Source organism: Patiria miniata, unplaced genomic scaffold (assembly GCF_015706575.1).
Source record: "Patiria miniata isolate m_02_andy unplaced genomic scaffold, ASM1570657v1 HiC_scaffold_5, whole genome shotgun sequence".
NCBI classification, from domain to species: domain Eukaryota; kingdom Metazoa; phylum Echinodermata; class Asteroidea; order Valvatida; family Asterinidae; genus Patiria; species Patiria miniata.
In genome coordinates, this window is record NW_024037072.1 from 40959848 (window position 1) to 41017780 (window position 57933).

At 40.0% G+C, this 57933-nt stretch overlaps 2 protein-coding genes, 3 long non-coding RNA genes and 1 pseudogene across 6 annotated transcripts; 3 read left to right on the top strand and 3 right to left on the bottom strand.

Moving 5' to 3' along the window:
• Positions 1–2907: 2907 nt before the first annotated feature.
• Positions 2908–5340, top strand: LOC119740746. Of its 2 annotated transcripts, XR_005272697.1 has the most exons (4): positions 2908–3377; positions 3991–4174; positions 4394–4524; positions 4794–5340. It is a non-coding gene; the product is annotated as an uncharacterized LOC119740746 (long non-coding RNA). The 2 variants fall into 2 exon arrangements; XR_005272698.1 differs by lacking the exon at positions 3991–4174.
• A 3887-nt stretch (positions 5341–9227) lies between these two features.
• Positions 9228–10895, top strand: LOC119740381. The gene is made up of 2 exons (XR_005272675.1): positions 9228–9271; positions 9433–10895. It is a non-coding gene; the product is annotated as an uncharacterized LOC119740381 (long non-coding RNA).
• A 769-nt stretch (positions 10896–11664) lies between these two features.
• LOC119742096 (arylsulfatase A-like) lies at positions 11665–16863 on the top strand. Its single transcript, XM_038218120.1, has 4 exons — positions 11665–11928; positions 12903–13526; positions 15138–15393; positions 16344–16863. Exons 1-4 carry the CDS (start codon positions 11687–11689, stop codon positions 16764–16766), a joined length of 1545 nt encoding a protein of 514 aa, XP_038074048.1. The 5' UTR covers positions 11665–11686; the 3' UTR covers positions 16767–16863.
• A 6203-nt stretch (positions 16864–23066) lies between these two features.
• On the bottom strand, positions 23067–24406 carry LOC119740523. Its single transcript, XR_005272691.1, has 2 exons — positions 24042–24406; positions 23067–23872 (listed from the first exon to the last, which is right to left on the bottom strand). It is a non-coding gene; the product is annotated as an uncharacterized LOC119740523 (long non-coding RNA).
• Positions 24407–38127: 13721 nt separating this feature from the next.
• On the bottom strand, positions 38128–40425 carry LOC119741443 (annotated as a pseudogene).
• A 5548-nt stretch (positions 40426–45973) lies between these two features.
• Positions 45974–57618, bottom strand: LOC119740524 (spermatogenesis-associated protein 17-like). The gene is made up of 8 exons (XM_038215865.1): positions 57474–57618; positions 54113–54335; positions 53096–53199; positions 52414–52537; positions 51161–51346; positions 49041–49195; positions 48337–48466; positions 45974–47211 (listed from the first exon to the last, which is right to left on the bottom strand). Exons 1-8 carry the CDS (start codon positions 57539–57541, stop codon positions 47128–47130), a joined length of 1074 nt encoding a protein of 357 aa, XP_038071793.1. The 5' UTR covers positions 57542–57618; the 3' UTR covers positions 45974–47127.
• Positions 57619–57933: the final 315 nt, after the last annotated feature.

Consider the following 57933-nt stretch of genomic DNA (forward strand, 5'->3'; position numbering starts at 1 on the left):
TAATCAACACTCTGGGCAAAACGTTGGTGCACTGATGCAAACAATTAATTTGGGTTTCTTGTAGGTCAAGTTGGGAGGAGTGCAGACGCTGTAGGCGTGCATTATGCAGCATCCGCAAAGCAAAGCAGCTGCTGGATCTGTAGGAGTGTTAGGATAATGATATAGGCATTTAAATTCAGCGAAATATTCTCATACGCGTTTAGAAACCTCCGCACCGCGTTCTATCGCTTTCCGTTCGACAATAATTAAGGCATATTCATACGTAATGTTCGGCAAACTCGTGGTTTTTTTGGCTAGACCGGAGACGGTTTGGTGCGAAGACCGTGAGGGGACATAGGGAGTTATTTCGGTTTTTTTCGTAATACTATTACGTATGTGTTATTGACACGTATGTACATAACTCAGGCACGTACTTGAATATTATCACGTACGTAGGTAATATTATCACGTAGGGCCCACGTGATAATTATTACGTACGTAGGGCCCACGTGATAATTATTAAGTACGTATACACAACGTATACTCGTTTAAGGACACACGTACTATCACGTACATATGCAATACATGTACGTACGTAATATGTATTTATCAGGTATGTACGCAATGATAATACTAATATTGCGTTAGTACGTAATATTATATTATCACGTACGCATGTGATAAATTAAATGTATCACGTACGTACGTTGTGATTGTCATATGTATAGTAGTAGGCCCTAAGTAAGAAAAATATGTTCATCTTCTCTTGGTCTTCGTACCCACGTATCCGCGTACCCGCGCGATCGCGCGATTTCGTGTACCATACTTCGAAGTGATAAAATCTAGGGAAATGTTTAGCAAAGTGCAAGGAGCAGTGTTAGGGAAAATGAAGCAAACGAAAATTAGGGAGCAAGCATAGCCCGCTGCGAGCATGCGCACATTGAGCCTGCAGGCAGTGCGATGGGCAGTTTAAGGTTTTATAAAAAAAAAAAATTAAAAAAAAGATAAAAATAACACTAACTAAATGCAAACAAAAATCAGTCTAATGAAAAACACTGTCCCCCCTAAACTTGAAAATACTGGTGTATTTTATTTTCAGTATTAAGAAACTTCACTCGCAAATTTAAAGTCGATTTTGTAATTGATTGATAGTCATTTTGTAATGTTTTATCGATCGACTGGAATACTGCCCTCTATACGGACATTGGCATCTCAAAACAATAATTAAACAAAGTTAGTAAAACAACTACAGAAAGTGGCAATGCCTGGTGCGTTGTCCACCAACGATGATATAATTTCTTTATAATTTTATAAAATGTTTAAGAGCAAACAAGATTCATAAAATCTAAGCCATTGCAATTGACAGTGACCATGCCTGGTGCTGTGTCACTTGTAAGGGATACCCTCTTCGGTGCATATTAGTAGCGCCGATTTCCAAGAGGCCCCTTCCTTGCAGAAGAACTTTAACATTAACTTAAACCATTTAACTAAAACACGGAAGGACGAAACTACTTAAACAGCCATAGAGAGAGAGCTGTTGCTTATAATAATCAACGCTAATTCCTAAATGAGCTCTCTGTTAAGGTGACACAAACGCTCTTATAGTAGCACTAAAGAAGAAGATTAAGGCAAAAAAAAACTGGGATTAACAGTGTCTGTAAAAGCGCCGCTTTATCTATAATTCGCTAGTCTGTGAGCAGTGAGGGCACAATTGACAGTTGACCATATTTTAATGATCGTAGTAAAATCAAAAGTCATAACTTTGGTTGATTATACTTTGTATAAATTCATATAAAAGACATTTTTATTCTGTAAGGAGCTTTTGAGCTCGGTTAAATATCAAGGATTTAAAGATATACTTATCTGTGAGTAAAAAAAATGCTTACAGAGAAAATTACTTTTGGGGGAAAAAAAATCAAAAGTAGATTGTTTTTTTGTTTCATTGTAAATGTTGCATGTTTGATTTTTTTGCCTGTGTGTACATTGCTCTCTGTGTGGTGTGATTTTTTTAATGGTATCCGTCTGTTGTCTCTGACAGTAGACAAAATCAAATGTTTTTAAATCAAATTAATCGTTGCGGCTACGAAAATGTTAAATCGTTCAGCAAAATCGAAGGTTTTGAAGCGGCAAAGATCAAATTGACGAAAATAATAAATTAACGTTAATATGTTCGGCAGTATACATGGAATAAATAATACCTGAAATCAGTGTTATGTTTACCTTTACTGCAATACCTACCCGGATATTAACTTGACTACGCGTATGACGAAAACTGAAAACAAAATTGAAATCGGTCCAAAATAAATTATAGCGAAAATCACATCGTAAGCGAATTTTTTTTCCGGAAAAAAATCATCCCGCTTTCTACGTGTAGGCCTACACGCTAGAAAAATGACAAAAATAACGCAAGGAAAACATACATACAGCTAAAAAAAGTCACACCGTTAGTGGGAGTAAAAATACCCGAAATCAGTATTATTTTTCTTAACACAAAGTAAACAAAAATGGGTTATGGAAATAACCAATAAAAATGACGAAAATTACGGCATAAAAATTAAACATCGGCAACGAAAGAGGTAAATACATGTACATGTACTTCCAAATCGGTGTTAATTTCTAAACTTCGATGTTTTTCCAAATTTGGCCACAAAAAAGACTGAAATTAAGATTTAAAAAGTATGAAATCATGATCAGCAGTAAATACCGATTCTACATTGCCTCAAAAAGTCGGAAAGCGAATTTTGGCAAACGGTGGGAAAATGACGGCAGCAAAAGAAAATGAAATTGACGAAATTACGAAAAAAAATCACTCCATAATGAACAAAATATCTGTTTAGAAAATGACTGAATTTCAGTTATAAACAGCGGCATTTCAAGGCATCAAAATTGTTGGCATCGTCGAGAAGAGCCTTCAAAAAACCTAATTCCACCCCCCCCCCCCCAAGTGAACGGGTACAACTTATTGGCAGCCTGCCATTATCAGCGTCGGTACATGTTCGTGTGCATTATGACAAAAAGATCATGTCTGTTTTTAAAAGTAAATAATGGAAACATGGGTAGAATCGTTTTCTGTTTGGTCATAAGTGGCCATTGCAGGTAGGCTTAGACATAATGCATTGGAATGTTTCACTTCAGTAACGAATGGGCTTGGCCCAGTGTTTCCGTACCCCTGTTCACTTAGAAAAGAGTTGCAGCGTTCAATCCGTTCATCAAAGAAAGTGATGATCTAAAAGTTGAGACAGACTGGATGAGCTAGGCCGCTTTGTCAGGACGAAAATGAACCCTCCAAGGCTCCAACAGCCTCATCACACAGAAACTCGAGGAACCGGAAGCAGGGAGGAGGACCGACAGATGAACGGATGACCTGCTTGCAGGGCTTCCCATTACTGATTCTTGAGGTTAGTTTACATATTGACCTCCTCTTAATGGGAACAAGCAAGTCACAGAACTCATCAAAATGGGCGATCTGACTCTGTTATTATGTTATTCCACAAAGAACGAGCTCTGTATAGCGGGGCTTTGCTTTGTATGGTTAATTCAATGTTGTCTTTCTCCTTTCTTGCCCTGGCACGAATACAACTCAATAATTCAAATGTTTTCTTTCGCCATTTGAACTCTTTCAGGAAAATGAGGACAACTACTGAGATGAGGATGAGCCTGCCTCAAGACATCGTCAGGGCTCTGACAGCCTCATCAAACAGAAACCCGAGGAACCGGAAGCAGGGAGGAGGACCGACAGATGAACGGATGACCTGCTCGCAGGGCTTCCCATTACTGATTCTTGAGGTTAGTTTACATATTGACCTCCTCTTAACAGGAACAAGCAAGTCACAGAACTCATCAAAATAGGCGATCTGACTCTGTTATTATGTTCTTCCACAAAAGAACGAGCTATTGTAGCGTGGCTTTGCTTTGTATGGTTAATTCAATGTTGTCTTTCTCCTTTCTAGCCCTGGCACGAATACAACTCAATAATTCAAATGTTTTCTTTCGCCATTTGAATCCTTTCAGAAAAATGATGACCACTGAATGATGAGTGAATTGCTCTACTGAGATGATGATGATCCTGCCTCAAGACGTCGTCAGGGCTCCAACAGCCTCATCAAACAGAAACCCGAGGAACCGGAAGCAGGGAGGAGGACCGACAGATGAACGGATGACCTGCTTGCAGGGCTTCCCATGACTGATTCTTGGGGTTAGTTTTTACTTACATGTACTTAAAAATAAACAAAAACAAGTAAATGGGTGATCTGGCGCTCTTCTATGTTCTCCCACAAATAAAGAGCACTGGTAGTGGGGCTCTGCTTTGTGGGATTAATTCGAACTCCCCCCCCCCCCCCCTATAGCTCTACCTTTCACATATTTCTTAATAATGATTCGGATATTTTCTTTCGTCATTTGAATCTTTTTACAGACATGAGGACCACTGACTGATGAGGGGGTTGCCTTGCTGAGATGGATGAGCCTGCCTCAAGCTGCCATAAGGTGGGAGGACCGACGGTTGACTGACTCTGCCTGCTGGGCTGGCCATTACCGATTCTTAAGGTATGTTTACTTGAAAAGAGACCAGGGATAATTATGTAAGCCTACACTTAAAGTTATCTTCAAATAAACTTGAATCTCTCGATCCTGATTGATGTTGATGTTTGCAAATGTTGTATAGGCCTGGTTATATGTAGCACGGCTTGTTGCCATGGATCGACCAATCAGGATTGAGGATTCAAGTTTACTTGCGTCACCTCTAACGATGCTTGATTTTCTCTTTAAATATAAATTCTAAAGTTTGCTTGTTTATTTTGTTTGTCATATTTTAGAAGACGAGGACTACCAAGCTTGGATGAGACTGGACAATGACGAAGCTGCTCTATCTGGACAAGGATGCCCTCATCGGACACTTTCCAATCTGCGTAAATATTGGATCAGAAATCAGACTGCATATTTTGCAATATTATTAGTTTGAAATAACATACAAACGACGAAAATACGATTTATTACTCCAAATTTACAGCGATATTGGAAGTAATAATATTAGTGTTATTTGATACCTTTACTGAGATACCTATACCTGAAATATTTGACTACGAATGTGACGAACAATGAAAACAAAAATCAAATCGGTCGAAAAATAAATTACAGCGAAAATAAAATGGTAGATTTTCTTTTCGTAAAAATACTACTCCGCTTCCTACAAGACTAGTGGCCGAAAAAATGACGAAAAGTACACCAAGAATCAAAGTGGCAAATATACCCTAAGTAAAATGACGGAACGTGCGGCGTAAAAAATCACAGCGTTCGTGAGTGAAATAATACTGAACAGCAGTGTTATTTTTCTTATCTTTAAAGTAAAAAAAAAATCGGTTACGGAAATAACGAAATTAAAATGACGAAAACTACAGCAAAATAACTTTAACATCGGCAGCGAAAGAACTAAATACTTGAAAATCGGTGTCAATCTTCTGAACTTCGATGCCATGCAAAAATTGGCTACAGAAACAAACAAAAAACGAAATCATGATTTACAAAATTATGACATTGGTCGGTAGCAACTACCGGTTCTACAGCTCTTCAAAAAGTCGGGAAGCGAATTTTGGCAAAACAAAATTAAAATGACAAACTTAGGGGAAAAAAATCACGCCAAATGGAACGAGGACAAAAATCAAATCGGCGCAAAATAAATTACAGCGAAAATCAAATGGGACATTTCTTTCGTAGAAATACTACTCCGTTTCCAACAGAAAATAAGTTAAGAACATAACTGAATTTTAATGACATTGTGCAGCGGCATTATAAAGGCATTTGTTGTCGCTGATTTGCACCGCATCTTTAAAGTATATTCGTCTGCGAAAATAACTGAAATTGGTGACATCGTCGTAAAATTTGCCTTCAAAAGGACCAATTGGCCAAAACAAGTTATGTGTGTGAAAGGGTATACAACTTCCGTAATCGGCAAAGCGATATTGAAAGTGGCTGTGTAAGACGTGCGACATGTTAACCATCGCATACGACATTTCTTCGTGTTATTGTAATTTTTTCAACCTTCCTCAACATTATTTATGCAAGTCCGATTTGGGGAAAAACATGTTATGCATGTGAAAGGGTACGACTTATGTTATCAACATAGCGATCAGGGCAAATGGCTTGTAAGACGTGCGGTAGGTTTACTATATCGCATGCGACATTCCTTTGTGTTCTTGTAATTTTTTTTCAACCTTTACCTATATCATTAATGTAAGTCCGATTTAGAAAGATCGGCAGGGATACAGCGTTTTTAAAACGTATAATTTTATCCTTTAAACTAACGGCCAAAATAATAGCGCTGCGGTAGTGACAGATAGCTTATACTTGGGATCAGTTTTAATGTCATCGGTCTTAGACTTTCTAAATCAAATCTTTGTGCGGGTATGAGTATACCGCGCTTACCGTACATGAGAAGAAAATATTTTAAGACATGAGACAGGTTGAGAGTCACATGCGACACTAGTATTTCCCTCGTTAATTTTTGCCTTCACGTAACCCTCCTTCCGCCGTATGATGTAAGTCCGATTTGGAAGGGATCGGCAAGGGTTAAGTGGACATTTGTCATCTTAATGTCATGTGAATTTCTTGAATGTTTGTTTATAGTGTGCGAGTAACAATGTGGTTTCCAAGGCAAATTGCCATTATCAGCGTCACGTCGGCACACGTTTGTTTATTCTGACAATAATAATATGTTATCATCAGGACTGTTAAGGCTACTTTCTAAATTCTAACCTTCACAATTAACTTGAAGAATATTAGATCAGAAATCAGGCTGCACAGTTTTGCGCAGTCAGTAATATTAGAAAAACTTGAAACCACGAAAATCTTTTTTACGCCAAGTGTATGGGTATATTGGAAAAAAATAACTGAAATCAGTGTTATTTTTACCTTTACTGCCGTAGGCCGACCTACCCGAAATATTTGACTACGAATGTGACGGAAAAAAAAATTTAACCGGTCAAACATAAATTACAGCGAAAATCAAATCGTATATAGGCCTACGTGGATTTTCTTCCCACATAAATACTACTCCGCTTCCGTGCTAGGGCAAAGAAAATGACGAAAATTACACGGAAAATCAACGCGGCAAAAAAAGTAAAGTAACGAAACATACGGCCAAACAAAATCACATCGTAGTATGAGAAATAATACTTGATATCAGTGTCATTATTCTTACCATGCAAAGTAACAGAAAAAAAAATCGGTTTTACGGAAATAACAAAAATAAAGCGACTAAAATTACGGTAAAAATGTACCAGCGGTATAGCGACCGAAATATATTCTTAAAATCGGTGTTAATTTTCTACACTTCGATGTCGTGCAAAAATTGGCTGCAGAAAAATGACCGAAATTGTGATAAACAAAAATTATGAAATTATGATTGCCAGCAACTTCCGATACTATACATTGCTTCAAGAAGTCGGTAAGAAAATTTCGGCAAACGGCGGGGAAAATGACGGCGGCAAAACAAATGACGGAAATTACGGAAAATAATCTACCATATCAAACAAAAACAGATCTACACAGATCTACACCACATCTTTAAAGTATATTCGTCAGCGAAAATAACTGAAATTGTGACATCGTTGAGAACTTTGCCTTCAAAAAGACGTAATGGCAAACGAAAAGCGTTATGCACGTGAAAGGGTACAACTTGGTGTAATCAACAAATTGATAGAGAAAATGGCTGTAAGACATGCGACATATTAACTATCGCATGCGATATTTCATCATGTTTTCTTAATTGTTTTAACCTTCGTCTGCATTATTTATACAACTCCGATTTGGAAAAAATATATAAAACATGTTACGCATGTAAAAGGGTACAACGGTAATCAACAAAGCGAAATGGTAAAATGGCTGTATGTAAGACATGCGGCATACTTATTTAATATCGCATGCGACATTTCTTTGTGTTCTTGTGTTTTTTTTTCTTCAATCTTCATCATTTATGTAAGTCCGATTTGGAAAGATCGGCAGGGATACATGTTTTCATCAAGTCTATCATTTAGTTACTCATGGTTGTCTTACTTTGACCTTTGATAAAAGGCCTACCATCAAGCATCGGCTTGGGATGAGGCTTGATCGGTGTGTTTTTTTAAATTATTATTGAAGGGGAGAAAACAGAAACTAACGGCCAAAATAACAGCGCTGTGGTAGTGAAAGAGATAGCTAATACCTGGCATCACCGATAGTTTAATGTCATCGGTCTTAGACTTGCACAATGAAATGTTTGTGAGGATATGAGTTTACCGTACTTGCCGTAATTTTTTTTTTTATAATATTTTAAGACATGCGACAGGTATAGAGTCACATGCAATACTTAATATTTCCTTGTAAATTTTTGCCCAGATGTAACCTTCCTTCCGCCGCATGTTTAATGTAAGTCCGATTTGGAAGGGATCGGCACGGTTGAGATCACCGCTAAAGTCAAGTGAATTTCATTAATGTTCGTTTATAGTAGCATGCATGTGACATGTTTGTGAATTAAGACAAACAATAATGTCTGTTATTAATAGCAAATAAAGGAAACATGGGTAGAATCGTTTAGTTTCCATTGGGTCAAAACCATGACCAGGTAACAGGTAATTAGCTTCAGACATAATTTTTCAATGCAATGGAATGGTTCACTTCAGTAACATATGGGCTAGGCCCAGTGTTTTCGTACCCCTATTCATTTAGGAAAGAGTTGAAGCTTTCACCAAAGAAACTGAAGATCTAAAAGTTGAGACATACTGGATGAGCTAGGCTGCTTTGTCTGGACGAAAATGAACCCCCAAGGCTCACAGCTTCACCACACACAAGCTCGAGGAACCGGAAGCAGGGAGGAGGACCGACAGATGAACGGATGACCTGCTTGCTGGGCTTCCCATTACGGATTATCAGGTTTGTGTACATGTACTTGAACAGAAACAATCAAGTCAAAGAACTAATCAAAATGGGCGATCTGGCGCTCTTCTATGTTCTTCCACAACGAGTGCTGGTATAGCGTTTTGTTGCTTTGTGGGGTTGATTCAAGGTTTTCTTTCCCTTTGCACGTATTTCTTAATAATAATTCGGATATTTTCTTTCTTTATTTTAATCCATTAGAGAAATGAGGACCGCTGACTGATGAGGGAATTGCTCTACTGAGATGAGGATGAGCCTGCCTCAAGCCATCGTCAGGGCTCCAACAGCCTCATCAAACAGAAACCCGAGGAACCGGAAGCAGGGAGGAGGACGGACAGATGAACGGATGACCTGCTTGCTGAGCTTTCCATTACTGATTCTTGAGGTTAGTTTACACGTACTTAAAATGAACAGAAACAAGTCACAGAACTAATTAAAATGGGTGATCTGGCGCTCTCCTATGTTCTTCCACAACGAGTGCTGGTATTTTTGCTTGATTTCCTAAAAAAATAAAATTAATTTGCTTGCTTATTTTGTCATGTTTAGGACATGAGGACCACCAAGCTTGGACAAGACTGGACGATGACGACGCTGCTCTATCTGGACAAGGACAAGGATGCCCCCAGCGGAGACTTAAGCTAAAAAAATCTAGCTTGCATAATATGAAATGATACATCAGACTGTATAATGCAATGTCATTGATGTCATACAATAAAGCAACAACATTAAAATAAATGAAAAGTCTTTTTTATTTTGTTAAATTATCTATTCCTCTAAAATTATCTTAAACCTGATAGGCCTACTGTAACAGACAGTTAACAATGGACAATAATGGAAACTTGCTGAAAAATTATTGTAAGGGTAATAATTTGGCACCGGCTTTTTACAGTGACATGTCTGGGAGAAGGGATGTTCCTTTGATCTGTCTTGGGTTATCCAAAATCATTACATCATTGAGAAAATCATTGAATACACCTTTTATACCTTTAATGCATTCAGTAGGATTTTCTTGGTAAATTATAAGCGAGGTCTCGCCCTGAGGCTTTCTGATTTTTGTTCCTTCGACAATGGACAATTTTGCTCTATAAATTTAACTTGATATTGAATGTGCATTTTAAGAAAACCAATTTAAGTTATGAAATTTGATTGATTTCCAAAAGGATTAATTTATTGCTTAAAAACTGGAGAAATTTTACAAACTTTATTTCAATGTAACGTCTGTAACAAGACGTCGGTTTAACTAAAACGTGACTTTCTGTACATTGTATATTTATCAGAAAACACCAGAACGTTTAATATTAGGAACATTTAAAGAATAAACTGTTCAGGAACTTCTATCCATCAAAATGTTGGAAAATATAAGAAAGGTTGAAGACCCCTCCCCCTCAATTTAACTTATGCAGAGACTCTTTCTTTTCGCATTAAAAGAAAATGTTATTAAATTCAACTCGGGAAAACTACTTATTGCGTTGCAACAGGTATAAGTGACACTCGAATTACATTTGTGTTGATCCTTTTGTGGTTTATTTCATTGCACTTTTTTTTTACTTGTTGTATTTTTTACTTCATATGCACATTTGTTTTTCTTGGTGGTTTTGCATGTCTTTTCATTTTCTTATTAATAATTAACTAACCTCACAAAAGGATAAACGCAATATATATCGAGTGTTGAACTTGCCTTGTATCAAATATTGTATTCATATAATAGCTATATTAGACAAAATATAGTACTGAAATGTTTCAAAATAATCTAGGAATTTTTGGGGAGGGGGGCATTCCCCAGTTTTATCTTCCCTTTTTAAAATCTTATTAATTTACAAAATGGCGAAATACGGAAAACCTGGCTTTACCGTGTAATTTCTCAAATTTATTTGCCTTCTGCCTAACATTTTTTTTCTCATTTTGAATCTTTTGTATTTGTTTGCATGAATTGGTTTAAATCTTTGTATGTCAATAAGACTAAAGAATTAAACAAAATAAATAAAACTTGAAAGATGTGAGACACTTGGTATCCTTGGAAGATTGTCAGTATTTTGTATATTTTTGTTTTAGTGGTTGGGGGAGGTAAGGCTACTACAAAAGTAACAAAACCCAGCTGAAATGACGTTTTATTATTTATGGTGATTGGGGACGGGGTGGCGCACATGTCACGTCAGGGAATATAAAATAATAAGGTGTTTTTATAAGGGACAAAATCCTTACTCTTTAACGGGAACCAAAAATTCCCTGGGCTCCTAGGTTCTAATTTTAAGGTGGGCCAATAAATAGGCCCGAATTTGCATGAGCCGGCCAAATCACAATTTGCATGCCCCCATTTGTTTTGCTATTGGAGCATTTTTGTGGGACATAGGTTCGGACGCCGTGAACAGGACTGCTACCTCGTATTTCTGTAAAATTCGGATAAAGTTTGGCCGTAAAATTGCTCGATTTTGGACGGTTTCAAGACTACTTTTTAGGGGTGATCATCTTTGGATGGAATTTTCTCCCAAAGGTCAATGGTTTAACCACAAAATTTTTTTACAGAAAATAAAGACAATGAAACTTATCTTCAATTTGATATGTGTCTCAAACACCTTGAAGAGTTGTTAGTTTTTTCCCTTAATTTCGGAATTGGGTGTATTTATCACTCTATTCTGCAACCCTTAATGGTGGAAACTGACCACTTACTACCGATGAGGGCGGTATTTAAAGTTAATTGGGCATACCAGGCTGCCGATGAGGGCAGTATACCATATTAGCGGTGCATATAAACTGGCAAATACCTGACGATGAGGGCAGTATAACTAAATCGGGAGCAAACATGGCAGCCTCCTGCGTTTTCCGTCTTGGCCTCGTGTGTTGGGTATTTTCGTTGATATTCTGTGATAGCGCTAAACTTTCGCCCCCAAATGTCGTAATTTTGTTTGCCGACGACCTGGGGTTTGGAGATCTTGAAACCTATGGCCATCCAACATCTATGACACCGAATTTGAATCAGTTATCTGCGTCTGGTTTACAGTTCATGCAGTTTTATGTTGCATCTGCCGTTTGCAGTCCATCCAGGTAAGGCCAAAAAAAAAAAAAAAAAAAACATTCTGCTTCCGATTACATGGCATTCGATAATAGGGTAGGTAGGTAGGGAATTTTTTTGTTTTGCCAAATTGTTTGTGTACAATCATATGGAGGCGTCTGCATGTAGTCAAGGGCAACAGGTAGAAATTGATGGTTTTGGGTAATTTTTCCTCATTTTTCCAATAAAAAAATTAGGGTAGGGGCTGTCAGAATAGGGTGGGTAGGGAAACCGGAAGCAGAACAATTATTTTTTTTGGCCTAATGGTCTAGCCCCATTAATGTGGTCAGTTTACTGGACTACCTCCGTAAATAAAGCACACTTCCACCATGTACAAAAATGTCGAACTTTGTCTAATTTTTGTAAAATTTCATGTTGAAATATTGATACACACGTATGCGAATGAATCTGGAAATTTCATGAAAAAAATAGACATCTGAAAAAGGCAGCACCTTCTGATTAGCCTATGAAGAGGGTGAGTATGCTTCTAAAGCAAAAATAAACTACAAACTAAGCCTAAATGGGAAAATCCAAAATTTGACAAAGTTCTACATGTTTTTGTACATGGTGTGGAAGTGTGGCCTTTATTTACGGAGACAGTCCAGTAAATTGGCCACATTTATGGGGCTTGTAATGGTCATGATGGTATGGAACTTTGTCATGTTTGTCATGTGTGCAAAGAGACCCGTTGATACTTGGGGCCCTCTTTCGCCATTGTTCGCTTTTTTTTTAGTCCTTTGAGCATTTTTAGGAAAATATGTTGCAAGTGCAACCTGACGCCACTTTAGCGGTTACATGTATGTTCAAAGTCTAAAAATGGAGAGTCAAGAATTTTTTTAAGTATTTCCTAACATTCATGTTAGATTCATGTCTTATCATCATTTTTGCAATGACTGACCTTAATTGAGTCCTGTCACGTGAGGGCGCCCTTGTATCCACTACATTATTATTATTACTTTTTGAACAGAGCTGCCCTACTGACTGGGCGCTACCAGACACGTTCAGGGATATGGCCAGGAGTCTTCATTCCTGACTCCACAGGCGGCCTACAGCACAACGAAGTCACCATAGCAGAGATGCTCAAAGCGGTCAACTACCAGACGGCAATCGTCGGAAAGTGGCACCTCGGAGTCGGCCAGGGCGGCAAGTACCTGCCGACCAATCAGGGCTTTGACGAGTACTATGGGATACCGTACTCCCACGACATGTGCCCCTGCCAGGTTTGCTTCTATCCCGACGACCACTGCTTCAACGACTGCGATGTCCAGTACTCAAGCTGCCCGCTGTTCCATAACGGCACGATTGTCGAGCAGCCGACAGACCTCTTGACTCTTGAGCAGCGCTACACCGCCTTTGCCAAGAGTTACATAGCCAGGAGTGCTGACGGCGGCAAGCCGTTCTTCCTCTACTATGCCTACCAGCACACCCATCATCCACAGTTTGCCAGCAAGGCGTTCCGTAACACCACGGCCAGGGGCACGTTTGGGGATTCGCTGGCTGAGCTGGACTGGAGCGTGGGCCAAGTCCTCCAGCAGTTGAGGGACAGCGGCGTGGCTGATAACACCTTTGTGTTCTTCACCTCCGATAATGGGTAGGGAGGATCACATGCACATTCAGTCTATCATTGTCCATTTCCACAATTTTTGCTTTACATCAAAGTGAAATTATTAAGATTTTATTTCAATCTGGTCAATGAGGGGCACCTAGGGCTTATTATATAATACCTACGGAGTCTGTGTTTGAGTTCTTCTTCAACAGTTAAAAAGGACAGAGGTTAAAGGCATATTGGATTATTTGCAGTTATAATCTTTAAAGTAACCTCACAAATTATCAAAAAGCACAAAATTGGTTACTCACGTTACAAAAATGTAACGTGAGTAACCGATTTTGTGCGTCTTGTTTATCATACATAACTTTAACACATTTTCCTGGATGTCATCTTTGGTGATTAGGTAGGTCTAGGTCTACTCTATCAACCATGGGGATAACAGTTATTAAACCTTTTCAGTAAGGTAATTACAGCCCAAGGAAACTCAAAAGTACATCAAAAATGCAACGTGAGTAACCGTGGAATTGCCCATAAGCCCGGTCTTGGAACTGGACTGTCAACCATCAAAAAAAAATCTTCTAAAGCCATGGTTCACTAAAGACAAATATTAAATCTACTTCAATAAAAATTGGGATTTGATTTCAAACATAAAACAAAAGAAAATTATTATAAATTTCGGAATGCCAGATTCAATCCGGAACGTAGTTCAACATTAACCCTAACTCCTTAATAGGCCTTTTTTTAGGATGCAACCTCAATCCTGCAAAATCCTCCGGCTGCCTCCATGTACAAATTGCATTCAGCCACAATCCTGCAAAATCCTCCGTTTATTTCTTGAATTTGGTCCTTGGAGGGGTGACCACTACCTCAATTTTGCAAAATCCTCAGGCAATCACTGTCAATATGTTGAGGCAGAGCCAGTGACATCCTGGAGCAGTGCGGAGGATGTCAAGCCTAAATTTATGCATGGCTGAATATAAACAACACAAGGTCTGACCAAAGACCTTGACACAGTGCATCCTTCAAAATCTGCCACACATTTTTGCCATATAGCCTCAATTCTGCAAAATCCTTCATTTTGCAAAGAGGATTTGGGAGGATTTGGGAAGTTTAGGGTTAAATCAGTCAAGTTACCAAAGCACTCTGGTTGGAAGTGCAGTTATACATGTGATACAGATTTTGCAATGCTATAACTAAAGCCATTGAAAATTGCATTAAAGGTAAAGTCCATCATTTGTAATTTCTGCATTTTGTTCGTTTGAAGCAGTCCGAGACACGTTCTCACTGAGCTGATTGCAGGTACGCGATGTCGCGCACTGATCTGACGAATTATAGCGACCACGTGCGCATGTGCATCGTGTCAACACTTGCGCGCACTTCACTGAATAAAATAACAAACTACTAATGGAAATTTCCAACGGTGCTTCTTTGGAAGACGCTCCATTGGAAAAGCCTTCTTTTGTTGATTTCTTCAGAATGACAGCTTGCCAGAAAAAATAATTTCACAGGGAGTTTAGTCCCCTTACTATCTTTCAACCAAGTATGTTTTCCAACAATAATTACGCCAGTTATTTTTTGGATAGCTGCAAATGATGGACTCTGGCTTAAAGGCTACCATAATAATAGCCACTACATTTTTGTTCAATCCGTCAGGCCGAGTATCCTGAACCAGAACAGAGGGGGCAGCGCCGGCCTCTTGAAGTGCGGCAAGGGCACCACCTATGAGGGGGGCCAAAGGGTACCAGCGTTGGCCTACTGGCCCGGTAAGATCTCGCCTGGCCGTACCCTATCGCTAGCCAGTAGCCTGGACTTACTGCCTACCGTGGCCAACATCACTGGGGCCCCCCTGCCCGCGGGAGTTACCTTAGACGGTGTGGACATGTCAGAGATGTTGTTTCATAACAAGGCGGTGAGTTGCATTTTTGATTAATTGCGTGCATCTGTGTGAGCAAAACATAAATATTTGTACAAAATCTGACATGAGACAGTTTGCTGTTCGCATTATACTCACTTGGGATTCGTATCTGATGACTGAGCTCTACCAACGTATTACATATTGACAACTCAGTGTAGCAAAGAGTACTTTTTTTCAGACAGAAACAACATGAAGTCAGTAGTATGCTCAAAAGTGCTTCAAGATGCATTCCCTGTTTGTGCTAAATTATGAATTTCTTTGCGAAAAAATTGATTCCTTTTCTAAATTGCTATTTTTCTAGCGATACAAAGTCACTCTCTTTTGAATGAGATATCAACCGAAAAGATATCAACACAATCAGTACTGATAATGTATGGACCCGGAGCCAGTTTGCTCGCAAAGTGGATCTGTTTGTGCCCAAAACAAAAACCTTATTCCGAGGGTTGGGCATGTCCAAAAATTGGGGAAAAAAGGAGTTAAAGTTTATTGAATTTGTTGTAGATCACGGAGAATGCACTGAAAAAAAATTATTAATTGTCTGTGTACTTGAATTTGAACGAGGAAGATTTTTCAAGTATAAAAATTGCACATCAGATACAGTTCACAACCCAAATTGTGTCGGATTTTTCTCTAGTAACCTTGCTGAATCAAACAGAATCCAACAAAAAGCTGACAGTGCACCCTCCTGAATTTAACAGATCATAATAGCCCCAACAAAATGCTTTTTGTTCACAACCCAGATGTAACGGAACCAAACAGAAATTGTCCTCCATTTCAGCAAGGTTAGGTTAACATGCCTAGTTTTAATTATGTGCTCCATGAGAGCATTTTTCAGGTGGGGTCAAAATTTTAAACCCTTTCCAAATATTGTTCACTACCTTCTGATGTTGCCCTACCAAACCACCATCCTCATCCTAAAACAAGTTCATTTTTTTCAATTTCAGAGTCAAAGGCAAACCTTTATATACTACCCAGTAGAGCCCAACCCTAAGGTAGGCATCTTCGCAGTGCGCTACAAGCAATACAAGGCCCATTACTACACGCAAGGAAGCAAACTATCGGGATCCAGCAACAGAGACCACGACTGTCGCAACAGTGCCCCACTGACCCATCACCAACCACCGCTGCTGTTTGACCTGGATCAGGACCCCGGCGAACGCTACGACCTCAGCGTGGACAAGGAGTATAGTGCCCTCTTGCAGGAAATCGCAGCCATCAAGGAGAAATTTGAGGCCGGCATGACGTGGGGCAAGGCGCAGATGAACGGGACGGACACCAAGGTGGAACCATGCTGCAATCCAGGTTGCAGTCCCTTTCCATCATGCTGTAAGTGTGGGACATCAGGGGTGAATTTCATTCAGGTTTAATTCCAACCTTTAGTGACAGCAATAGATCGATCAATTTGGGCGATTCTTAATGCAGTGCGCCACCAAGAGTTTGCCACAGAGAGTTCCTTTTTCCCAGTGCATTGTGGGAGATGGTCGACAAATTTGCAGCGCGGGACATTTGAAATTGTTAGTTTTTCCGGTCAGTAGTTTTTGTAAGCGTATGATTCGAGTATATGTTTGCGCTTTTCTTTTGTTTTTATCAATATCATGTTTTTTGTAAGGCGGCAGAACGCTGTGCCCCAATCTATAACAAATTATCTGAAGTTGTCTACTGACACTCATTCAAATGGGCCGTGTTTTGTCGACTGTAAACTTTAAAAATGGACTCTACATGGCAAACTTTTGGTGGCGCACTGCATTGTCGCCCAAATTAACCCTTTTCCTTACCTCATTGTGTATTGACTTGGCTCTCCCCAGAACCAAATTGTGGGCTCAGTCATATGGAAATCACTAGAGTGTGAAAACTGAAAAAGTTGAAAACCTAATTTTTTTTCAACCCAGATTTCCACTGCCAAGGAGTGATTAAAATCAAAGGTAATTGTTCCTTGAACTTTATTCTTTTTTGTGATGTAAAAATAAGAAAGTTACATTTATGCCTGTTTGTTAATCGGTGTAAACCTCTTTCGAGTTATTTTATTTTTAGGCCAAAAAAAAAATACTCGGTCTCTGGTCAGCACGCCCGTTGATTTTAATCATGCGCGTCAACCTTTTTTTCCTGCTAATTAGCACGAAAGCTACAACAGCGCCCTCTATTGCCACACCTCCTCAAATTTTTGTACCAAGGAGCACCAAGGAATGGGGAAATTGCACCAAGGCAAATGATAAAGGGCACCAAGGCAAATTATGGAGGATGCCAATGTATAATGAGGACACAAAAAAGCAAAATAGTACCCACCTTGTCTGTACAATTCAAGCTGGAAAAAAAAAAAAAGCCACCAAAAAACACGCAAAAAAACTGCGTCGCTGCATCAATTCCGAAACTTCGGTCTGACCAGAGACCGATTATTATTTTTTTTGGGCCTTATAACCAGTTGCCTTTCTGTTGGCCACAAAAACAGTTAATAGAAAAACATAAGGTACAAAGCCTCCGTATTTACTACCCAACTGCAGTTAAGATAAAGAACTGCCTTAGCAGTTGATATATACATTGCACAGTCAGCTCCCGTTAGTATGAAAACCGTGGTAACCAGCCAAAACGTTTGTTGTATCCGAAATGTGTATTATCCAATACAATAGTACATTGTGACTGGATATTAACATCTGATGAAATTCATGTCATGCCAGCGCACAAGCTCATTAGTGTGCACCATTTCTTTTACCCATAATCCTTTGCGTCACATGCATAATTCAGTGAGGAAGTGATCAGTTTCTTCTTGGCGCTTTCCTTATCAAAATGTACAGAGTATCTTTCTGATATTTTTCCAATGGTGGTTGACATGTTGGGATTAACGGATTGAGTGGATGATGATTAAACACGAAACAAGTAATGCCGGATATATCTGTCTACGACCCGCTCGCAGCGAGCAAGGCCGGTAATATTAGTGTGTGCTACCCTGATACCTCTGGCATCGAGGTTGATGAAAAACAATCCCGCGCTTGGGTCCAGTCAATGTCAAAATAATCTCGGCACAAAGTGTTTAGGTCTAGCAAACATATCGGTAGTCTGAGTATCACCCGTTATCCACAGATCCATGTCTCCTGTATAACGTCTGATATGTCCAGACATGCAGATACAATGTACAGTCCCGTTCACGGTTAGTGAATCACGACCACGGGAAAATTAATCCTTACGTGAACGAGTACCGTCAACGTAATCCGCTTAGGAAGGATTATAAAACCACACACGATCCCGCAGAAGCGCTAAGTCGATCTCGTGATTAAGTACCACGGCGCATGTTGTGGTGTTTACCTAACAAAGGCAAGTTGATTTGTGGCGGTAACCGTGTTTAATGGGGACGGCGACCGCTTCCTATCTTTGCTTAAATGCTTAACTAACACCTTGTGTTGATAAAGTGGCTTTAATGGGGACGCTCACGTTTGTCAGAAGGTGTTTGAAGTTTTAAGGTCGCCCGCGTTTACGAGGGAGTTTTACAAGCAAAATTGACAGTACAAACATGCATGTTTGTCGGAATCCATGTTTAAAGCATGGAGCTATAAAAGCAACAGGCCTGTACATAACATCTTTCGCTTTCCAATGTAGGCAGTCCAGATCGTTAGGAACCAAATGGTTATACATTTGATGTGCGGTGTTCTTTAATTGAAATGACGGCGATCCGTTATCGTAAACACCCTCTCTTATCCTGGGTTTAGTTACATAACATTTCCAAATGGATTCTTCCATGGATTACTTCTCAAAGAAAAAAATACGTCCTGGAACTGCCGTGCGATGCAGAGAAACTCTACGTCGTGGCAGTAGTGCGCGAACACGATTTTTTTTAAAACATTGTTCAGTGTCTTCGATATCATTGCCAATTCCTTTCAATTCAATTCAAAATACTTTATTTATCTTTACAAAACCAATTACAAATGGTTGGACAGCTCATTATAAAACAAGCAAAATAATTACAAGTCGAATGAATATAACATTTTAAACGAAATATTACACAACAAATTCATGACTCGATCACTTGTCATCACAGACAATGAGTGACACGCATGTATTGTATATCAATAATGCATGTAAATTCTCATAATGTGATACCAATCAACTTTCGGGAACGGGACAATTGAATTTTCCCCTGGAATCGCCGTGACACCCTTTTACGCTGCAAAGTTACGCACGTTACTTCGGCACGTCATGATCATCATGGTGAGTAGACCTTTCTTTGATCTGCCCGATTGATTTTTACGAACAACTCAATACGACAAAAATGAATAGATAAATTGCAATCACGGCGTCTGTGAAGCCGTCGGCGCGAGTGTAGGCCAGTATTTTTTTTCCAAACTATTCCCATGGAATAAAAAAAATATATAATAAGGTCTGTGCACGTGCTTCTTTTTAAGTACAACGCGCGGTTCCTTGACTCCTGAACTCGAAGTTGTTTTTCATTTCTATTCCATAGAACCGCACCACACTCATTTACAGTGGCGTTGCACACGTAAACATGCGCATACATTTTACGTGAACTTTTCGTTAAACGTTCCGTGAAATTACACCAAGTTTTCTGAAAGTTGCGAAATTCCATAGGAAGGCAACATTTTCAAACGACGTTTTGAAGGTTTCCGGTAAAACTGCAAGAAGATAGCTAAAGTTGGAGTTACCAATACAAAAAATTACCGTAGAAAGTCAAAGCCTAGAGGTACGGTTGAGACTGCGAGTGGCCGATAAAGCGCAGCGTGATTTTCCGCGTTGCGCGCAGCTGCCTAGCCTATAGCCTCTAGCTCTGTGAGCAGCGGCTGGTCGGTAAACATGGCCCTTGCAGGGTGTGTTGGCCGGCGCGCGGCACGCGCCGTTTTATGTTGTTGTCATTACGTGTGATTTAATAGAGCTTTGATAAGTTTCAGCATTGATCGTGACAGTGATCGGGCATTGGTTGATTGGCAGTTTATGATGATTTACCGTTTGGTTTGTTATATAATAATCTTATTTTCTCGTAAAAAAAAATCATTTTATTTTCTCCCTTTCCTTTAGGTTTTGGATTTGACAAGGACTAGTGATGAGCACCATATCGACATCGACAGTTACACAGAAATCTCTGTCATGTGTGAGCGAAATGTAACTGCATGGCATCATGGAGGAATTAACAGGAGAATTAACAAGAGAAAGCGCCTCGCGGCCAGGCTTGCTCAGTGGCTCACCGTGCTAGAAGAAAAGTTTGCATTATTTTCACCATGGTAATACGCATGCGCAGTTGTGGTACATGTGTTGCCAAAAATTAACGATTTTGAAATTGTTTGTTCGGAGTGGGTCAATACTGGCTAGTGTGGTCAACATCGCTGAAACAATCATGTCACGACGAACAAAATATGCTGTATAGGCCTACCTTCTGTAGGAAACCTTGGGAAATTTCCCAAAATATCATATTTCATACATAATGCATTGCCAATTAAACTTTTTGAAAAGACATTATAACTTATGGGGGATAAAAATAAATTATCTTCAGATATTAACAAGAAAATAGCGCTTCCAGGACCCAAAAAATGAACATCGGTAACTTGAATTCAGAAGTCACATCAAACATGCGCCGTTGTTAAAACCTATCTTGCCGTAAATATGTTTTTATGCAATTATATATATATTTGTATTAATATTATATATAGTTATCCGTCACTTGTATTCTGATTGCATTTGTCCACAGGTTGGGGAACAAAAGCTACGTTTCACCCTATACCTAACGCTGTTCAAGTATGTACATGTATTTTGTTGATGTATCATGAGTATAGGCCTGACTTATAATGTATTTTTTATTATTATAAATTTTGTGCGGCCCCAATTTCCGGACGTTACAGTTTTTAATTTCGGACTGACACTAAACTTGTGTAAGCTTGTCATCAGCAAGCATGTTTAAGGTAATACATGTACATGTATATGGTATATACCGGAATTTTCGCAGAATGAAATTAAAATTTGTCCACAAAGAGGTCTTGCAACATTACTCAATTGTCATTAAAGTTGCCAAACTCGGAACTTCCAATCTCAAGGATCAATGTCTAAATGAAGTCGATGACAAACACAACGGCATCCTGGTCGTTCTGAATTCATGATGACGCTGATGGCTTGTTTTTTAATCCTTCAGAATATTTTTCTTTTGCTTAGTAGGTTATGGTTTATAACATTTCCAAGGGAAAATAAAATCCGAGAACCTCACTTCGATCTGCACCCCATACCGTCGGGCGGATGGACTGGGAACGAGTCTAAAAGCCCACATGCACAGTAGTCTGGTTCCTCTTCTTTCACGATGTACAATAGGGATTTAAGTCCAGACTCCACGCGAAATAGCGAAAGCACGCCGTAAGATAGAGTCGTTGGCTGCGATTATCGATGGTTTGAAAGATATGAACAATTTCAAAAAGTGTGTATGGAAAGCTAAGAGAAATCGGAAAGATTCCCATATCGGGACTATAGTCCTTCTTCCATGGTGCTCAGGATCGCATTGAATCAATAATGAGCAGTGCGCGTCCGTGTTATGATCGCGTGCAAATATATAGGCCTAGCTCTATTCATTGGTACGGTACGGTGTTTAGAAATCCACGCAAGGTCAGTACGGGCGCACGTGAAAAATCGCGGACAATCCCCGTTCCTGGAGACTGTCCCCGTATTCGGAGACAGCCGGCCCACAGATTTTTTTTCAGCAGCGCCGTCTCCCAAATCGGAGACTGTCCCCCGATCGGGGGACAAACCTTTAGAGTCTGGCTGCCTGACTCATTACATGATTTTCACACGGGCTCAATTTAGAGTCAGGAGAACTACTTACTGCACGTTTTTTGTGTGTTGTTTTCCCGTGTTGTATACGTTGCAAGTATGTACATGTACGTGCAGTGTTCCGTGTTCTAGTATTTTGTTTATCATTTTTTAATCAAAGTTTAATCATTTTTTTAATGATCTTACAGTTTTGGATATTTCTTTTCTGATGCTTGTGTTTTGGTAGCGATCTCTGGTAATGGTATTGGCAGTGGTAAGTACATGATTGGCTTTAGTAAATCAAATACATGTGTATCTGGAATTCATTTGGATACAGAATTTTGCATGGACAATTTTCTGGACTCGATGCGAATGGCTTGGGGTTTTGGGGCCTTATTTATTTTTTATTTTTAATTCAAGAAATTTCTAGGTGAATGATCAAAGGCTTTAGTTTATTCACGAGTTGGTCATACTAAATTTAATATAAAATTTGTTATTAAAATACCCTAATGTTTTCAGCCGCATTAAGAAAAAAAAAGGAAAGTGAGGCCAGTGGCACCACAAAAAAATATTCTGGCAACTTCATAAAATGGAAACTCATCGATATATATAGCTTCCTGGCGATAGTCATCGCTCGTAGGTGTTCAAGTTGAATACACGTTTTTTTTTATTTCTCTCTCAGATTTTTAAAATGCAATAATTTATCCTTTGTCACGACTTACCTTTTTTCTTTTCTATTTTAGGACTGCAACCCTTCCTTCTGGTTCTCCCTTGATGCCCGTAAATTTGACATCAACGATTAAGCTTCTAGCCAGTGTTTGGTCTTCAGAGAAAATACTCATTTAATTTGCTGCTGAGGACAGTGTCAATTTAAAAATTGAATTTAAGTTAAATTTTAAGTGACCAATAATTATTAGCAGTAGTTTTGTAGAATTAAATCCTTAAACGGCTCCAAAATGCTTTTATTTTAATACAAACTACTTTATCCAAACAATCTTTTACATGAGAAAATATTACATGAGAAGTGGCAGTCATTATAATTGGACATTAACATAATCATAATTTCAAAAGTTAAACAATCCTAGCCTTTCAGTTAAAATCCAAAAAGAAATTTACTCAAAAGGTTGAATGACAGGAATTGTATTAATTACAAAAGGCATCACAGCTTTTATAAGTTTAAATGTATGAAAAATATATAACTTGTATACAAATCCATATCATAAATATGATAGACGCTGATGTCATATGAACCGTATATTGGCGATTGACATCATGAAATAATGTGGCAGCCAACATAATTGTCATCTGAGCTGAATCCAGGCCAGGGGGGCAGGTAAATCGTCCAAGAGACACTGGTCTTAAGTCACCAACAGAGATTTGGTAAAGTGATAATGGAAAGAGACATCTAGAAAGGCTTTGTTTCCTTGGTTCTATCGGACGATTGGCCAAGGTAGGCATGGAATAAAGTTTGCAGAAAATATTGCCGGGAAGCTGTCGTCCAGCATCTTTCTTTCAATAACAAAAACAACATTCCACTACTTTAGTTGCTACTTTTTTCTTTTTTTTTCTTTCTTTTTTTTCTGACCATTTTTTTTTTTAAAGGTACCAAAAAGTCGTTTATTTCTTGTATTTTCCGTATTAAAAAAATTCAATCAAATGCCTTCTGCAATCTAGGCCTACTATCTAATCAGCATGATCAGCATGGTTCTTCCTTTCTTCAATCAACGGTCTTCCCAACACGTACCTGAAAAAAAATACAGAAAAAAAAGGTAAGAAAATGTACCCAAAAAATATATGCAATGTGCCAAAGTAATAGTTATAAGAAAACAAATATGGTTTGGCGGCTTTATACAGCGTACGTGGTTAATTATAATCAAAATTAAAACACTTTTACATAAATTCAGTTTACGTACGTCCATGGTCTTACCGGCGCGGCACGATGATCCCAATGATGAAAGCCAAAATGTGCATGTACATTTTGAGTTTTGCTCTTAAAAATGAGAGAAAAGTTGTTAAAACTAATATAATTTACAAACAGTAGCTTTGATACTGCATCCAATATGATGATGTGGCAGGATCTGCGAGTTGAGGACCGATTTCACTCGCAAACATGCTCGAAAAGTTTAACAAACTCGAGCAATCGTCTGCCATCAATATTGCTTTGCCACGATAGGTATCGGAATTATGGTATCGAATATATAAGCCTATGCCTTACATGTACAATTTTAGTATCGATATATTAATCGGTTACTTGGTATCGATACTGTCGCTCGAACGGCATCGCAGCTTGATCGACTGGTATTCTGAACATAAATCGGTCCGTAGCGCAAAAAGTAGACAGTAAACCAGCGTTAGTTGGACAGTAACTTAGGGGGTAACTTGACGCCTGAAATGCTGATGCACGTGGCAGCATGCAATCTGTAGGAAGTGAAGTCGTTTTCAAGAAAAGTATGAGCCCGCGCGGAAAGATTGTAAAATTAGCTCTTATTTTAAGCAGACCGTGTAACTCAATTTGTATTTGTCTTGCCGACTGGCAATATTTTTGTCTTGGCCAAAAAGCTAATGAACTGTACTTCATATGATATGTTTCGAAATTTGCAAGTTCTTTTAGCTGTGAAAAGGGGGCTTAAGACCAAACAAAAAATGGTGTGTTTACGGAAACCCGACCGACCTGAAAATATGTCGGCCACATTGCCGACTTCAAACTTTTTATTGCCATTTTGAAGGTTGATATTGGTAATTTTAAATGAACAAATTTCAAACATTTCTAGTACTTTAAATTATTTGCCACGAACATAAGCCATTTTCCACACTTGAAACTGACCATGATTTGACACAAACATACCTGTGTTAAACGTGCGAAAATCAAAATGTCTTCTCAAAACTTGAATTCTCAAGTACATGAAGTACGATCATTTTTGCACAAACGCATTGAGGTGAACTGGTGCGCCTGGCCGACGGACGGCAAGGTTCTCAGATATAGAATAAAAGTCCCCACGTACAATACAAACGTGCGTACTGCGTTATCAGCCCGATACGTACGCCGACAAAAATGCTCATCAAATTTTTCAGCCCCCGGTACGTACACGCCATTAAAATGCACAATATAATCGTTACATACACCATTATTTCATCTTGACGTGCAAAATCTTGGCAAAATCGTGAAAAATCCCGTAGTTCTGAGGCACATGTGATCAAAAAGCACACAACTATTTTCTGTCGACCGCCGGCAACCCAGCTAGCGCTGCCTGCGGGGCATTATATGCATTGTTCCCTTTGCGTGCTAACAGAATCGATGCTATGATGAAGCCGGGATAGGAACCAGTGACTACTTGCCTACACAGGCGTCGTAGCATGCATGAGGACAGTGCAATCGGCCGAAGTTGGATCGTAAATTTAATACCAAACAAACATCCATGGAAAAAGAGAATTTACGCGAATTAATTCACAGAATTCATTCTTTGTTTTCTGTGTACATGTATGTGTTTTCCATTTATATGACGCGATTGCAAAGCTCGAATTTGTGGCGAAACATCGTAGCGGGACGGATTTTTGCAGTAGTGCAAGATTTTCGGCCACGTGGGATGGGCTGCACTGTGATGGGCCGCACACAGTGCAGTAATGCACACACTGATACTGCGCCGGAAGCACGGCGCTAAGTGCGGCCGGCCAGACTGAATGTTGGCGGCGCCAGCGGCAGTGATGTATGTTAAGCATATAGTGGAATCACCCACCTCAAAATGAATACCGACCAACCTTTTTCCTTTTCAAATTCGCTGTGATCATCTAATAGTAATACTGAAGTTCATTGCGAAATGAAAGTGTTATCATCACAATGATAATGTTCTTCTTGATTGTTTCGTATGTGCGAAGCATTTCTTAATAACCCGATCCTGGAATAAAATTGAATGCATGCTGTAACTCAAACTATGATTATGAAAAGTGGCATTGGCACTTTTGGCATCGCACAAATTTATTTTCCTAAAGTCAAATCTGTGAAATACTTCCTTCACTCGAGGTGTAAACTTCTTAATGAAAGTACATTAATGTATCATTTCAGCCGAAAGCAGACTGACTGAACGTTCAGCACAAGATCGTGGCATAATGGGTTTTATGACTGTAAATTCACAACACCACCTCTAACCGCAAGATAAGAATGTGTGCCGTGGTCGTGGTGATTAAAAGGACGTTTAGGCCGCAGTAGAGGACGGCGTGTTTTATGCGTTCGTAACACGATAGCATGAAGTTAATCACCTTGGCCAAACCGCAGACTGTTTGCCAACGTGACGAGGGCGAAGTTTTATGCGTGTGCGTAACGCACGCTCCGATAATAGCAGGGGTATTAACCGGTACCCATTGATTACCGGGGGTCGTGATTTACTAACCGTGCACGGTACTGTATATGCAAGCTGCACGCCAGCCAATCGGAGTCAACTTTACTAAATCGTGACGTCATTTCATTCCCAAATAAGGACTAAATGGTTTGATTGGTCAATTCGAATGCAGTGTTTTGTAATACAACAACAGCCTTGCGCATTATTGCATAACATGATACAGAGCGTGTGACACAGTTTTTTATGCATTGTCTATGACACGCAATGGGTGAATGACTGAAGACCCGATATAGAAAGTGCCCACTGATTGGTCAAAATCATTCTCAAATCAGGACTAAATGGTTTGATTGGTCAATTCGAATGCAGTGTTTTGTAATACAACAACAGCTGGGCGCATTATCGCGGAACATGATACAGAGCGCGTGACACAGGTTTTTTTTTAATGCATTGTCTATGAAGCGCAACGGGTGAATGACCAAAGACCCGATATAGAAAGTGCCCACTGATTGGTCAAAATCTAAAGGTCAAGAGGTGGTTGTCTTGCCTAAGTAATCAGCAAATCTGCTCACATATCATAGACCACGGCGAATATTAATACATAGACTAACATATCAGCAGAAAGAGTTGAGAACGCACACTTCAGGATTATCCATGCGATTATCCATTTTTATCAGTAATTTAATTTTTTTTTTACATTATCGGAAAAGCTTATGGCTTACCAGGGCAATGTGAAGGGGGGGGGGGGGGTTTAATGACTTTTTTGAATCATGATTCAAATCTTTGTTTTGAAAATGTGGTTGCTCTGAAAAGAGCTGTCTGGTTTGTTTTATCTTGAATTGAAGTTAAATCTTGAAGAAATCGGTAATCTTTCCTTGCAACAACTTTCTTGCTGCCGACGGGACAAGTACTGCAGGATTTCATCTGCGTGGCCATAGACTTTGTCTTCCATGTCAGGCTGGATGCAGAAGAAGTCCCGAACCAGTGCATCAGACTCTGGCACTTGCTGACATTTTTTGGCTGCTGTTCTTCTATCGACAGCTGCTCCTCTTCAGATTCCTCTTCCACTCCTTCACCCTCTCTTCTGTCACACTCTCAGCTAAGTGCTCTTCTGTAGGTTCATCTGTGCAGTGTGCAGCGGCATCGGACTCCACGTACTGGTGGAAGGACTCAGGAAGCTGGATGTGCTGGGCCAAACGGCTCCCGATATTATCTGGCCGATCTTGACAGGCTTTGAACATGACCTTCAGGATTTTGTAGGGATGTGTGTTTTCTCCCGAAATGAGTCCTACTACTGTTTATGAAGCCTCGTGTCAGCTCTTGAATAGCGTGAAAAACTGCACACAAAATGTTGGTTGTTCACAAGTTTTAATGCTCTCAAAACTCACAAGTTCGTCCCGTACCTGCGCTCCAATGATTAACAAACCTCTGGAACGACAGTAGGCTTAAACACACCTCACTTGACTGAATAAAACTTTTGAGGAAACTTTCAACGTTGAAATAAAACTTTCACATAGCAAGAGTGAAAACGATTAGTGAGAGGTCACATACATGTCACACTGCGCAAACGCAGCACAGCGGGAGCGAACTCTGGTGCCTATGGCAACCAAAATTGATTAACATCCTTGTCGCAATTTCCACGATTTCAGCCTTAAGTTCCGCAATGTCGGTCATGAGGGTGCCCTCCTTCGGCTTCCTTTTCACTGGTTCCTGGCTTGAGTCATGCTGCTGCACTTCATGAACAGAAACTGTCTTGGAGTACAACTTCTCTTGTCACTCTGTCTCATGGCTTGCTGCTGTATTAACTTTCGCGAAAAGATTATGCAGGAGGGAGCAATGTCACAGATTCACTTCTAAAACCAGTGAAGAGTGCATGCAGGAACATGTTCTGTACTAGGGTATATTCATACTTCAGGCCAGGGCTGCTCTCCTGAGTAGCAAAAATCACATTTTGCTTCAAGTCCAGGGCTCGCACTAGGAAACTCTGCGCAGACTCCTTGCTGTCTTAGGCCAGTCTGGACAACCGATGGTACAACTCCGTTGCTTCCTTCTCTTGATAGTGTGCCCTCAGGATGTGACGAAGTACGGGCAACGTCAGTCCCGCCCTGCCCTCTAGATAGCTGGGTACTGCTGAACCTGGGACCACTGCACAGATCCCCACTTCCACAATCTCACGTTCCATGTGCCCCTTGGCATGGCCACTCTCAATTTGATGGGTGAGGCTGGAGAAGGACAGACGGTCTCGCTGTCCCGGCTCACCAATCTGTCCAAATATTTTGAATTCTCTGCGGTTCAAGGTCAACAAGCCAGCTGGAGTGGTATCAGGAGTTGTCGATGGCTTCTGATCAGTTTTCGGGTCCGCAGCTGGTAGCTTCTCTTCAACTACAATCCCTTTGAGGAACTCTCGTAGGTCTGTGTGGAGGGAAAGCCCCTCATTCTCTCTCTGCTTAAGCTCCTCTCGCAGCAGGTTGCGGCTCATCTTCCTTCTAAGTGCTTTGGGGCATTCCACCCCCTGGTATCCTGGTAGGTCGAGGTGTTTGCAGTAGCTGTAGCAGTGAGAGTTGACTGACCTGCTCTATTAAGTGCTCGCCAGGGCTCGATTTACACAAAAAAAGTGGCATGCACTGGTGCATGTAGACCAAAAACCTACATGCACCAAGAAAAACCCACATTCACCATAATTTTGCAAATACACGTAGCGCATATTTCTGTATTTAGCAATTTAAGGATTATAAGCCAAAGATAAGGTTAGGTGAGTATTAAAGTATGTTAGACAGTACAGTACATAGCCTTTTGTACTCTATCATGCTCAAGCCAAAAGTTACCTTCTCGCCAATTCTCTTGAAAGTGGTACACTTTTTGGGGTTTCTTCCCACCCACCACCGTAGCGTCCGCAGCAGTACAAGACGTTTGAAGTTCAATGCGATCTACATTTGCCTGAGTTTCATCAACAGGCTCTGGCTCAGCGCGAGGCGAAAGTTCATCGGCGGAATCCCCATCCCCTTGGCAACAAACGCTGTCAGTATCATCAGCCCGTTCAACGCTAACGTTGTCACAATCAATGCGCAAATCTTCTTCCTTTTCAGTTTTAGACGTTGTAGTATTCCAGAATGAAAGCAATGTGTGCTTTTGTGGTGCTGGGTTTCGTTTTTTTGGAGGCATTGTGGCAAAATTAAACGAAATGTCAGCGACCAGTCACTCAGATCCAAGTCAAATCGCAACATTGCATTCACCAGTTTGACAGCTAGCGCTAGCGCACGTGCGCGACCAATAACATTGCCTGAAGGGGTATCCACTATTGATTCAATTGCAATAGCCCCAATTATGTCCTAGAGGGGTACCTACAATTGATTCAATTGCGAAGAGCCACAATGACGTCACTTGCTCGCGTAAACAGTGAGGGCTTTTCCTATTCTAAAAAAAGTGCTAGCGCTACAGTCATGACAACGCTCGTACTCTGAATCTGCTGCGAGGAATAATTTATGGATTTATAAAAGAAATAACACGTTTGTACACTATCTGGTCAAGTATTCAACAAACAAACTTATTTGTATCTTATTTTCACTCATTGGTAAATATATGCATGAAATGAGTATTTTGGTGGCTAAAAAAGTTACATGCACTGGTGCATGCGTGCACCCGGGTAAATCGAGCCCTGGTGCTGGCACACATCTTGAGCTGACTCTACCATCTTGTAGGGTGAATATATATGGACCCTACGACGCTCCTCTTGTTCCTCTGCTATGGTGTTGTCAGCACCCGTGCTCCAGCTAACCTCGTTTAGCACTGGGTTGTAATGTCTCAGCTACTGGCTTCCGCTACTGGTGCTGCTCTGGTTCGTGGTCACTGGACAGGTGCTGTTATTCATCTCCGCATTGAAGAGGACTAAAAAACACCTGTCTCTTCGTGGTCGCCAAATGCTGTACCCATATGCCATTAAATTTGTTGATCGTTGACGCTGTAAAGAGATAATAAAGAGTTTGTCACCTAGGAGTTGTAACTTCAGAACAACTTTTATTCGAAAACACGTGCTTGCTGGGCCATTGCTGATTGAACTTTCAATTATAAACAAAGCGCAGTATTGATGAGTTTGAAATTCACCAATTTCACCACAAGAACAAACATTGTTACATGAATTACAAGGATCAGTGTGTAATTAATGGGAACAATAAAACAAGAACATGATGCGTTTTGCAATTCTCCTATTATTATCCTACTTTTTGTCGTCTAATCTTTTCTCATAATTAAACAGATCTTCCTAAAGTAAAAAAAAATAGATATTCTGGATCACTCTTGATTTTCACCATATGCGGTCAAAATGACAAAGAAATACAGAGGAAAAAAAAAAATAATAAACTGGGCAACAACGACGATGTTGCCAATGATGGCATCCATCGCACTGAAGAGCATGCTACTTGGACAAAACTTCATCCCCGCATTTGACACAGGGATAACAAGAAGTCTTCCTCAGCTTTCTAGTACGCACAGGCATGATAACAGATCTTAGAGTTGGTTGGTGTCTAACCTGGGCAACAATGACGATGTTGCCAATGATGACATCCGTCGCACTGAAGAGCATGCTGCTTGGACAAAACTTCGTCTCCGCATTCGATTCAGGGATAGAGGTCTTCGAAATATTCTTCAGCTTTCTGGTACGCACAGGCATGATAACAGATCTTAGAGTTGTTTGGCGTCTTTGAATGATTGACCACTATGTAGAATGCCTTGATATTTTAAAGGAATTTCGTACACGTGATGTTCTATTTTGCCTACTGTCAGTGAACTCGTCTGTTTATTGACAACTTGGACACCTGCGCTGCCAATCAACCCCCCCCCCCCAAAAAAAATAAGGCGTCTCACAAGCGTCGCTGCTGTCATTATGATTTTGGACATTGACAACCTCTCTTGTGAGATTGTAGCAAGTTAAATGCAAATGCTTGTTAAGGGAGGCTGCATCCGTCAAGAAGATCCCATATTATACGCAGGCCTATGTTTGGCCTTTCTACATGAATGGCATGGATAGGTGTAACTAGTTGCCAAGACTCCTTGTCCAACCACTTGATAATCAAATCCATCTCCTAGGAGGGCTTTATCTTTATTCCTGTGGTAGCTTGTTTAAAGGACGTTTTCCAAGACCTGTAACTACCTGCTTTGTCATTAAACATTCTCAGACCAGTAGTACCTAACTCTTTCTTCATTTCTTTCTTTAACATATTACTAAGCTCAGAAATTACATTTATTGTACATGTATCTAGAGGCTGTGATGAGGCAGTAGGAGCAGTAGGGTTGTAGAAGGGGCAGTAGGGGCTTTATTAACCTGAGTTTGCCCTTGACAATTTTACAGTTTCACTTTCATTTTTACAATCACTGCTCTTCGCCTTCCTTGTAACCTTTGCTAGGAAGACTCAAATGACCATTGAGACCCTGCCTACTTCTCCTCCCCCAAGGACTGTAGCCTCCACTTCCGCCATCGCAGCATCCCTCTCTGCGCTAAATAGAAAGAGCGCGGCTTCATGTGTCGCATTCTGTTGTCTTAGCTCGGCTTCCTTGCGAGCAAACTCCAACCTGACCTTGGCCGCCTCTGTCTTGGCACGGGCCTCGGTGTAGCAGAGTCGGCGGATGATCATGCACATTATGGGGAATTTTTAAAATCTATATTTTTCAAAAGTTTTTGTTTTAAGGATACGAGCAACCATTTTACAATAAAACTCTCATTGGGAAAAGTGCATGTTCAACAAGTCTCAGGTGTACATCCTAGTTCATTGCACTCTTTCAGCTTTCTGTTAGTAATGTACTGTGGTGGTCAGCCCTACTATCATTCTAGGGTTGGGGTTCGTCCATGTACTCAAACATAGATGACACTGGAGTCTGACACCAATCACTTCTCTTGTATTTATTACAACGCTAGGTCATAAAATAACCCCAAAAACAAAACCCTGAAATGAAAAATAGGTAGTGCCTATTTACCATATAATAATACACAAGGCTCGATACTCATAATGATTCTAGACATTAACAAAGTGTAAATTGTCTTGAGGAATAATAAATATATATAAAACCTTACCCCAGGGTCAGTCAAGCCTATAAAAGTTATGATGTCTCATGCATACATGCAGTGAGGTGACTGTACACTCGTCAGCACTGTGAAAAATACATAGAACCACATGGTTACACACATGTACAATGTACATGTACACAGAAAGTTTCATTTTGTATATCACGTTTCCCCAAACTTTACACAAATAAAGCAATCAAAGGAAGCTGTAAGGTGGATCTACATAATCTTGGCATAATGAATACTCACTTCCTGGAACTTTAATTCCCCCAAATTGTACAATTTCGTCCCATTAGGATGCACGGCTTTAATTCACTCCCGAGTTCCTGACATACATGTACATTGTAGGCCTCTTCGCATGCATGTGTCCGGATTTCTCATCGCCCAGCAGTTCACGCGAAAGTATTGCTCATTGAGGGAAAGTCCCTCCGCACGCAATAGCGCGCGGTGTCATAGAGAAAACCCTCTCACGACAAACACACCACATGCAACGGCGGTGTCGGGACTCCCACAGTAATGCTGACCCAGAAAACTGAGAACTGCACAAGTACCCCATCAACGGCCAGCATAGGAGAGTTGGGGGTGACCTAGACTGGTTCCTGATCGAACCACTGCGCATTTCGAATGTTTCTAAAGTTAGTTGAGGTGGGGGTTAGTCCTGGATACCATCGCAATTTGAATTAGAATGTATTCGCGAGCCGACGCCTGACACTCACGCGAAGATGTGGTGGCTATTGTTTCGGCACATTCAGGAAGTCGTTCATCAAAACCCATCGTAGAGCCGAGTTCACAGGGTCGATACTCTGCAGTGCCATTCTAACTCTGTTTTGTTGTACGAAGCCACCCCATGAATGCAAATGACCAACCATCATAGTGAAGCCACAATGAGGGCGTTCGTGATATATTGCGCGTATCAGGTTGGTAAGTTCATCGTCGTCAATGTCAGTGTAACGCTCACGTTGGTGTCCATTCTCATGAAGTCGTCTTCGCAACGTAAACCGTGACACAAGTAGCATGCGGGCTATATTAACCAACTTAACCACAAGATGGAACAGATAGGAAACCTGATCAAGGTCAATATAGAATCTTGGACGACCTGGGCCAGGATGCGTTGGAACCTCCAGCATGCCCGCATTTCTACATATACGAGGTGTGCATGGTGCCAATGGTGTAGGGGTGCACAGATCCCTTTGCTTCTCCCATAATGTTTTCATCTCTTGCAGTATTCCAGGCAATGATGAGATTTTTTCTGCAGTCGAGAGCATAAACATGTACCGTGAAAATTTTAGAGTGCTTCCAACAGAATGAGTTCATTTCTTTTCAGGTCCATCAGTAATGGGAGCTCCCACTCCACATCTTCGTTTCTGTATTTGATGGAAAATACAGTCTTGGCTGGGTCTTTTCTTGTTTTTGTTATTGCAGATATTGTGCCAGTGTACCACTGAGGTGTATCAGCTGCCGTCTCGCACAGTTTGTGCTCCACAGTCTTTCCTACTAATAGCTTTGGCTCATGGAGAAGGCGGTCAAGGTACTTCTTGGAATTCATCACAGCTCTCTTTACTCGCTCTTCTTCTATTCTTTTGATCAGTTTATTTTTTTGGGACAAGAATGATGTATCCCTCTCTTCTTCGGGGAAGTACTCAATCTGCGACGTCCTGGTAGCACTGGCCTCGTTTTGTGCCGACAGGATGCACATGGGCCACTCCAACAGTGGAACAGAATACCACCTGGGAGATGAAGAGATACCACATGATACTGAAGAAAAGGATCTGGGTGTGATTATTACTGAGGACTGCAAAACAAGTAAGCAATGTGCAGCTGCAGCAACAAACAAAGCCATGACTAAGCTGAGAATAATAAAGAGAACTTTGAAGTACTTTGACAAGAGCTGTTTCACGACGCTGTACAAGACCTATACATGTATACGCCCTCAGCTCGAACACTGCATCCAAGCATGGAGACCAAGCCTCAAAAAAGATATCGAGCTGATGGAAAAAGTTCAAAGAAGAGCAACCAAGCTAATCCCTTGTCTCAAGTCCAAACCATACCCAGAAAGACCAACGGAGCTAAAGCTGTATAGCCTGGAGAAAAGAAGGGTGAGAGGAGACCTAATTGAGGTCTTTAAGATCCTAAACGGGCTGGAAGGATTAGAAGCAGGAAAGTTCTTCCAAAGAAACCAAAACCTGGGCAAATTAAGGGGCCACGCTGACAAATTATTTAAACCAATCTTAAAGAAAGGACTAAACATCAGAAAGAATTTCTTCTCAATCAGGGTCATCAATGAGTGGAACAGTCTCCCTACTGAAGTTGTGAAGGCTAGATCAACAAATATTTTCAAGAACAAGTTAGATGCATACTGAAACAAACAAGGATAGGAGGTCAAAAAGGCTTAAGCCTATTATATTACCCATCAACCCAAGTGTAAGTGTTAGTGTAAGACACGAGTAGCCTTGTAGACAGTGCTCCAAGCTCAGCATCTACAACTGCACCAACTATTTGTTTCTATAGTCGGTATCTTTCATCCTGTGTAGTGTTCTGAGTGATGCATCAGCAAACGTTCCACATAATGATGCTGTATAGCATGTGTTGTATAGCACTCTAAATGTTGTTATTCTTGTAGACTGCTGGTAAGACTCCAACTTTTACAATGCGTCAATGGCCAGATCTTAAAATGTGCATGCTCATCAATCACCTTCCACCATTCTGCGACAACAGCAGAAGATGCTATAACATCTGCACGGATCACCACACCACCAATTGTCTTTGACATCGACGTCGTCTTCAGTAAGGTCAACACAAGCCAAGTGGTACTATCTCCTGCCACTGCAACGTCTTCTGGCACTGCACTCGGCGTAAGCCGCTCCATGCACCATTCTTCTACAACGGCAGAAGATGCTATATCAGGATCACCACACCACCAATCGTCTTTGACATCGACGTCGTCTTCAGTAAGGTCAACACAAGCCAAGTGGTACTATCTCCTGCCACTGCAATGTCTTCTGGCACTGCACTCGGCGTAAGCCACTCCTTCTACCATTCTGCGACAACAGCAGAAGATGCTGTATCGTCTGCATGGATCGTCTCACCACCAATCATCTTTGACATCAACATCTTCAGTAAGGTCAACACAAGCCCAGTGGTACCATCTCCTGCCACTGCAACCTCTCTGATGCTACACTCTATCCAAACCCCAGGCCTGTATCATAAGTCCAATGCCTCATACATGTAGGTCCGATGCCTCACAAGTCTGAAATTTTGGACTTATGAGGTGTCGGACTTGTGAGGCATATGACTTATGAGGCATACAATTTATTTATTCCACTTCATAGGTCTGACGCCTCATAAGTCCGACGCCTCATAAGTCCGACACCTCAAGGCGTCGGACCTACTGGGTATGACACCTCATCTTGGGACTGGTGCTGACTTCAGAAGAGAGGAGTAACTCAATATGATCAGCCCCAATCAACACCATTGGCTTCACCCGAACTGCAGAGAACAACGGAAGGTTCCTCAGATGTTGCCACTTAGACTGCAACCTCTCAGCTGAAACACTGTAGTCAGTCAACTGAATGTTATCGGCCGGCCGTGAACACACGTGATCTGGAACTGCTGTCCCAAATCCTCGAGGGGTGACAGAGCAAAATTTACATGTTTGCCTAACCAGTTGGAATGTCCCATGACAGTTTCGACTCGGAGAGTTTCCTTCTGCCCTGGAATTTGTTACTTTTCGGCAGCCAAAAATCATGGCCCTTTCTGCACATTCATCAAGAACCCTGAAAGTATCCAACTCTCCACCAGGTCCATACACTGTCAGCGGAACAGTCTTAATAAGGACATCCCGTTCCAAGTCTGCACTCAGGGACTTTGTGCCAATCCCTTTACAGAGAGCAACTCCTTTAGGATTGAAGGATGGTTTCACAACATCATGCTGGCTGCTTCGGTGATCCCCTCACGCATTGTGCCCTTTTAATAGGGAACTGACAATCTTTTAGTAACTGACAATCGCTCAGTAACCGCCCTCAAACGCATGCGCAATAACTAGTAGGCGTGGTTGCTACAGGGCGTGACGTTCGTGAAGTTCACTTGAGAATCACCTGAGATTTCTTTACTTCTGACTCGCTCGCCTGCATCTGCTCTAATTTTAGAGAATAAGGTATGCCATGTTCCTTCAAAACAGCATCGATTACGTCGTCCATGCTTAACAACTTGAAATTTGCTCTCATATATCGCCCATCCAATGACCGACCAGGCGGAAATTTGAGTTTAAAAATTACCGCTGACTACTGACTACTGACGAACTCGCCTGCATCTGTTCTAATTTTAGAGAATAAGGTATCCCATGTTCCTTCAAAACAGCATCGATTACGTCGTCCATACTTAACAACTCGAAATTTGCTCTCATATATCACCCATCCAATGACCGACTAGGCGAAAATTTGAGTTTAAAAATTACCGTGCAGTGTGCTCAAACATTTGTGCGCATGCGTGTGGTTCCTAAGCAAATCACGTGTGCCCACTGCACGTTCAGGGACGCAAAAGTACGGCGGGTGCTAGCTTGCGTGTACGCACACATCACTCAGTGAGAAACGGATGAGAAGAGTCTACAAAAACATACAAGTTTAATGTTGCTTTGGAGTTTATTTTCCTGATTAACGTCAGTCAGCATAGCATATGGAATTCCTGAACCCGGATGCATAGATAGGGACATATAGAGTATGAGGGCAAGAAATAAGCTTCAAAAACGAGGTAAAATGTCGAAAAATCTTATTGAAGTTTTGGGTGGTATTACATAGAAAATTCTCATCCTGGACGTCAGTCGTAATGCAATGAAGACTTTCATAAGATATCAAAAGACTCATAACTATTGATGCACGTAAGTGTGTTAAATGTCATTTGTGCTACAAGAACTTGCTGTCTTGATGATGCCGAGATACCTGTAGGTGCTACTTAGATTGTCAGTGTGTGTTAAAATTAGTTCCCCAAACGTGTGCCGTACAAAAATGGGAATTTGTTCATTTGGTTAGACACCCCTTGGATTCTTGCCTTGGTCTCTGTATCTTGTGTTGCAACGACTGCTTCCTCCCAGGTATTCTGCAAAGTCTTGTAGTTGCAGATGATGCTTTTCAGGGCTTGAGCTCTAACTGTCCATCTGGTGGGACAAAGTACCCTGATACCAACTGAACCTGTGCTGGGCAAAGTTTCTTTCACACTCTGGAAAATTCCCTCTCTACGTGGTGAACATTTAATGAGTTTGGTGATTTCATGTGTTGTACCCTGGGAATCGTTAATCAATCTAGACTAGAATTGTTCATCAATCAATCTAGTTTGTCACTGGCGGCCAGGTTTAGAATATGGCCATAACAGTGCCTGTAAATTGCCCTGGGTTCAAGATCACATATTTGCTTGGCAGCACCTGTTTTGTGACCACCCATGGCAGCTGCCCCATCATAACACTGACCTCTAAGCCTCTGAATAGTCGGGTTCATTCTGATGAAAACATCTTTCATCACAGGCTTATTGTACATACGAAGCCCACAGTTACAGTTTGGGCTAAATGCTAGCAATATACTCCTCGTCAAACAGTATACCCTCAAAAATTTATTGTTAGACTTGCTAGACGAAATCGCTCCACTTGTACCCTGTACACCACATTTGGACTTGTACCTGAGCGTAGTATTGATGTAAGCGTCTCAGTTGAAGAACCCCATTCTTCATAGTGAGGCAACTGCCCTTCTTAGTTGACAATGTTGCTATGTCAAGAAGTCTATGCGTGTACGGGCTCTTGATCTCCAAGAGACCAGTTCCACATTGTTTGCATCTCACAATGCCTTCAGGAGAAGCAGCGACATATGGGCACTCGGTGCTGATCCACAGCCCTGTGTCATCGCATGAAACACCTTTTTGTTGGTGATGGAGTCTGTACCATGCAATGTACTGTTTCTTGGCGACCGATTCTTGGGTCTTACCCCAATCGAGGGCTTCTGATCGAGGTGAGCCATAGTAGTTCAGTACTCCAGCCACCTGCGAATGCCCAGAGAGAGTGCCGCCATCCTTGACACATCAAACGCAATCTCCTACTACACTTGCAGTCACCCTGCCTTGACGTTGCTTGGTCCACGATGGCGAAGCTGCCTGCCTCGCTGTCTCTTTTGCCATACTGCCTGCTGGTGCTTCCTGACATGTAGGAGATCTATGATGCAGTCTGCATCCCCCGGCTTGGCAATCTGGAATGCCTCAGAAACACTCAAATCCCTGCGGCTGGTCTCTATAGTTTCCTCTGTCTTGACAAAATTAATGTTGGGGAGCTGGTGATGTGGGTCAGGCTTTGGCTTATTGTACATAAGAAGCCCACAGTTACCATTTGTGATTGAAGCCAGCGCATCAAGGTTGAAACTTGACATTGGCTTATGCACTCGATAAGCTGCGGTGCGAGGATCAAACTCTGACCGGTACATTCGGTTGGTTTCAACCAGCTGTTGCGTAACATCAGCCTTCACGCCAATAATATTGATGTTTTTGGCAAACTCTGCATCGTGAACGATCTCGCCTTTCTTAGGTGCTTGTCCCCATGCTTGTCTTTGCGAGGTGCAGGAAGCATTTGTCCCTTCTTCCACCGACTCCACGACAGCAAATAGTAGCCCAGCGTGTTGCTTGGATGCTGTATGAATAATTAAAAACAATGTCACACAATGAAAAGCTGTATGAATAATTAAAAACAATGTCACACAATGAAAAGAAGTAATTGGATACATGCAGTTGATTTATGCTGAATGGCCCAAAAGTACAAGAGCAGAATCTGGGGCAATGTTCGAACCTTCATGCAGGAACAGCCATAGGAACAGTGGATGGTGTAATTTTGCCATCACCACTCACAAATCCTTTGCTGAAAGTCTTCATTTCTGTGAATTTCATCTTTGTCAGTAAGCTGGAAGCATCTGGAAACTCATCATATTTACTGTCACATTATGATGTTGTACTCTTTTCCTTAAGCAATATAGCCAACATGCCTACACTGTCAGATATAAAATAATTCTTCTTACACAATGCAACATGTGCATTCAGCTGTGCAGACCTGTCTCCTCATGCAGCACAACCCAGGTGAAGTATAAAAAAAAGGTTGAGAAAGAATAACAAAATTGTGCTTTTAGATGACACTGATTTGTCAATGCTGTTCCACTATTTTGAAACTATCGCACATGATCATAGAAACTAACCTTGCCACGAACGAAGCAGTAGCAATGATTCACGCTGATGCCACGGTACTGGAGTGCACGGATATGGCGGGACATGTACAGACTCTTTCTAAGTGCAAATGTTCTCCTGCCTTCCACCTCGATCAGTCCTATTCTTCGGTTACCTGAAGTAAATATTAAAAATTGTGGCATTTTCAAAATACAGTTAAAAAAAAAAACACACATGAATTATGACTATTTTTTTTTTGTAGTAAAAAGTGTTTTGGAGTAAAGCAATTATTGAAGGTTTCTAAAAATGCAAACTTTGTGCCAAAGTCATGTAGGTAAGTGCCGATCAAAAGTTACAACTTCAAAAACATTTTGCAGTATGCCTGTGGTGTTAGGGCCTAGGATACGAAGATGGCCAAACAGGTTGCATACCAACTAAGCCTGGATTAAGGACGTAAACATAAAAAAATAGGACAACTTCTGTCATTATTTTGTAACTGCAACATCAAAAGATGAATGAGGACTGATGTTTCAACTTAGTCAGCATGGTCAGTGCAGACCAGTGCCAACAGCCTTGAGCTTTTTCCATTAATGTCTTTCATGTGTCTTTTCGTTGTGCCTTTTTATTGTCTAATTATCTAAAATAAAAATTACCAGCTTTGATGTAGCTATCCAGATGATCTCTACAAGTTTCTGGGAGGCCCAACCCTCTGACAACGTCTCCGGCCATGGAAGTTGCACCATGCTGCCATCAAGAAGCAGCTTCGTGCTCTTCAAAGATTTCAATCTCTTGTTCTGCCTCTTTATCAGTGGATTTCACGGGCAATATCCAAGTTTGTCAGTGATAAACCTTATTGCTGCATCAATTGAAGGGACTTAATTTAACCCTACAAGCTCTTCATGCACCTGCAAGTCTTCTGTCACCCAACGGATGACGAGCGTGACTTGTTCTTTTTTGGCGTTGTCAGTTTCATCAATAATCACTGTGAGGAAAGGTGATCCCTGAAGATCTTTGTCAATCTCTTTCAGCCTCATTATCTTGATAATTTCATTTTGAATTGATGGGCTAGTATAGTCATGTCTTTCTTCTCCAGCTGCGGAAGTCGCACAATGCCACCATCAAGAATCAGCTTTGCGCTCTTCGATGCTTTGATTTCTTGCTCTGCCTCTTTATCAGTGTATTTCACTGACAATCCAAGCTTGTCAGCCCAGAGAGCTCGCTCCGCTAGTTCCATGCATTTTTCATTGACAACAGGGACTCCTCTTTCTCTTAAATATTTCTGCAATTCTTCAACTGTTGATGAAAGAAATTTGTCGTGTCTGATCGCAGCCATCATTTCCTATTGATTTCGCGCTTCAACATCCAGGACTGCAAAATGGCAATGCTCCGTTTTGCATCCCATGATGCTCTGCAAGAGGGCGCCCTCTGTTGGTGAAAAGCTATTTGCAATAAACCTTATTGCTGCATCAATTGAAGGGACTTACCGGTAATACAACTCTACAAACTCTTCATGCACCTGCAAGTCTTCTGTGACCCAGCGGATGACGAGCGTGACTTGTTATTTGTTGGTGATGTCAGTAGTTATCATCAATCATCACTGTGAGGAAAGGGCATCCCTGAAGATCTTTGGCAATCTCACGAAGAACTTTCAGCCCCATTATCTTGATAATTTCATTTTGCATTGATGGGCTAGTATAGACTTGTCTTCTTCTCCAGCCATTTCAAGTGTTGGTCTTCCTTGGCTTTCATGCTGAGCAATTGCTTGAAGTTACCATCTCATTCAGTGGCGTCCCCATGTAATGGAAGGCCCTGTTTACATAAAAACTTTATTGATGATATATGTATGACTTGACGTACAGGACTGGTGCCAAAAATATTTGATGGAAATCCATTGATTATTTTTCATTTCACTTTTTTTTCTTCATCTGGTATCCTCACAAAATTAATTTTGAACTCGGCTAAATTACATGTTGCCAAAAGAAAAAAAGAAAAAAAGGCAAGATTAGAACGGCCGTACCTGCCATACTGCTTCCTACGGCCCTGCAAAAGAAAGTAATGACGGACTTAATTGTACGACAATAAAATAACTTCCGTCCTAATCGTTTCTGAGTCTTCAAGGTGAACTTGACTTGAGAGATAACTATTGATGACTTATGCTGCTTTCTTAAATTAGGTCTGAACTATGTACGTGTAATAAATTGTGCAGCAAGGGTCAACGATATGCGAGCAGATTCAGCGATGAATTATTCAACTCCATGTAACGTGCATCTTGCATAGTTGCATGACCTCGAGATTCTGACCATTCAGCGGGCGCCCTCTACATGTATATAGGGGCTTCAGTTACCCGTTGTCATTGACATCTATAAATAAAACACAGACACAGCATCGCCGCCAGGAATCACAATGGACGTAAAAGGTCTGCGAGTGACAACACCCATGATGATGATGATCTTTTATGATTTTACGTATAAGCCCAAATAGGCTGCGTCATAGGGCCTGATATGTAACGATATACATGTATATTATCTGACGCGCCAATGTCGTGTGGCTTTGAGTGATCATCACATATTTTAAATAACGTGTGTATATTGCGAAATGCCCTCTGGCGCGTCATGCGTAGCATTTTTCTAAGAGATTTGTGAGCCAATGTCATGTCTAGGTTTTATTATCTCTCTATGGCCGTTGTTGTATTACAAAAACATTTCATCCACATTGACCAATCAGCATCTTAGTTCAGATTTCGGCATGAAATGACGTCACAGTTTTAGTTAAGTTGATTCAGATTAGCTGGCGCGTTGGGTCGCATAAATGTGCATGCTTAGTATATCAGACATTGGACTGGAGACACAGAGGGCTCCATTGGACAATGGTTGATACTCAGACTAGGTTTGCTAAGCTTTTAGACATAAAAAAAGTTTGTTGTAAATAAGTTGCTAACAGTGCTTTTTCACGCAACTGGGTCGCCAAAACCTTTCTTCATAACAGAAGTTGTGTACTGTCCAAGCTCATCTTAAGCAAATTTTCCTCCATAGAAACGTGCACAAGTTTGCCAGGACCAAAGATGTTTGTTATAACCAGAATTTTGTCCTATCCAATTTCGCACTAGCGGGAGCCAACCGTACAATTCACCAGCTCTATAGACTAAATATCACCTCAATTCCTGTAAAATCCAACTTTAAGCTCATTTGTGTGGCGATGGGTTACATATGGCAAATACATGGCAAAGTTTGATACTTGTTACTGTTAAAACGGGTGCAGGTAGGCCTATACTTTGAGGCTGACATGACAAAGCTGAAATCGTATTTCAGGCTCGGACCTTATTAATTTAGAGGTTTGATTTTAATAAAATTTTGTATGGCTGTGCATATGAGCAAAAAAGAAGACTGAAGACAAGTATCTACTTGTAAACGTTAATGTTAACAGTATTGATTAGTACAGTAATTTTTTTGATTACATGTTCTTTCTTCACACTTTTCATTTTGTTTATATTTTTGTTTACTTTTGTATTTAGCACACCATAGTTATATACTGAAATGAATGAAATATTGTGTAAAGTTTTTCCATTTTTTTCTAAATGTAATACACATATTTGAAACGTATCATAAACAGGCAAGGACAGTAGTTAAAATATTTCTTGGGACTCTTTAGAATGTCACAGATGAAAGTAAGAAATAATTTTCAGAAAGTTTGCTGTTGGAGTACTTTTTCAACTGTATAAAAGCCATTTTTTTAAGGTTAGTGATTTCTTTATGTGTAATTTAACTTTTCTTTTAAAGGGAATATACAACATTTGCAAACATCGAAAAACAAAACTACCAAGTTTGTACGAAATACCTTACTAGGATGTTGGTAAATGACAGTCTAAAGCATCCTGTAAAATTATGGCACCTGGTGTGAAGTCATTTTTAAGAAAAGTGGTATTTTTGTGTAAATGTCCAACAGTGGTCGGCCGACCACCGTTGGAAAAACCTAACTATTTTTCAACTACTGCTCCAAATGTACCTTTTTTCCAGTCCAACATTTGTTTGCTTTTGGTTACATGTTCATGAATGGATGCAGGCAGGCCAGCTAGACTGGTTTCCTTACCTTACAATTTACCGACATCTGTAAATTGATCCATTTCATCTTTAGTGGAGTCAGGGAACCAGACTATTTGAATTTTTTTGTTTTTCTTGGTTTTTCCAGCATTTTCAAACACAAAACTTCAAACATGTCAGTTTAACAATATTTCATCTAAAATGCTAACACCTCAAATAGTTCATTTCTGAAAATTACAGCAAAAGCCAATGATGAACATTACCTTTAAGATGAAAAAAGTCATCAAAATTGTTTTGCAGAATCATGTGTAATATTTGCAATAAAACACACAAGTTGTTTTAACTTTGCAGCTTTTGTGACAATACGCAACTTCTATAGGCCCACTTTAAAGTGTAGAAACTCCAATGTCTGCAATGTTCATTTTTTTTCTTCAGAAGTATTGTTTGTTACGAGGCTTATCCAGTATTAAAACTGCAATAAATTGGGTTTTGTGTGTGAAAAAAACCTGACCACAAAAATATCAACCAGTTTTTCAGATTGCTTAGGGATGAAGACAGGAGTCTGTGACTAGACTTGTCGGTGTTTGATACCAAGACAGTAGCATTAAAATGGAACATGAAGTACAGACTTGTTCATCCTAGATAGTTTGTGCATAAGTTAGTGAGTTTTTACTATTTACGTCACAGACATTTTGAAATAGCTGGTTCTTTTTTCGAGATTTGAAGTTACAGTGAAATCTCGATAAGTCAAACCTTAAGGGAACAGGTTCAAAATTTGACTTCAAATTTTGAGTTAAGCAGGGATGTACATCATTGTTATACTACTGAAGAGATACAGTCTTTGTTTGACTTAACGGTTGTTTTGAGTTTTCAGAGTTTGACTTATCCAGATTTCACTGTACATGTATAAGAATACAGTTTCATGTAACTTGTACATATTTAAATGGAATAATAGGATTGTTTTCACAACTCATATTTTTGCTCTGTATTTAAAAGAAATTTTGTTTAATGCTTCCTCTATTTGCTGACATACATAGATCTATCTTTGTACATCATGTGCATAATGAATGTGAACTTTTTTCCTACCAATTAAACTTGACCTTAAAGAAATATACAATATACATGTATATATATATATCTTATATCTGATATAAAATGACTTTTGTAGTTTTTAGTGTTCACAACATTCCGTGTTGATTTGACATACTTGTTTTGATGTTGTAATTTGGATAATGGAACAAAACTATGTTCTTAAATATAATTTATAGAAATTGCAGTAGATGGTTTTCCACTGAAAAAAAGGTAAAGTGATGCTTTTCTATTTCTTTTTATACACTAATGGGATTAGAGGCCTGGTCAATTTGACTGATGCAGTAAAAAGGATGATATTGGATGAGCATCAAAGATAGAACCACAACAACACATTTTGTCGAGTTTGAAAGCAAATATTTTAATCAAGCATCAAAGCAAGATATATATTTACAAAGACAAGTCAGATATTACAATAACGCAACTGTTTTTTAACTATACAAAATATATACAAGTGATTTTAATGCATAACAACACTATTCCATTTAATGCCTACACAAACCTCACACGTTTTTTTCATTTATCAAATGCTGGGATTAGCCTTTAACCTTAACTATGTTATTCTTTTATTTACGTTTCAGCAATATTATTTCCTTAAAATGTAGAAGAATAAGCCATGGGTTGCCATATGTCAATAATGCACCAATTAAATAAATGTATCAACTGATTATAAAAACTGAGTCAGCAAGTTTCCTTTTTTTCCAACGTGAATTAAGCCTTGTTAGTTATCAAGAAATAAATTGAAAATAAAATATTGGACGGACTGCAAAAAAAAAAAAAAAAGAAATTCTTGCAGTTCATAAAAATATTTATATATTTACAGTCCCATGCAGGAATATGGAAAATATGCCCGTCTGATAAGAGGAGAGGCTAACAAAAGTATAAAATGAAACAACCTATGTTCAATATTTGTGACTTCTTCTGAGACCTGGGCCCAATTTTATGGCGCTGCTAAGCACACGATTGTCTGATGCAGAGCCTCTGTCTATTTCATGGAGACCGTAAGCGTAAGCACAGCAAAAGGTACGCTTACCTCAAGAGGAAAAATGTACTCAACTTAGTGACGTGAAAATAGAAATTCTTCATGCACGCGGAACCGTTAAGCACATCCATGTCATGAAATTGTGCTTACGGTTAGCACAATTTTCTGATTATGCAGAATATTGTTGAATTGAGCATGATTAGGGTTTTAAAGTTAGCACAACTTTTTTGGCTGTGAAGCAAGCCTTGTTTGTCTAATTTTAGAAATCTTATAGCCAGGTTGTTATCCACTCAAAATCACTTACGAGAAACAGACGCTGAACAATGACAAAGGAATACCTTTGTCAAACTTCATTTGAATAGCTTGTCATTCAACTTCAGACTGAACATGTCATATGACTAACAATTTATTTTTTTACTTGGTTTATACAACTCCGTCTTATATGGACGGTTACAGTAGAAGCACAACATCACATTATGAACCTCGATATTTGCAATAACTAAACTTACAAAATGAAATTAGTGCCTTTTTCTGTGGTATGTCTGGAAATGGGCCATGCTTGGTTCAAGACTTTATTTTTTATACGTGATAAGCTTTTAGAAACATGGACTTATTTTTTTTTTTAATGGCATATAGGATCATTTGCTTTTCATGCATTCTGTTTGTTTCCAATAATAGCACCACTCAAAATCCAAAGACGAATGTTCAAAACCTAACCTGTTAAAGTTTCAACTCGGTGGGTATTACACTTTTCAGGAAAACAGTGCAAAACCATGCACAACCTTTGGATCATGAAACACGATTTGATTTCCTCTAACTTTATAGCACTCTTTATTTCCAAAAATCAGTCAATTGACTGAATTGTTGGAAATCACCTACATTTCTTGATTTCCTCTAAATGACAGCAAGCCAGACGGAATAATTTCAAGGGATGTTTAGTACCCAGTACGATCTTTAATCCAAGCAAAGCTTTTTGATAAAAAAATTATTCGGTTACTTTTGGGATAAATGCAAATGATCCTGTATGCCTTTAAAGACCTGATGTTCAACAGTATTAGTCACATTGCAGGACTATTTTTAGAAATTTCAGTTCATTTACAGATAATTTTGCATAAGTTTTGTGAATTTTCAAGAACAATTCTCTTCTAGAAAAAAGTTGGGTCAAGTCATTACTGGTTGTGGACATTAACCATGAAAATCTTGGTAACCTTTCTCCGATAATTTTTTTAAAAATCTAACAATACAATTCAACAGACACACCACAGAAAAGGAGGCTCAAAGGAACATTTTTAGCTTGGAGACTCTTCTAGATCTGGTGTCTTCTCATGGAACTGTCTCGGTCCCCTTGGAATAAGTGTCGTTGAGTTTCTCAAAGACAGGAATCGGGGAAACCACAGGCTGGAACCTCTGTGGGGGAAAGTGGAAAATCAAAAAGTTTGTTATAAGAATAATAATGTGCTGCTTAGATATAGCACTTCATACCAAAGGTCTCAAGGCTTCGGAATTATTACCCCTGTTCATCATGTCATGAGACCAGTTTTTGCAGCAGCTCGAGATCAGTGCATTTTGGTCTCTACCTTCACAGGTACCCATTTGTACTCCTGGGTGGAGAGAGGCAATTGTAGTAAAATGTCTTGCCCAAGAACACAAGCACAATGTTCCTTGTCCGGGTTCGAACCCACGTTCCACAGCACCTAAGCTGAACCCCCTAACCACTGGACCACGGCACTCCACAAATCCACATCATCTCCACAAGAACTAGACAAAAATAATTTATTTCTCGGTATACACACTTTTAAAGGAAAACGTAAATTCAATGGTGAATAACTTGAACGAGCTATCAATATATTGACATTGGGAAGCATCCTGCTTACTTACGAGGCCCTAGGCACAGTGGCAGAGGCAGCAGGGGTCCATACAAAGTTTCCCCTTTCAGAAAAAAATATAATTTTTAACCCACTTTTGGATCCCACCATACAGGGATGTACATGTACGTACTGTGTCCTGGGTTCCCAGCCCATTACAAAAACAGAATTCCCCGAGTTTTTCCTCATAAATCCATAAGATATTTCCAAAATTCCACAAGAAATATTTTCACTGTAACAAGATTGCTGGGTATGTGAAGAGGCAGTTGCAGCAAAGCATCTAAGATACTGATAATACACAGGCAATTTGTTGACAAGCGATGGCCTCCCTTCTCCGCTTATAGCCATCCTTTCCTCATATGCAACAGAGATGCACATACGCCAAACTAGCAAAAACCTTGCCCTTCTGGGCCACTGTCAAATTCCCAGAGTTTTCCCCGATTTTTTTGGTATTTTTCCCAATTTCCCGGAGTCTTCCGTGACTGCAGTCACGGAAGACTCAGGAAAAATTGGGAAAAATACCCAAAAGGTGTTTTCATTTTTCCAGTTGACTGGAAAAATGAAAACACCTTTTCAAGGTTTTCCCTGATTTTCAGCGTGACTGGGAATCCTGGTGCCCCTTCAACAATCACAGTGACAGAGTAGGATTTCTTTTTGTCTGACTTACCACTGCTGTAATATTCTTGGACTCCTCTGTCTCACGATAGAATCGAGTCCCATACGGTAGGTGGCCATACTTGGAAGTGGTATGAAGAAGGGGATCATAGGCTCTATCTCGTCTTGTAAAAGGTTCAAATCTGTATTGAAAATTTAAAAAAATCACAATATATAAAGTAAAACATACTTTTGAAAAACTTTGGTACAGTGGAATCTTGATAAGCCAAACCTCAGGGGAATAGGCTCCAATTTTGAGTTAAGCAGAGTTTTGAGTTATCCAATGAATTTTCTATTCAACAACAATTGACGGGAATAAGTTTTTACTTTTGAGTTAAAACGGATTTTGTGTTAACAGCTTTTGACTTATCCAGATTTCACTGTACTCGGTTATTACAAATTAAAATTATTGGCAGCCAGACAATAATTCCATTCCCGCGGGCTAGGCTGGTTCCCACAATCAGTATTGATAATGTAAGAACCAGAAGCCAATCAGCTCACAAAGCGTCCAAAAAGCTTTCTTTAGACGGTTGTGGACGTTTTTTGGAAGTTTTTTGGTTGGAATTACACATGCAAGTTGAAAATTCATTAATAGAGAAAAAAAAAATGAATTTGTTGAAGAGCACGGGAAACGCAATTTAAAATGTCAACAATAGTTGCCTCTCCAAAACTGCTTTTGCAAATGTGTCCCGCTAAAATAGCAATGGCTATACTTACATATTGTCGTTAACCCTCATGACCCACTCTTTAGCTTTCATGGCTTCTCGTGCTTCCTCTACCGATGTATAGGAGGTGGCTACCCTCAGGGTTGGCTGTAGTGGCTTGTAGCGCTGCTTGACGACATCTTCTGGTGTTCTAAATGGCCCCTGCAACTGGATCGGAATCGAACAACTGTGTAAGACCGAGTGTTGTAGTAGAGTGCTTTGCAAGTACAAAGTACTGGCGAGTAATAAGCTATCAAGTACAACTCGCATCCAAGTTCCTTGACCCTTGAGAACGAGTACAGGTACCCGAGTCCAAGTACTGGGACCTTCCAGTACAAGTACAAGTACTTGGACCTCCGAGTACGAGAACTTTATGGAGTACTCAAGTGAAAACAATTATAATCTCCAGTAATGAGCAAAACATACACCACCAAAATGGTGTGCGTCTCCAAGCAGGGCAATTATTATTTTCATTCAAAACTAAATTACTCGATTCCCCCCCCCCCCCCCCCCCGAGTCCTTATCATCGAGTACAAGTACTTTGATGATGGAGTACGATATGGAATAGTCAAGTCCAAGTACTTTGCTTCTCAAGTACAAGTACTGTGAATTCCAGTCCAAGTATTTTGATATTTGAGTACGCGAGTGAGTACAAGTATTCTTAAAAAGTACTTGAGTTGTACTGAGTTCGAGTATCAAGTATGAGTACTACAGGGTGATTAAAAAAAATGAAACCCAAATGTCGGGACCATTGTTTTAGTGATGTTCTGCATGTAGCACTTTCAAAATCTAGGATATGAAAGGTCAATTCATGAGCTTTCTTTTAGCACAAGAATCATTCAAATCATTCATGTACTTTTCAAGTTAAGGACTTTTAAACACAACCACCGTTTTAAAGTTCTTTCAGCAAAAGTGTTCTTTCAGCAAAAGGAACAAATCACATAGGGATGTGTGTGAATTGTTTTCGGTTTGCTGGAAGAACGCACACCTTTTGTGTGATCTGTGGACAGACCTTTAAAACAGTGGTTGTGTTTAAAATTCCGTAACGTGAAAAGTACGCAGGTGATTTGAATGATTCTTGTACTAAAAGAAAGCTTATGAACGGGGCTTTCATATCCTTTCATCAAACAATAGTCCCGACATTTGGGTTTCGCTTTTATTGACTCACCCTGTACAACTCTGTTATCAGAAAACTTACTCTAAAAAAATCCTGCCCACGAACCAGCCAATGTAAGTAAGGAACTGATATACGAATGAGGACATCCCTAATATTGAATCAATTTGATGTGGGTTGTTTTTTTTGGAAACTCATACAGAAGAGAGACCTGATATAAATCTTATGTGACAACTAAACAAAAATGTGTCTTGGAAAATACTGTTCCTCAGATAAATGCAAACTGGTTTGGTCTGTTTGATCTGGCGAAACACACGTTCACTTTGACAATACAATGTTGTGCACAACTCTTTGTTTGTGTACAAAATATAAGAACGACACCATCCTGTTCTTGATATTTTTTTCCTTACGCATGGGCGTATTTCGAAGTACGTTGAGTTGCAAGTCAGGTTCTCTGACATTATTTTCCCTTGAAAAAAAAATCCTCCGAACCACATATTGGTAAAAGTAAAATGTTCCAAATGACTAACAAACCTTTTTAAGAGAAAAAAAAAAGTAAAGAAGAAGAAATTAAAAAAAAGCATCCAATGGGAATCGAACTCACATCATCGGATTTGTAATCCAATGTAGTATCTATGACACTACAGCAGTGACTCGATCGATGTGGTAGTTTTAAACATTATACTTTTGCATATATAGAGCACTCCAGCATAATTCTATATATAGTAGTGAGCATGTGGTATGGAAAAAAAAATCGCATCCTGTTCGCTGCTAGGTGCAGAATTGGAGCCAAGACATTACAGGTGAGTCAAATCAAAAGATAAGTCACAAGTGATAAAATCACAGTTCATCCAGTCTCAATTCGAGTCACAAGCTATTCACAGGGAATAAGAAAAGGGCATTTCCAGTTATTTGCAACATGACTTGTGATTGACTTGTAATTGAATTCTCATCGACCTGTGATTCGCTCGCGATTCACTTGTAACTGACTCTAATACAACTCAGATGGCTACACTTACTTTACTTTCCCCGATGGGTGGGAGGGGCTCAGTGAGTGGTAGAGGGGGGCTGGGCGGGATGACGATCCCTGATCTATTGTCTCTCTTTGGCTTGGGTCCTGGTGGCGGGCGGGGCTGGACACTCCGTAGTATCATCTCCATCTCATCCGGGTAAGGTTGGAAGGGAGAGTTGTAGATGCCGGGGACCTATTTGTCAGTTGGAGATACCAGGATGAAATATGTTTATATCATGGCATAAAATATGATGACTGAATGTTTAACCCCACGGACAGCTGCACTTTGAGTGGAATATGTACATGCAGGTATCCGGCAGTTGTTTATAAATGAATGCAGCTATGCAATCCCCCGGCTTATTGGCATTGATCGAGCTGGGTCTATAGCCATTACCTGGCTTTAAAGGGTTAATGTTTCTTTTCTCGTTTGCAATTTAGTCTAGCCATACAATAGTTATTCACTTTAGAATGAGACATGGACCAAAAAAACAATTGGCCCATGTTTTAATCATTTTTGAATATTTAAATTACAATTTCAAATTATTGGCTGCCAAAAAATAATTCCGTTCTTGCGGTGTAGGCTGGTTCCTGCCCCACAATCAGCATCGATAATGTATGGACCAGGAGCCAGTTTGTTCGCAAAGTGATCTGTTTGAGCCCAGAACAAAAACCTCTTTTTTTTTAGAGGGTTGGAGACTTCCAAAAAAGGAAAATTCTGGATTGACTTGAGTCAAGTCTACAAAATACATGTAATTCTAGCTTCCGAAGTACCCGTTCAATGTTATGATGGTCTTGGACTAGCACTTGGCCTTGGTGAAACTAGACATACAAAGCCCATTGTGAATCAGTCAGTTCTGGGCTCTTTCTGGACCAGAGAGCCAGGGCTGCTCAGGTCCAATCTTGAGGCTTTTACCCCCAATTTTGGAATCAACTTGACCCAACTATACTTGATAACATAGTGCTTTCACATCATCAACCTCAGTGACCCAGGTTTGGGAATCCCATCCATGTCAACACGTGGATTGGGTTTTCAGTACCTGCATAAATTCTGTGGGGTTTCCCTGGACTGTAATTCCAAGGTTTTCCATCCATTTCTGAAACTGGCATTTCATCGTTGAGTTCTCTCTGTGCATTTCTCCAGGCTTCCAACTAAAGTGCCCTTGCACAAGAACTAAAATACAAATCGTTTTTGCTGTGACTGCCGAGGACTCTGCCCCAGACTCACCAAATCAAACATATAACCAACAAAGGTTGACTTACCACTTGTGTGCTGAGAAGGTAATGGTGTTTGCGTGCGTCGTCTATTATCATCTGCTGCATCTTCTGTTCCCATTCTATGGCCCTCTCGTGGTTTTTCTGTTCACTGTATTCCTCAAGTTCTTGCCTGAAATAAAAGGGGTAAACAAAGTAAACGTAAATGTATGTTGATGTAGCTTTATTATGATGTGTCTGAAAAAACAGGCATTTTTGTCAATGGCTATGAATATTCAATTCAGTGTTTCAATGACCAAAAGTCTAAGCCGAAGCCGAAGCTGAAGCCAAAGTCAAAGCCTTAGGCCAAAAAACAAAAGTCTTCGGTTTCTGGTATGGAGCTTGCCCCAGAAGTGGTGCAACCACTTTTTTCTTTTTCTTCAAATGTCGGCTGAAGGCTGCATATGGTGCCCGACTAAATTTAGTGCAAAATATATGGGAGCCAAGAGAGGCCACATAAAGCTTATACTCGATTGAACCCCATCTAAAAACACGTTAAAATTCTGCAGCAGCAGGATTCCAGTCAAACCAGTGAGTTTGGCGGTTTTGAGACATCATCTTACATTGAAAAAAAACTTCTTTATTTTGCAGACGCGCATGGCTACGGCGACGCGCGCATACCAGAAACTGGAGACTTTGGGGGGGGGGCACCTTAGCCTCAGGTTTCCCTTTTTGTTCTGTCATTTCTCACCTTACAATCTGGTTTTTCACAAGCAACCCTTCAAGGTACCTCTTCCGACTGTAGTAATTGAAGATGTACTTCCTTGTGTAAAAGCCCCGCCACATTTTCTGGATCTGCAATTGTCACAATAATTTGCCAAAATAATATCGATTATTTGGACCAGAGAAGCTTGACTCAAGAAAGGTTGGAATCTGCAGGCAACATTAAAGAAAAATTTATGTTGACAAATTTGCAATTATACAATTGCCAACTGAAGTAGACCTACAGTGGGCAGGAATCTGGAATGTTGCATAATATGACAAGACAATCATTTGTTAGTTGTGAAGCTTTTATTGGACCTGAAAGAACATTATTTTTGTCCTCTAACTGACTCAATCACTTACTGACTGAATGACTCCTCGAGTCGCAGGGTAGTAATAGTGTCCTAAAATGCCTAAACTAGTGTCAAACTTCTTGCTTTAAAGGTACCAATATACAACATTTGCTTTTGCTGTAAGTTTCAGAAATGGACGAATTTGGGGATTAGTATTTTATAGCAAATACTGTTACACTGATTCACTGAGAAAAAAAACATGAACAAAATGCTGTTCTTATAGTCTTGTTCACTGACCCAATGCTTCAGACAAAACGGAACAATTTATACTTATAGACTTGTCAGGTCAGGGATCCAAACTTGCTGGCGCCCGTTCACAGATATGTAACCGATTGCAAACAAAATGCGGCCTAACCAAATTTGAACAATTTAGGTCAGTATTTTACAAAGCCAATTTTTTCCCAATGATGGTTCAGCTGAACCGACATTGGAAAATGTTACAACTTTTCTTGAAAATGACAGCACACCAGCCACAATGATTTCACAGGATGCTTGAGACTATTAATTACTTACAGTCCAGTGAGGTATCACAATTTGGCGGTTTCATTTTTTATTGTTTGCAAATGTTGTATATTACCTTTAACAGTGTAGGAAACCAGCAACCTTATTACAAAATTTAACATCTCAGCTAAAAAAAACAAAGAATAACTTACAATTGTGGCCATGGCATTGTAGAAGTTCTGTCGCATGATAAGCACCTGGTTCCTGATGAGTATCCGTACGAAGGCCCTGCCCAGGTAGCCCCGCCACTGTTTCTGCACCACCGTGGCGCACCTGTGCAGGTGTTTGAGGTAGGACCGCACCCTGACGGCCCGGAACCACGCTTGGATGTGGACCGAAGCTTTCCATTCCAACCATCGCTGCTCCTCAGAAGCCCTGACCAGAAAATAAAGAAAATGTGTGAATAATCAGGGGTTTTTCCCCTCCGTTTTCTTATCTAGTTCGGACTGCCTTTTTCTCGCAAGCTGCATGGTTATAAGTCTGGAGAATCGTTATACATAACAGATGAAAACTTGCAGATCATTAGATGTTTTCATGACCTGATATACATCTCCCTCTCCAAAAAAAAACCTTTATCAAACATGACTAACTGTTTTAACAAAAGTTGAAGGGGCCAATGTTATAGTGCTGTGCATTATTTAATACATGTACAGTCAATTAACTAGGATCTAATCGAATATTTGAATATTGACACTGACCTACATAACATATTAACAACATTATGTATGTATTTTCTCGAGGTAGCTGACTATAGCTGATATCTGATCTGACAGATTTTAAAGATGCTAATTAGGAGTTTGGGACTAATTTTCTCATTCAAGCTCTCAAGCCATGATTGTAAAGTGGCTGTCCACCAAAAAAATGTGGCATCTGACAAATAATAAGACCACGCAACTTGTGTGAATATTTTCGTCATCTTCTCAAGACCGCTCAATTTTTTTTTAATATTCATATTTCTACTATACTGAAAATGCTATTTCGGTATTTGATGGATGATTGAATATCAGATATTTGGTAGGATTATATTCGGCAAAGTCCCATTTGACTTTTCAATCCTAATGTTAGAAGGATCCAGGTCAATATAGTTATATCTATAACACATCCACAGATTCTGTGTCTTGATTGGCAGAGAGCGAGTCACATGGTACTTTCTATTTTTGATATCTTTATGTGCATGGCCAAAAGTGCTATATGGGTCATTCCACCGCGTTGAGGTACAATGTGTGACATATGACCATATTAAGAAAAGCATGAATGCCTCGCTAGCAGTTGCTCTACATAATATTTGTTGTTGGGTGTTTCACTACTGCAGAAAGTTTGAAATCATTTCAATGTATTTTGCCAAAAATATGAGCAAAAAATGTCATTTTGGACATAACATTGACACCGTGTCAGTGTTACGTCCAAATATGACATTTGTACCTTTTTAAAAAATTTCTGTGAAACATCACCCAAATTTACTTTGTGTACTTCTTACTATAGATGTAACACAATAAGAAAAGCTTTTGTAACGGTAGTCAGGTATCAAATGGAGCAGAAATGATAGCTTAGTTGTGTGGACGTAACATTGACACGGTGTAAAACCCAAATGTTACACTTCCATTGAGTGATTTTTACACCGTTACATCCACACTTGAGGTAGGCTCCCCCTATTGTTTCTGCTATATTTTAACCCTGACTATACCAAAACAAAAGCTTTTCTTGGTGCTTAGATGTCCATTTGTAAATATGCAATGTCAGTTTGGGTAATATTTTACATACGTGTAAACAATGGCAAAAAAAGAATATTTGGATGTAACATTGACACGGTGTCAATGTTACGTCAGAATTAATACATTTTTGCTCATATTTTTGTCAAAGTACTTTCAAATGATTTCAAACTTTCTCAAGTATTGAAACACCCTAAGAGAAATTTTATGACTGTTTCATGCACTAATATGAAGTTTACCACTCGCATCACAGCTCCGGTACTGGAACCGCAACCGATAGTGCATGAAACCGGTCCTACTAAAGCGCGTCAACAAGCGTCAACAAGCGTCAACAAGTTTTAGTAATCGTTAAGTGCGCGTCAACAAATTTTGAATAAGCTTTTGAACAATAAAAACAGCTTTATATGGTAGAAAAAGTAATAATGAAAATCTTCTGCATATCAATTAAAGTTAAAATTACTTAAAAAGTGGTTTTCCAGCGCGAAATCTACGACGGGTTTTTCGGTTTAGTATTGGCCGCCATCTTGTTTGAGATCTACATACTACGCATGCGTGGAGTGTACCATTCACGCATAGGGGTTTCTTCATACGTTACGCTTAGCGAAACCTCGTTTGGTTTTTGCATTGGGACTTTTGGGCAGACATTGTGAACAGTGTCAGTCGGCATATTTTTCAAATAATTAGCCAAGTACTGTGACCAAGTTTTGCATAATTTATAATTGGAAAAAAATAGTTTTCCCAATTCCTAAGCGTAATGTATAAAGAAACCCCCATGCGTGAATGGTACACTCCACGCATGCGTAGTATGTAGATCTCAAACAAGATGGCGGCCAATACTAAACCGAAAAACCCGTCGTAGATTTCGCGCTGGAAAACCACTTTTTAAGTAATTTTAACTTTAATTGATATGCAGAAGTTGTTCATTATTGCTTTTTCTACCATATACAGGTGATTTTATTGTTCAAAGGCCTATACAAAATTTGTTGACGTGCACTTAACGACTACTAAAACTTGTTGACGCTTGTTGACGCTTGTTGACGCGCTTTAGTAGGACCCCATGAAACAGTCATCGGGTGTTACGCTTCCGCGTGACGTCATGCACCAACAGCCAGCGCAGCCGGCAAAAACGACTAGTTGACAGCCTGGTAACCGACCGCCATTCATTGTACACAATTTTTTTTGTGCACAAACCAATTGCGGTCCTGGCCATGCCAGCAAGGTTGTCAGGTTAGCGGTTATTCCTCCTTTTTTCACTGCAATTGTAGGCTGAATCTTCATCGTGGATCGTTTTTTACTTTCGCAATTTTTTTTGGGACCTGCCTACGCTGCTCGGTTACGTGAAAAACTAGCTCCAGCCCTAAATGACAACCCAATGATAAAACTCAGGGCTGGGTAACTCCAGCTAGCCTAGGCCTAGGCTAAATAAATACAATTTACAAAGGCGTGCAAAAAAGCAAAGTTCCAAAGTCAAAGTAACAAAACACAGAGCTTCATGAGTAACTAGTTAAACTAGGCCTATCCCAAGGTTATCCACAACATAATTAATGAAGGGCGTAAATGTAGGCCCTACTTCTAAACCTGGGTCGAAGATTCTTCCAAATGAGACGAATTGTGCAGTGGCAAATGCCAGGGCAGTGAGGCGAAGTGGGCAAACTGGAAATTAGGCAAAGTAAACACGTTGCCGTTCCGACTGTTTTTCAAGAAACCAGCGCCTTATCTTACTTTTTACAACGACAGATTCATGTTAATTTACTTATTAATTATCTCATCATAAAAAAATAACAAAAAGAATTACTGAAGATACCTGTTTCTCTCAAAAACTTGCTCCATTATATTGGGAGTCCGCCGCAGTAATCTTATGACGGTCGCCATTTTCCGCGGTCGTGTACATCCTCCAACACAGTTGCTATAGCGACGGATGGTCGGCTACTTCAACCTCGTATCTTTTTGTGTTGTTGCGATCGATTCCAAAAATCACAATGTTTTGATGAAAAGTTATTTTATATCTTGTAGTTGGCGTTTTCATTGATGCGCCAAGTTCGGGCAAAAGAAGAAATTATTTTCGGTTGTTGGTATTTTATTATTCTTAATTAAAGTTTTATTTGTTGCCTGGCTGATTTTTTTCTCAATAATTTGTGGGAAATTGAACAATTTTCATTAATCATGTGGGCGCGAACTATATTGCGAAAATGCAAATCTTCACTGGTACCATGCTACTTCTATTCGATTTGAATATTTTTTTTCAATGATTACCAGTGCAAATG

What these genes read in the sequence shown, in the direction of transcription:
- LOC119742096 (XM_038218120.1), top strand. Translation starts at nt 11,687, where the DNA reads ATGGCAGCCTCCTGCGTTTTCCGTCTTGGCCTCGTGTGTTGGGTATTT. An exon ending in GCCGTTTGCAGTCCATCCAG is followed by an intron (nt 11,929 to 12,902) that starts GTAAGGCCAAAA and finishes CTTTTTGAACAG; the next exon opens with AGCTGCCCTACTGACTGGGC. An exon ending in TTCTTCACCTCCGATAATGG is followed by an intron (nt 13,527 to 15,137) that starts GTAGGGAGGATC and finishes TCAATCCGTCAG; the next exon opens with GCCGAGTATCCTGAACCAGA.
- LOC119740524 (XM_038215865.1), bottom strand. Translation starts at nt 57,541, where the DNA reads ATGGCGACCGTCATAAGATTACTGCGGCGGACTCCCAATATAATGGAG. An exon ending in GTGAAAAACCAGATTGTAAG is followed by an intron (nt 52,538 to 53,095) that starts GTGAGAAATGAC and finishes CTTTTATTTCAG; the next exon opens with GCAAGAACTTGAGGAATACA. An exon ending in CCAAGAATATTACAGCAGTG is followed by an intron (nt 47,212 to 48,336) that starts GTAAGTCAGACA and finishes TTTCCCCCACAG; the next exon opens with AGGTTCCAGCCTGTGGTTTC.